Source organism: Hoplias malabaricus, chromosome 18 (genome assembly GCF_029633855.1).
Source record: "Hoplias malabaricus isolate fHopMal1 chromosome 18, fHopMal1.hap1, whole genome shotgun sequence".
In the NCBI taxonomy this organism is placed as follows: Eukaryota; Metazoa; Chordata; class Actinopteri; order Characiformes; family Erythrinidae; genus Hoplias; species Hoplias malabaricus.
In genome coordinates this window covers 33,572,581-33,644,669 of record NC_089817.1, presented here as the reverse complement: position 1 = coordinate 33,644,669, position 72,089 = coordinate 33,572,581, and the positions used below count along the sequence as shown (strand labels likewise).

General features: G+C 39.2%; 4 protein-coding genes and 1 pseudogene across 5 annotated transcripts; 1 reads left to right on the top strand and 4 right to left on the bottom strand.

Moving 5' to 3' along the window:
- Positions 1 to 36,902: 36,902 nt before the first annotated feature.
- LOC136674925 (GTPase IMAP family member 8-like) lies at positions 36,903 to 40,610 on the bottom strand. Of its 2 annotated transcripts, none has more exons than XM_066651248.1 (6): positions 40,543 to 40,610; positions 39,808 to 40,452; positions 39,641 to 39,702; positions 38,687 to 38,800; positions 38,456 to 38,587; positions 36,903 to 38,053 (listed from the first exon to the last, which is right to left on the bottom strand). In XM_066651248.1, exons 2-6 carry the CDS (start codon positions 40,371 to 40,373, stop codon positions 37,401 to 37,403), a joined length of 1,527 nt encoding a protein of 508 aa, XP_066507345.1. In that variant the 5' UTR covers positions 40,374 to 40,452; positions 40,543 to 40,610; the 3' UTR covers positions 36,903 to 37,400. The 2 variants fall into 2 exon arrangements, with proteins under 2 accessions (XP_066507345.1, XP_066507346.1); XM_066651249.1 differs by having other exon boundaries at positions 38,687 to 38,797.
- Positions 40,599 to 42,091, top strand: zgc:113625 (uncharacterized protein LOC553227 homolog). Its single transcript, XM_066651250.1, has 2 exons — positions 40,599 to 40,759; positions 40,991 to 42,091. The coding sequence occupies exons 1-2, from the start codon at positions 40,720 to 40,722 to the stop codon at positions 41,734 to 41,736; spliced, it is 786 nt and encodes a 261-aa protein (XP_066507347.1). The 5' UTR covers positions 40,599 to 40,719; the 3' UTR covers positions 41,737 to 42,091.
- A 9,328-nt stretch (positions 42,092 to 51,419) lies between these two features.
- LOC136675267 (GTPase IMAP family member 6-like) lies at positions 51,420 to 54,952 on the bottom strand. The gene is made up of 4 exons (XM_066651740.1): positions 54,828 to 54,952; positions 53,190 to 53,748; positions 52,813 to 52,904; positions 51,420 to 52,600 (listed from the first exon to the last, which is right to left on the bottom strand). The coding sequence occupies exons 1-4, from the start codon at positions 54,835 to 54,837 to the stop codon at positions 51,933 to 51,935; spliced, it is 1,329 nt and encodes a 442-aa protein (XP_066507837.1). The 5' UTR covers positions 54,838 to 54,952; the 3' UTR covers positions 51,420 to 51,932.
- A 475-nt stretch (positions 54,953 to 55,427) lies between these two features.
- Positions 55,428 to 60,843, bottom strand: LOC136674333 (trace amine-associated receptor 6-like). The gene is made up of 2 exons (XM_066650294.1): positions 59,864 to 60,843; positions 55,428 to 55,479 (listed from the first exon to the last, which is right to left on the bottom strand). The coding sequence occupies exons 1-2, from the start codon at positions 60,841 to 60,843 to the stop codon at positions 55,428 to 55,430; spliced, it is 1,032 nt and encodes a 343-aa protein (XP_066506391.1).
- Positions 60,844 to 68,786: 7,943 nt separating this feature from the next.
- LOC136674467 (trace amine-associated receptor 6-like) lies at positions 68,787 to 69,807 on the bottom strand (annotated as a pseudogene).
- Positions 69,808 to 72,089: the final 2,282 nt, after the last annotated feature.

The window sequence follows — 72,089 nt, the reverse complement described above, 5'->3', positions numbered from 1 at the left end:
TGTAGACGTCTTTTGTAAGTTATCTGACCATTAGGATGACAAAGCTACAGAATGAAGCCTTAGTTCTGGTAATGAAAGGGTCTAGACGGACGAGGGTAAAGGTCACATTTCAAATACCACAGTGCTTTGTCACTTCTCGGCTTTTTATATTTTCAAGGAAGTTTAAGGTCCTTCGCTCAGAAACAGTTGGATAAAAGCAGCCGTCACAGAGACACAGCTGTGGACAGTTCGTCTCAGATGGTCACGAACAGAGCTGCATTTAACTCACGCTCACTTCATGTGATGGAATGATAGATGTGCATTAATTATATATATATATATATTATATATAAATATATGTGTGTGTGTGTATATCATCTAACATTCATTCTTATTACTTTGTAATTACTATGTAATTACTATAATTGTAGTTTTAATTATACAGTAATAGACATCAAAATTTTTAAATTAACCCCTTAATTCCCATTCAGTTATTTGCCTAAAAACTCATTATTCCATGTCCACAGCCCGCGCTGAGTTGAGAGTTGAGGGGGTTGTTTAATCTTGTTAATGATGTGGGTAATGGCTTGGGGTGGTCCTCTAAGGTGGGCTCTCCTTAGCCCTAGCTCTGAGAGAGCGAGGGACTGACTCAGTGTTTTCCGTAAACGTGCTCCCCCGCCTGTGCCAGCGTTTTTTGACAGAGAGGCGGCTAACGGAGATGCAGAGGGGAGTCGTGTTCTTTACTTCCAAATGGATTTCTTTTCTCCTCTTGTAATGAAAAAGACTGGAGAATGAGGAACGGAGGATGTCTTTTTCCTCTGAGTTTACATCATCCATGCGACACTGGAAAAGGAAGGAGAAGAAAGAGAAGATGAGGCAGAAGGAGGAGGGGGGGGGGATCTTTAACCAGATTCATGGCTTATTCTGATTCATTTGTCAGGCTCCTGAATGGATGCCAATTAAAAGGCTCCGTTCCTGGCGTGAAATGTATTGGCTTAAAAGTAACATTGACTCTGGACTTTGGGGCCTGTACTCTCTGCGTAATTGCCTTTGGGGAGTGATCGAGAGGGAGAGAAAGGAGCTTCGCTAATGCAGCTACAGCCTGGAGGAAGAATAGAAGCGGCCAGGGGAAATTGAAGAAACTGTACCACATAAAATATCAGACAAAAAGCTGGGGCTGGCTGCCCAGCTAATGGGGAATATTGCCAGAACATTTAGCAACAGTTATAAAAGAGTCCAGAAGGTTCTGTACACTGTAGACAAAAAATAAATAAATAAATAAATAAACCAAACATTCTGATATCGATCATGCTGCAGTGTTTTCGGATTGTATAAAGCTTACGCGCAAATATACTCGCATTGTGTAGAAAATCAAGCAAACTCGCAAACTTTCGCAGGAACATTGCTGTTGTCTAAAAACATTCTTAAAATGTACAGCACTGTTTTGGAATCCTACAAGGTTCTTGTTGCATCATTTTAATACACATCTTTAGTACTTTACCTTAAAACTACAGCGTCTGGACTCATCACTGCAGTAACTGCACTGTGTAACTTTAACGAAGGCTATGAAACCATCCCCTACTTTTCTCCGCTGCACCTTGTTATAAGGACAGTGCCTTAAAGGTGAATTACACTCTGCAGCTGTAGGGGGAGCCTAGGCGTTAAAATCTTATCGAATCGAATCTTAGCTAGGTTTCATTTGACAAAGTTACTACTGCATTGCATTATTAATGTTGTGTAAAAACACTATCTAAATGTCCAGGGAATGTTCTGGTAATGTAAAATAACTGCAACATTATAGCTATGTTTATAATCTGCATGTGAAGTGTAGCTGATTGTTAGGAAATGTTGTTTTGATGTTGTTTAATTCATTCATTCATTCATTCATTCATTCATTATCTGTAACCCTTATCCAGTTCAGGGTCGCGGTGGGTCCAGAGCCTACCCGGAATCATTGGGCGCAAGGCGGGAATACACCCTGGAGGGGGCGCCAGTCCTTCACAGGGCAACACAGACAGACACACATTCACTCACACACTCACACCTACGGACACTTTTTTTGAGTCGCCAATCCACCTACCTACGTGTGTTTTTGGACTGTGGGAGGAAACTGGAGCACCCGGAGGAAACCCACGCAGACACAGGGAGAACACACCACACTCCTCACAGACAGTCACCCGGAGCGGGAATGGAACCCACAACCTCCAGGCCCCTGGAGCTGTGTGACTGCAACACTAACCTGCTGCACCACCATGCCACCCATGTTGTTTAATGGTATATTTAAAAAAAACAAAAAAAACAATACCCAACACTATAGGAATGAAAATAAAACACTTTCACTCAGTCCAGAAAATAATTTTAGGATCCGCATGTTCACAGGAGAACCTCCTGACTAATAATAGCCTGGTTAGCCGGTGGGACCAGAGCTGTCCGCTGCTTGCCTTTTAAAGCAGGTTGTGTTGGAAAAGCAGTGTCTAACAGAGAAGACTGCAGTCCAACTGTCCTCCATTAAAAAGCGCAGCCGTGTCCTAATTGCCAAGCCAAGCCTGAACGATTTGGTTAGACTGTGCTGGGTAATTATTGGTGCTCTAGCGAAGAATAGCACCCCGCAGCTCAGTCTGGTGCCTTTCATACACTTTTATAAACTTCACACAAGGACACGTTACCCAACCATTTAAACAAAATGGCTTAAAGAGCCCAGGCACGACAACGCAGTCCTGCTGCATTAAGGACAAGGGTGATAACAACAGTCACAGCCGTCTCAGCACATACCGTCAGGAGATGGAGGTCGGGGCTTTGTTTTCACTCTGTTCCGAGCAGTATTTGACTTTCCCTGTTACACACTTTCCCCCACGAGTCCAAACATTTGTGGGCTCGGTTTATTGCAAGTGATGGTGTTGTTTCTGTAAGCTGGACTCTCCATAGAAAAGCAGAGAGTGATGTAAAGGGAAGTGGTGCTGCAACAAAAACAGACCCACAGTCACAAAGTCAGAAACCCTGGCTAACGGTGTTGAGTCAGTGCAAGGCCTTGTGTTTAAACGCTAAGCTTTTACACAAATGCAGTCTAGACCTAAAAAGTTTGGAGAAGGGCGCTAGGGACCTGAGGGTCACAGGTTTGAGCTCCAGGACCCGGCTGGAAAGAATGGGGGATGAAGAGGGAAGGATCTGTGCTTCTTCCAGCTTCAATATTTATTGGCTGAACTGCCCTTGAGCCAAACCCTGAATGCTCAGCTGCAAATATAGTCCAAATATATGAATAACATAAAAATTACAACAGATATTTAGACACCACTTCCTTAAATGTGAATCTTGAAGTTATTTGTTTATTTTTGTATTTTCTCTTATTTATTTTAAGTTTGGGTTTTGGTTTTATTTATTTATTTATTTATTTAATTCCTACGCTGAGTGCTCACCAATTTGACAGCCCCAAACTTTTGACAGTCTGTGTAAACTTTTACATTTAGCGAGAGCGCACTTCGCCGGAGCGTTTTTTTTTTTTTTTTTTTTTTTTTATAAATGAAATGAACATGAAAACAAAACATGCTGACAATAGATCAGCTGCTGGCACCAGAGCTTAGTGATCCTGCGAGCACTCGTCAGCACACATGCCTTTTAGCGCCGTAATCAAGAGCTCTCCGGGCAGCGAATATTAATTAAATCAGCGCTGGGGATAAGTATATAGAAAAGTGCATCTGTGACACAGAGCATTAATCAGAAAGCAAGTGGAGTTCACTGAAGTTTAACCCTTTCCTTCCCCAGAAAGTTAAGCACTATGTTTTCGTTTGTACCTGAGAGCACTTACCCTCCACCCTGCTGTTAATGAGATGCCAATGTAAGCCATGTATACAAAGGTGTATTTAGTTAAAATGCCTGAGGTTTGTGTCATTGAGCTCATGATAAGTACAGGGGATGGACCTAAGTGTGGTAGAGTTTTGCTGTCAGGGATATCTAATACTGCTCCGTTGATGTGTGTTCCTACCTCACGTCCAGTGATTCCAGGACTCACCGCGACCCTGAAATCAGACCAACAGCTACAAGCAATGAATGAGTGAATGAATGAATGAATGAATGATACTGTGGCTGTGATGTTGCTCTTACCTTACAATGTGCTAAACTACCATTTCCTTTGTCACTGATGGAGAACATTGAGGTGATGCCTAGGTGTGATCCAAGCTGCTATGAAGTGTCGGACACGTGATTCATTACAAGACTGAATGACTAATTGACTGTCAGTGTTTACAGAACCCCCTGTCATTCCTGACTGATGTCTGTTGAGTTAAAAAAAGCAGATATTAAATAAAGCAGATATTAGAGCTGACACTAGAGCAGTAAACTGCCTTACATAGATATAACACTACGATACACTGTAACATATGTGTACAATCATGGTGTTAATTACACTGCAAGTGGTAACTCACCAGAGACAAACCACCACACCCTGTAAACACTACAACTTCATAGCGCTTATGAGGCACAATTTAGATCAGACATCCTCTCGTATACATCATGGCTGCCTTAAAGTAGAGCTAATCTACGTCAGCATCCTGTAACCACTGAAGGACTAGTATATGACGAACACAAAGTGTCCATCTACAAGGTGGACCAACGAGGACTGAGTGTCTAATAAAGTGGACAATGAGTAGACACTGTGTTTAAAAAATTCCAGTAGCAAGTGATGTGTCTGATCCACTCATACCAGCCCAACACAGAGCAACACACCACCACCACATTAGTGCCATGTAGATATGTAAAGTGGTGGACTTCAGCATTGAGAAACAGGCACTAAAAATGTATGTAGAGCAACAGATGGGCTACAGTCTGTAATCATAAATCTACAAAGTGTACCCCTATGGTCAGTGGAGCTTAGAAACTGGACAGTGAGTATAAAAACAAGGAGTCGGGGAGGAAATGAAAGGATGTACTCTGACTAATATTACAAATGATACACAATAGTTTCTGTGTGAATTACTCTGCTCTTAATGTAGCTTGCCCAAGACATCCTTTTACTGCAGAACAATACAGAGGCTGAGAAGCCGGTCTGTTGCTATGGGCAACAGGGTGGTGGAGAAATCCATGGCACCATGGAGAAGCTCTTACTGTTGCATGTACCATGACGCACATATTTACCTTTTTATCACAACGTCAAACCTGCCTCCAGCGTGGTCTTTTTCCAGATGAGGTTAAGGTTAAGGATCACTGCTGGAGATGGCTGAAGATGTCTGTGTATTTATAAATGTGTTTAAAACATATAAATATATTTACATACTGTTTACAATGTGCAAAAATCAGAGACCAAGCAATTGTTATAAACGTATTTTCTCATTCATCTTCAGTAACTACTTCATCTTGATGAGGGTTAACGTGGGCCTGGAATCACTGGTGGCAAGGGAAGAGCAGGGCCTGGATGGAGGGCCAGGTCATAGTTGGCTACTGCCAGTAAGGCATGTGTTATAATGCACCGTCAACAAACAACGCCACGTAAACAGTTATGGAAATATTGCTTTGTTAAGGGACTTCATTGCTTGGATACTAGATTATTCTCCTGGTCATTGTGGCTATTTAAATAATTGTAATCTAACAAATAAGAAGTCGAAAGGAGCAGAAACTCTTTTATCTGTTTTTGCTCAGTTCTTTTTTGTCTCTGTTCTCCTTTTCTGCTGAGTTCTCTTATTTTCCCACACTCGTTGTGTCAGTTTAGTTCAGTTTAAGCTGGCCTTTGTGCTCTCACGTAAACACGGGTCCCGTGCTGTGATTGGACAGACTTAGACAAGGGGGCGGAGTGACTCTAAAATCTCTGCACTTTCACATCAGAAGCAGAGCAGAATCAGAACGACTTGTTTATCCCATGGTTTCTGGGTGGTCTTGTTTCACAGTGTGTGCACTGCTAGGCTCCAGAGAGATCTTCATGTGTTATTAACATAATATGGTACATAAAATAATATTATTACATATTTAAAATGCAACACTCCATAAGTACACTGTCTTTTCGGAATAGGGCCAAGTTATAATCTTTCCAGACTCAACATTCAGCTGATGTTGTATGTATAACCCTGCAGGAAGGCCTGTGAATGAGGCAGATTGAGTAATGCACTCATCTCTCTGCAAACTGATGCAAGCCATGGGTCTTGTTTGACAGAATGGGAGTGTACAGAAAAAGGTTGAAGTACAAACCCCCTCTTTTAGGACACGCTGTGGTCCTGCCTGGCCTTTCAAGGCCATGTGTCGATCTCCTGCTGTGGGATGGACGGGGGGATCGATGGGGGAAGGATTAAGTAGTGGGCTGGAGAGCACAAGCAAACATCGATGAGGCACCTGTTTACTGCTGATCAGCTGCCGCTTCTGAGACTTTACAGAAGAGGGATCTTCACAGAGCAACACCATGCTCACACTCAGTCCAGCGCTTTAGGCTTTGTGTGCTTTCTCCTTGTTTATGCTTAGGGTCATTCTCAAAGCAGGCGGTCATATCAGCCTTGCAAAGGGAGCCCATACACTTTGTGGCAAACTGACATAAACATCTGCATAATGTGGTCCTGAGGGTTGTTCTCATGAATACTTAATGCGGCTGGGCTTGGTAGACTGGAGGAAAAGTGAATTCCAGGAAAACGTATAAAACTCCTGCTGGAACGCCCGGCTGCAATTATCTGCGTTACACGTTCCAGTAATGTTCACTCGCCCTGTGATGGAGCTGTATTTTTTTCTTTGTTTGTGGGATGTTGCTATAGCCTTATTTTCTGCTTATTCACACTTCACAAATCACTAAGGTTTATAAAATGCTGTTTATTACCATGTTAGAAACCAGTGATAAGACTAAGATAGAAAACGGGAATCCCAACAACTCTGACGGACGTAGTGATGTTCTGAATTAGCCTCATCAACCACATCATTAAATTAATTAGTCATTATTTATTTTGGTATGGCTAGACCTACATTTGAACTAATGAAAGGTAGGGCTTGATTAAGCCACTCCAAAAAGACTTCCTTTACTCATTAACGGCTGCTTAATAACATAGCAATAAGCAGGCAGGTAAGTTGCAACTTCATGCTTATTAAAACTCAATTACAGCATTGTAAATGATAGGCACAAACCTTAATTCAGTGTATTTACTGCTTAATAAAGTAGTAATAAATGCATGATGAGTATTATATATACTGAGATGTCAGTTTCTTTCACCACTGATTGCTCAGTGGTTGTTACAGGTGAAGTCAGATTTAATCAGGAAAGCTATGGTCGTGTCTTTTGTAGCTCACAATGCCAAGAAATATGGGAACATATTCCCGAATCCCATTCTTCTCTACGACACTTATTCCAAAGCTCTGTCGCATCCATCACAGAGCAACCGGAACCTGAAATGCATCAGTGAACTGGTCTGAGGTTTCTTTACTTATTATATTTTTCTCTTTGCAATCCACACATTGCACCTCACTCAAAGTTTCATACGGAATGCATCATTCATCCAGAGAAAGTACAACAAAACCTACTTCTGGAGGCGGTGTAATATTAATGGGAGGCAGTGGACGGAAGGCGGCATGAAAGGTGAACAGCGAAACTTGTTCTCCTTGACTAAAAGTAGTGGCCACAGAGAGGACAAAAAGAGTCATTTTATGTTGCTTTGCCACTCAGCTCGTCCACACACAATCCTGTGGAAACCTGTAGATGCCCCTCACTCTTGGGTTCCGGATCGATGAAGCGCTCATTGAAGGAGAAGAAAAGAACGCGGCGCTTTTACGAGCTCCTTCTCAATGCCACCAGTCAAAGGCCTCGCTCCCTAGAAGCTGCATGTGAATTAGCGACTGCTATTTCCGAGCTCATGAATACGGCAGGCTCCATGGTGAACGATCTTTATGACAAGGCTGAATGCCCGCAAGCAAACACGAGCTCTAAAGCTACTTCACTCGAGCACTTCGCAGCATCTGCAGCTGTTGAAAACAGATCAAGCAGCTAACAACTGGGACGAACGCAACAAGGTCTTGCCATAAACTGTAGCTTCATTCTTGAGTCAAAAAAAAAAAAAAAAAAACAGAACTGCGTGAGGGTCTGCACTCTATTGTGAACCACTTTTTAATCCATTCATTCATTCATTCATTCATCCTCTGTAGTGTTTACCTTTGTTCTGGGTCACAGTTTGTCCAGTCACTCACACACTCACACAGTCACTCACACACTCACCCAGTCACTCACACACTCACACAGTCACTCACACACTCACCCAGTCACTCACACACTCACACAGTCACTCAGACATTCACCCAGTCACTCATACACTTACCCAGTCACTCACACACTCACACAGTCACTCACACACTCACACAGTCGCTCAGACATTCACCCAGTCACTCACACACTCACCCAGTCACTCACGCACTCACACAATCACTCACACAATCACCCAGTCACTCACACACTCACCCAGTCACTCAGACATTCACCCAGTCACTCACACACTCACCCAGTCGCTCAGACATTCACCCAGTCACTCACACACTCACCCAGTCACTCATAAACTCACACAGTCACTCACACACTCACACAGTCGCTCAGACATTCACCCAGTCACTCACACACTCACCCAGTCACTCACGCACTCACACAATCACTCACACAATCACCCAGTCACTCACACACTCACCCAGTCACTCACACACTCACCCAGTCACTCACACACTCACCCAGTCACTCACGCACTCACACAATCACTCACACAATCACCCAGTCACTCACACACTCACCCAGTCACTCACACACTCACCCAGTCACTCAGACATTCACCCAGTCACTCACACACTCACCCAGTCGCTCAGACATTCACCCAGTCACTCACACACTCACCCAGTCACTCACACACTCACACAGTCACTCACACACTCACCCAGTCACTCACCCAGTCACTCAGACATTCACCCAGTCACTCACACACTCACCCAGTCGCTCAGACATTCACCCAGTCACTCAGACATTCAGCCAGTCACTCACACACTCACCCAATCACTCACAAAACTGTGGACAATTTCATGCAGCCAGTACACCCACCAATGTGTGTTCACAGACTGCTGAAAGACCTAAGTCTTGTGATGATTTAATACATGTTTTTAAGGTGGAATTGATGAATTACAGAAACGTGTACTAAACTAGTTTATACTCTATAAAAAAGACCTCCTTCATTCCCTTACCATTGTTTTCTTCAACATTACAGTGTGGTGCTAAACCTCCTCACTCCCCTTAGGTTTCCACGGTGACGAAGCAACTGGCTGATGCTCCAGAGAATCAAGACGGGCGTGCGAAGGTGCAAAACCGCTTTCTAATGGGCACGCCACTCGCTGATGAGGCAGTAAACCGCACTCCAGTGCGATCGATGGTAAATAAGAGCCCAGTCATTACAAGAACACGACAGAGGCTATAAACTACATTCTCATAATTAATCCACCAGCATACGGCTAGTTACATCACACCCAGGAGGATTGGCCATAATGGCTGTAACACTCGCTGGAACATGCCTCATTATAAATGCGAATGGGGGGGTTATTGATTTTGACAAATAAATGAGACTAATAAGGAAAATAATAACATGGAAAAGCTGTTGTGTTTTAGTGTCTGGTCATGAACTAACCTTCAATTATTGCCTGTACTTTCTTTTACCACCTTTTAATCTCTAGTTTTAAAAGGAAAATGAAAGTAATTGAAAATATGATCATTTCTCAAGACTCAGGATCCCCACAAGACCCCCAGGTTTGATTGGGTGGGGGTTCCTTCTCAGCACTGCCAAGTGTGAATGGATCAGACTCAGCAGTGCTACTGGAGTTGGTTTTAACGCTAAGCATTTTGACTTTCTTTTGGCTGTTTTTATATATTTTTAATTTGGCCTTCACCAGTGTTTAATGCCCGTGTTCTCATCTCTCTCTCTCTCTCTCTCTCTCTCTCACTCTCTCTCTCTCTCTCTCTCTCTCTCTCTCTCTCTCTCTCTCTCTCTCTTTCAGCAAGTTTACCCCCCCCCCTTACTCTATTCAGCTTGTAGATAAGAGTCAGCACATTCCAACTTTTTTTTTCCCCCCATTTCTTTATGAGATGGAAAATGACAAAGATATTAAAATAAATGCAACACCTGTCCCATTTCATTTTGTGCACATTTACTCATACAAGAGCCAGACTTTTTTAATCAAATTCAAATTACGATACTTCCATTTCTGCTTGCTCTATCCACGTAAAACCACACCCGCAGTAAAGCACAGAGCCTGGACTTTTAACTGAATTTGACAGCAGTGCTTAGCGTCACTTTGTTTTCACGCACTGAGGTCTTGAACTAGTCACAAGGTGGTAATGAGTGACTCCTAAGGGCTACACACTTTAGTGTCACTGCTGGACAGAGAACAGCCCACCAAGACAAAGGACACTGCCCACCGAACACCAGAGACCACTGATGAAGGACTAGAGCATGACCAACACACACTGTGCAGCAACAATTAACAACAATTGTCAGAGTGGACAGTGAGTTGGCAGAGGGTTGTAAACTAAAAATGCAGCAAAATATGGCTGGAAATACACTTTAAGTCTAAATATTAAGGCTGTGGTTTAGTGAAAACTCCTCCCCACCCACATACAATTATGGCAAAGCCACGCCCCCAAACCTGTGCTCACGTACACCCAAAAAATGTAACACTGTCAACAGAGTTCTTGTCAGGAGACGGTGCACAAGACGGGTCAATTATTCCTCCAGCCTTTGGAGATGGAAAGTAATCAATGTCAAAGCCAATTTCCTGGTGTTGACCCTAAGGTAATTGACTATGAGTAACTGGGTGAGAGGGGTCTTTCCTCTGTCCCCCCTGCCATCCCCTCACCACCACCCAACCCTCAGGGAGGATATAGAGATGTGTTTGCCGACAACGCAGCGCTGACGGGACGTCTTTTCTGCCATCCACGGCGCTCATTCTGCGTAAATCAAAGCGAGTCAGTGTTCATCTGAATTGGAAATGTTGCCTCGAGATAATGAACAGCTCCAGTGCTATTAGCGTACCGAGCGGAAGAGGAGCGGCTGATCAAATACAAGATCAGGCTCCAACATGAGAACTAGCTGTAATATGTTCAAATATATATTTCATGGTTCTTTCTCCATCTTGAATTCTTTGCTTTTCACGTACGGCCCAGTCGCCGTTATCGTTATTGGATCAGAAGCGCTGTTAGAGCACATTAGCTGCAGTGTTATGGCTGCACTGTCACAGCTGCTAATTGCGTGCCCACTGTACTTACAGCAGTCAGTAGTTAGAACTGAAATCACGTCACCAGCAATTATTACCAAAGCAACACCAGCCGCTGTGATTTTAGCGAGGCTAATTATTCCAGAACTCCTCCAGTTTCTCAGACTAGAGTCTTTTAGAGAGGGTCTCACACTCCCAGGCACATTCAGCTCTAAAGGGATGAACAGCATGGGGATGTGGTCTTTCTTTGTGGTCAGTGAATTCACACACTTTAGCTCCAGTCGAAATGGGAGTTAAGTTCCAGAGTGTTCTCCAAATGAACCCATGCTTTGATCCAAAAATGTATTCCTTCTTTCATTAGTTGGACATGCAATCAACATTCATTCATTCATCACTTTTCATCCATTTGTATGTCAATTCATTCCTCCATTCATGTGATCATTCATAAGTTGGTCATTCATTCATCATTTAATTAATCCATTTACCATTCCGTCTGTTACTTCTTTCATCCATTCATTCATCACTTGGCTTATTTGTTGGTCATCCATTCATCAATTAATTGTGTTATTTGTTCCTTCATCCATTCATCCACACAACAATGATCGTCAATTTGTTTAGCCATTCGTCAGTTCAATAATTCACACATTCAGCCATTCTTTAGTTGGCCCATCAAGTCATCAGTTCATTCATTAATTCATACATTCATTCATCATTTGGCTCATTAAGTCATCAGTCTGTTCATTCCTTCACTCAACTATTTATTCATTCATTCATTCATTCATTCATTTGTTCATTTATCAGTTGGTCATTCATTGATCATTTTGACTGTTCATTTGCTCATGTATTCGGTTACTCATTCATTCACCAGTTGGTCATCATTCACCAGTTCATTCATCCATGCATTGATTCATTCATCAGTTGGTCCATCAAGTCACCAGCCCATTCATTCATTCATTCATACATTCATTAATTCATTCATTCATTCATTCTTAAAAACAGCAATTCATTAATTCACCCAACAAGTATTTCATTAATTCATTCATTCATCAGTTCATTAATTTATCCATCTATCCATTCATCCATCAAGTCATTCATTGATTTATTTATGTTCTGTATCTATTTTATCTGTTCAGGTTTGTGACTGGCCCAGAGCTTACCCAGAATCACACCCTGGACAAGCCAATTTCACACATTCACCCATTTTTCATCCACTCACTGGTCTGGGAAACCCAGGGGTCTGGATCTGTGTTAGCACAAGAAGAGCAGTGCTTCCCCTGAGACAGTTACCGCAACCCATTGAACCCCTTGGCTTTCAGAAGAAAGTTTGGATGAGTAAGTATCCACTAACGTTTGACCATACTGTGTCTAAATAACCAAGTTTAGAATGATAATAAAAGTCAAAGCTGCATTTCCTTAGACTGTTAAAGTCAAGGTGCCTGGAAGCTAAGTTCAATTGCCCATAACATCAGTTTTTTAAAGACAGCCCTTCCTTCCTCCACAGCTGATACTGTAATAAACTGACATTGTGCTGTAATCATTTGGACAGCCAGATGAAAGCCTCCACTTCAAGATAAACTGAGGGCTGGCGATGATGGTCAGCTCTAAAAGTGGGAACTCATTATAGCTGTGGTGAAAATTGGACTTTAGTGCCTGTTTCCGAGAGCAACACCTTGAAACAAAGGCAGGTAAAGTGGCTAATTCAGCTGGCTATTTAGCAGCCACTCGAGGTTCTTGGCTCAGTTCATTTTCACACACTCAGAACAGAGAGATGGAATAAAGGCCTGTGATTGGCTGGAGCCCCACCGCTGGGATCTTCCTGCCACTTCCTGCTTGAGAGTTACAATCTGTGTCACCATCTTTTTTCTGCATTTTTATGAAGGCAGCCACTCTCTCTCTGGGTTTGAAGCCTAGTAGGATACCACTCGCTCTTTCCAGTCACTTAGCAACAGCCCAGGTCTTCACATATCCACCCTATCCTCCGTGACACACTGCAGTGAGGTGATTTAGGGTTAGAACCCAATTGGAAACAGGCAGATGCAAATAGCCCTTGATGCTAAACTAATCACAGCAGGTCTTCTATTGATTTGCGCTATTCAGCGTAGCGTCACAAATCCTTTCCAAGTTGTAACACCCCACATCAGCCTTTTGGACATATATTATTTTGGATACAACTCCATAGAACAGTCAAGGGGAAAAAAAAAACAAACTGGGACACTCTGGAGCAGCTGCACATGAGCCTAAGGTCACAATACCCAATGCCAAGTATCAGCTGAAGGAATACAAAGCACTGAGTGTAGCTTTTTCCTTTAACATGGATCTGATCTAACTAATGCTGTCTGCTGTCATGGCTAAATTCCATCAAATCTTCACAGAAATATTCCAACATCTATATTCTAACCACTTCAAAGGAGTAAGAGCTGATACTGCAGCAAATATTTGGGCAGCTCTTGTTGTTAATACATATTTTAAATTACATCTAATTGTAATATTAATTTATGGACATTCGCCATGTTATTGCACTATGTAATAACTTTGTAGCTACAGGATTTATGTACATAACTAACCATAACAGGACTGTTAAAGCTGTAGTCTCTTAAACACAACACATCTCAAAACTGAACCGCGAACAGAAAGTAATATTATTTGTACTGCATTTATTTTACCTCTCAGAGTGCTTTACGAAAACTGTCGCAAAATAAACACCGCATATAAAACACAAAAGAGGGAAAGACACATATATTAGATATAAATAATTCAAAAGAAGTGGAGGGATAAAAAGTGGAGCAGAGCAGAAGTTGATGTGAAATGTTTTTTGAGGTTGGAACTGATGTGAAATATTGCTTTTGTTCCTGTAAGATATTTATATATTGCACTGCTTCCTTTTAAAGCATTTGACAAACCAAACATGTTTCAAAACAGTGGGGAGGGTGGAAAGATGTGTCTAGACTTAACGACGAGCACATTTCGGGGGGCGTCTGAGCTCTTCTAGAGATAAATGTTGAATAAGTAATGAAGGTATAGCTACACATTAACAATACATTAACAACAATGTTATTACTGGTGTTGTATCTACAGCATTTATTAAAACTGTGTGACAGTAGTTGTACATATCAGTATATTATATTGTTGATACATGCATTTGTTAATGTAATTACACAGTCATTTTCAAAATATATCCAATGGGGTCCTTACGTACATTTCTACAAACCAATTAAGACTAAGCCATTTCCAGACCTTAGCATCAGTGCTAAAGCTAATGAGGGGTGAGTGTTGCATGCAACTTAATTGCCACTGAACATAACAGTTATGAAAAGTTATGAGAAGTTGCACAAACTGCACTGGAACTCTAAAGGAAAGGGAAGAAGAAATAAATAATGTGGCTCTATAAATTCCAAAAGCATCTGGAAAAGAGAAAAATAAATGTTGGCACAAGCATCTGTTCTAACAGATGTTAGCATTAGATGGCGAGTGAAACCAGCTGGTCACAGAAACATTTGCTTCAAGTAAATTATGTCTAGAAAAAAAATTCTTGAAATAAGAGAATAATTTTCAATCATCTATTTTCAGTTTCACAGTCTCGCCCTCAGATCTGGTGAAACCGATCCTTTGACGAGATCACATGCTGCCTTCTGGGATTTCTGATTGGCTCTGTCATGGAAATAGTTTCAAGATGTTTGAAATCCTTGCAGCTACTGTGAGTGGAATGAGAATGAGATTCGGTGTAGTTTTACATAGATTCAAAGCATTTTTGAAGCTTTTATTGCATGAAAGTTTTGCCAGACAAACATGCCCTACCCCTTTAACCTAAATCCTGCAAATGGTATATCAGTCATGTAGAAATTTACTGCAAGTGCAGTCTGAATATCTGCAGCATTCCTAATTGCACAGTTTAAAAAAAAGCCTCGCTTTAATTACGTAAGTATGGCGAAGACCACAACCAACGAAACTGAAAACACACACCAGCACAGAGTCAATGCTCATGAAAGGTCAAGGAAAAGGTTTCCCAGTCATTTACCTTCTTGATCTAACCTTTGAACGGACTCGAGAAAGTCCCTTAGAAAGACACATACATTTCCCTAAAAGAAATGTGCTCTGGGTTTTAAACAGAAATGTCTGCTTTCACATTTATATTTCATTGCCTTTGAAAATGCACCATTCTTTTCAGGAACATTTCAGCCGTTATCCACGACTGCCTATTTTTCACCGGGGTATAAATATCAGGTGACACTCATGTCAAACTGTCCCCAACATCTGTCATCTGCGAAGGTTAGTGGAACACAAAACAAACAGGGCAAAAACTAAAACGCTTAATAAATCAGGCTGTGGTTTTGAAGTAATAATAAAATAAATATGATATATGACCACAGCCCTAGAGACTAAAGAGGAAAGTAAAAACTCCTTGTAAAGTGCATCAGATATAGCTTCATTGTTTTTTATTATGTTTTTTTGTTTGTTTGTTTGTTTGTTTGTTTTTTTTTAGGAAAGGAAAACTATTGACATTGTTTGGGAAACACTCAAATTTCATTGGTCCATTCATCATGAACCTTTCCCCCTGTGTAAAAGAGTCGGCTGTCTGAAATAAAATCAAGATATAAAATAGAAAATGGAAGATATACAAATTGTGAGTCTCCTATATATTAATAAAAGGAAGGGCTCTAAAAACCTGCTTATAATTCACAAAACCAGCACCCAGCCCAGGACAGTACATGTCGGATGTGTTTGTCTGAACCAAAGGTGCTGCTTTCTATGGATAGGATCCATTTCTCTGAACATTAATTATGTAAATGAATAAATAAAATGAATAATGGCAATTTGGTTTTTGATATTATTATATTATTTATTTACACAGGAGGGCAAATAGCTAAGAGACATTTTGTTCCACCACGTTGCGTCAGGAAGCTTAATTGTTTCAGGTAATGTAACACTTGTCTCTCATTTACGCTGGGCTGAGTAAAACTAATTAAATTAGCACATAGATCCGCTAATTGAAAATCATGTTTAATCATTTGTAACAATAATCACTAAACAACAGGGAGAGAGAAAGCAGTGTGATTTATTCACTTTTTTTAATTTATTTTTTATTTATTTATTTATTTATTTATTTTTGTTTGGCATTGTTTAATCACCCACATCCTTCATTAGTTCTAATCTACAAGTCTGCTCATGGCTACTTTATCAGGAACACCACCTTCTAAATCTTCTTCTATGTGTATCACTTATTTCAGATGTCCGTTTCTACTGTATTTATCATGGCCAGTGTGTGAATTTATTGTGGTGGTAACTGCAGTAGAGATACAAAGCAAGTGTTTCCAAGACTCCAGTGCCTTATGTCATACAGATACAAAACTGCACTCCAAAACTGACATCTGAATCAGTCAACGCAGAAATGTTGGTAGATGCAGCATGTCATAACTACGTAATAACTATGATGTAATTACACATGAACAAACTAGTATAACTAATGTAATAACACCTGCTTCTAAGGTAAATTTCTGAATTCATTTGCATCTGACTCCTCAGTGGCTCTTTTGCTTCTGCAATATCTTTTTTTTTTTTTTTTCTTATTTGGTATAACTTGCTTGACCTCTTCTCTCGCTCACTGTCCAAACATTGGGACAATCTGTGCTCTACATTTTAAAGTTCCAAAGGTGCAGAAAGCAACAAGCTGGAAGAAACTTAATTGGCTGCAGAGAAAGTAAACTCCAGTCTAATAGCCAGGATGGTGTTTTGGGGTCTGGGTAATCTTTACAATGAGAATTTCAAAACCTGGCTATAATCCATCATTTTTTATTTGGCCGGGCTCTTGGCTTGCGTGTGTGCAGATGAAAGAGCGCCATGTGTAAGGAAATGTATTTACATCTTAATTAGTCTATCAGCCACGGAGCTTCACTATTCTTCTAAGAGTTAGGGCCTCCATTGATGTGTTAATATCTCCACCACAAGATCTTCATTAATTTCATATTATTGAGACTTGCAATTAAACGCCTAAGCCACTGCACACACTGTGGCAGCTGACTTCAAGTCCATATATGCTGTTTCAAAGCTCCCCTCATTTGCATATTCAGAGCGCCGGTGTGATTATGAAATCCGTGCACAGCTCTCGCCAGTGAATCCAACAGCCTGCCAGGCGCTATCAACAGTTGGTCAATAAAAATCTCTGTGAAACACACAAAGCGAGGTGAAAACAACTTCACTCGCATGGTGAAACCCTCGCTCTGACATTTTAAGACTTTCTAAAAAATTTAAGCTCACACCACAACAAGGTCTCACTCAGTTCCTACAAGTGCAACTCAAGGACCATCCGGAATATTCCAGTACTTGTATGAAATCTTAATTATTTCACGCGAGTGCACATCTACACTGTGAAGGAAATCTCATTCAAATGTCAAATAAGATCTACACAATTGTACATGTTTTATTAGATTTTGTCAGTTGAAGGGTCTTATTCCATTGTGATGTAACATACAAATCAGAGTCAACATTTTGTACATGTTTTACTAAATATATCACTCCAGATATTTGTAACATTTGCTTTGATTCCTTAAAATTGGTTCTTTTAGGATCATTAAGTGTGCTCCTGTCCACTAGTTGTGCTATTTCACTAAATACCCACAAACTGTTCTGAGCCTGATGAAGAGCTACAGAAACAGTGCTGTAAACTGTCTCAGTGCACAAACACTGCCATTTCTAGACTTTGGAGTTTATTTTTAGGTTTATGGTTAAGTATAGAATTAGATTTAAGTTTAGGTTAGGTTTAGGTTTAGGCACTGAAGCTTTTCCTGGCCATAGCAGGAGACATGTGAGATTATCAGATCAGAAAATTGCACAGACAGAGCAGATTTTAAGAATTGATGCTAGAAAACTTGCCAAATGGCCATTTTCAGCAGATAAAATCTCTTAAAACAAATGGACTGCATGTATAAAGAGGTTCAGTCCTCTTATGAATAATAATTTTACAACACTCTCACTGACTAGATGACAACTCAGTTTCACTTGGTAAGGTGTCATGTCCACAGGCTGAAGAGCTGTTGTTGATGGCAGTTGTTCTTTCAGCTGTTAAAGACTGGAGGGTGGGGGGAGGGGGTTGCATTAGATGGGGCAGGATTTGTGTGTTGGAGCCATGTGACTGCCTTGGAACTCGGTACCACCTCTATGTTTAATGAGCAATTATCGCGCCAAATGCCCACACGGGGTCTAATCTGTCAACAACCTAGCAACCTTTCTAATGTGAGCAGTGTAAACTTTATAATTGCTTTCAACACAGAATAATGAATCAATTATCGTCCTGATTTCCATATGCAAGGCAAATTAATGTGATGCAGTGTAGTTTACTTGTTTAATTGACTCCTCCATCTAACAGGGAACTTTACCAAAGTTACCGAAGGGGATGTCTGTGTGGCTCCAGCTCACTGCTGCTCGACGCTTGGTTGCCAGCGTCAAATTTCTCAGCCAGATTTTTCAGAAGCTATTTCCAACCTCTAACATATTACACCTGCTTCAGTTTTCTTTCTAGTGTGATCTTCCATTTTAGTTTGACACTTTAAATTCTGATAAACCTGATCTTGGTGTCATCTAGCAATGCTAACTTTGGTTTTAATTGATCTCAGGGTGTGGTAGTTGGGCCAGATATTGTCTTGCAAGTCTTTCTAATAGTCTGGTGCTTTTTGTGATGATCTGGGGATGGTATGTTTTTATTGTTTGGTTGAAACAAACAAACAAAAAAAAAAGAATGTACTCCATGTATAGGGACAAACATCAGACTAGGTGCTACAACAAAAACGCAACCTCATTAAACAAAGAAACACACTGTTACATTGTATGCATATAAGAAAAACAAGGATTCATTGTTTAACATGCTTCAAAGATAAGTGCTAAATAATTCATCCAACTACCCATTGAGAGATCAAAATAAGTGCACAAAGAACAAGTATGTACACGTGTGAATAGCCAATGACAATGAAGGGTCACAGTGACATATCACAACATCCACAGTCCTTGAACAGAATTTGCTAACATCAGGTTCAGACTCATTTCCAGGAGGGTTCTCAGGCTAAATATGTGTTCAGGGTTGATTAAAATCTCTGAGCGTGAGGCCTGTAGCCTCAGCCAAAGGATGATGGACACAATTCTTTTAAATTTTGAGTCGTCAAGGGAGGTCACGACGGCACTGATGAGGAAAATCTGTGGCCTCCTTTTTTCACGAAATGGACTTAAGCAAGCCATGTGCCACTCATCTGGCTGTGAAAACGGCCCCAGCCATTTCGTCCGTAAGGAAAAGCTTCCTGCCATAAATGTATTTATAGTCGGGCATGTTCTTCCCATTTGAGGGATCCCCACCGGCCCGTCTTCAGGACAGCCCTCATGGGAGTGGCTCCCAGCACTCTGCACTCACTCTCTGCTGCTGCCCAGTACCGGGGACGTTCTCTGGGAGAAAAAAAAAATACATGCTACATGGAAACGCAATTAAAACACTTTCCCCCTGAATAACGAACAGGCCATTTTTAGCCATGATGTACACTGGGTCCAGTTGTGTCAAGTCAGACACCAGCTCCGGTTTAAGCCTGGATTGCATTAATGTCTTTAAATAGTTTGTAATTTTATTCTAAATTAGCTCCTGGAAATACAGAATTCACTTGGCATTATATGGCCAAACACCTGCAATTATTTTATGATGGACACTTTGTTGACACAAATTAACACCCTGTAACTGCACACAATCCTAAATGCATCATGCCCTGTACCTGCTCAGGGTCGGCTAGAGAAATGTGAAAGCCCCACTAACACGAGTTTTCCCTAGAGTGATCTTATGGGCTGATCAACCTAATCTCCCTAAAATCCTCATGACTGATTCTCTTCAAAACCTCACAGAAATGTCCCTACATCTATTACAGTCTGTAACTGCACAGCAATGCATCGAAGCTGCAAAATCCCCATAAAGTTGTAAAGGTTTCGAATAAAATGGCCAGATAATGTTTATAGGATTTCTCTACCTCATTGCTGGACCACACAACATAGTGTTTAACATCATTATAAAGACCTCGGACCGGGGTTATATCAAATCACATTTAAATTGCAAGTCCTGAAGTGGGGTCATGATCTCTAGCATTAGAACTCCTCATGGATCTCATGTTGCCTGATCCCTCTGACCTCATTATCAAAGTCGTCTCCATCATGTCACAGCTTTTTTGACCAAGAAACAGCTGCCTTTGCTTCTGCCTTTGTGTCTGCCCATGTTTAAAGCATTCAGAGCCAAATTAAATTGGGAAAAAGCAGGTTTTTGAAGGAACAACTATAGCAAGGCCATGCTTTTTTATGAGGTCATGCATAAAATGTGGCTCTGCTGCATACATTCACAGCTATTCTCAGTGCATGGGGTGTTTACATACATTCACAGTGAGGAATGTCAGGGGGAACAGTTTACTGACATTAATATCCACATCAAAACAGGTTGTTCTCGAGGTGAATTCATAGGTATTTGATTAGTAAAGCAGTCCCAGGATTCTTACAATATTTTTTATGAATGTATATATGAATTACAGCAGCCTAGCCATATAAAACTGTTCTTCTTTCTGTTCTTGCCAAGACTTATTGCCACAGGGAGATACCTTAGTGATCCTAGAATACATATGAATTATAATGGGTCCTGATATTGATATTTTACTGTAGATAACCATTTGCCAACCCAAGTAAGAGGACACCAGGCAGGACTTTGTATTACTGCACTCCATTACCATGTTTAACACCAAACAAAAACAGTCTCTTGTTCCTTCTCTTTCTCCTCAGCTCTCTCCTAGACATACATGTTTATTAACACTCTTTTGCCTGTGAAACACAGGTTCTCGGAACAAGATCAGAGTGTGGAGAGCCATGTGGGCTCAGCCTTGCCTCAGTCTTGGCCACACAACATAGCGCCACACCAGTGGTGGATGCTGGTCTTTCAAGGAGGGGAAGCTCAATTTCGGTCTACATCATAAAATGTGTCGGTTTATTTATACGTAAATTCTACCCTCCGTTCCTTTTTAAGAAAATGATCTGTGACCCTGTCATACCAACAAGACGTCTTTTCCAGGGACTTGACTAGTGTCCTCTGAATGGCCAGCAGAGCTAGGCTGCTTAAACGGCCTTGGCCCATGTGAAGTGTGTCCGCCTGTGCTCCCACGGATCTTTACACCAAAGGATCGCTGATTCGCTCATTTCGCTGTCAATCAAAAAGGGATTTAGCCTCAGACAGATCATCCAATCATCATGCAGAAGCTGAGCGTCCGGGCCAGCCGAGGCCAGCCCACTGCCGCATAGACCCCAGAGACGCTGAGCATCCGATGGGCGGGACAAAGCCCAGCATTTATCCAATCACTCGTCTCGTTTCGCTGCTTCGCTGCTTCACTATTGAACTCTGTGGACGCTCAGCTTCCTCACTGTTTAAAGCACTGTGAAGCTGCGGGAATGATTGAGAGGAAAGCCACGTCTTTACCAGTGATAAGAAGCTGATTCTGAACAATCATATAACAGTAATTATATGATCACTTATTGTTTTACATTTTAGGGGAAGCTGAGCTTCCCATGCAGTCTTAGAGCAATCGCCGCTGCGCCACACCCTGATCACTTGTAAGTCTCCTCTGTCATTCAATATTTCTACTGAGTTTGTACAAACTGGATTATACAAATCCATTCTTCAGAGTCCAGAGCTGGGATTGGACAGACTCAGATGAGGGGGCGTGTCAATTCAGAACTCTGCACTCAACACCAGAAGCTGAGCAGAGTCAGAACGACTCATTTATCGGCAGATTTCTGAACATAGGCGCTTCTGACATAGGGTGGTCTTGTTTTACAGTGTTTAATTGGTGGCCTCCAGATCCACAATGTGCACATGCATAGAAGAAGTGAAGTTTTCTTAATATATCCCCTTTAAAGTGACTGATAGCACTAAATTTAATTAACAAAATGTAACTAAAGGATAAACAACAACATCCAGACTTGTTTAGATGATAAGGCTGAGCAACAAACCCCTTACATTGTAGCAAGAATGAGGCCAGATGTGGAGGCTCATGTTTGAAGATGCGTATGACAGTTGTGAACAGGACGAACTGTCATGTTGTGGAAAAATATATAAATAAATAAAAACCTCTCACCACAAAAATACGGTGTATATTAGTCTTTAGAGACGAGTGTCAGGAAACAGAGTGTTTACTTTAGTGCAGAGGTGTGTGTGTGTTTTTGTGAAATTCCTACTAACACCTTCACCAGTCCTTAACACTTTTGCAACACATTCACATCGCTGCCCAAACAACACCACCCTCCCCTCCCCACACACACACTTCTTCAACCATATGCGACGTTAGCAAGCACTGCTTTCCTGATCTGTTTCCTCCACCGAAGGCCAGGGAGCATCACTTCCCCACACTGCTGTAAATGCATGTGTCCTCGGCAGAAAACAGGTCAATCCCGCTATTCACTTCCGCCATTCAGCGCTCAGAAAAAGCCCACCTCCCGGCTTTGCTCTCATGACTTGACCTCTCGCTCTCTATCACTCTCCTCCATATCCTCTCTATCCTCTCACTGCTTTCTTTCTCTCGGAATCGCATCATGCCTTTCTTAGCACTTCTCTTTGGTCCAGCCCCTTGGAACCCAATTCAATGGGGGTTCACCAAGTGCAAACCGCAAGGTCTCGCTTCATTATAAGACTTTCTTTTCATGGACTTCAATGAGCTCAATCAGTTCTTTATTTGTGCCATTCTGGCGAGTGCCTACCTTTTTGCAATTGCTTGGGATGTATGTTTTCATTTAATCTGGATGTGTACAGTATTATGAACACATTCTATGGCCAAATACTCAGACAATTTTTTTTTTTTTTTTTCTGGAATCACTGGTATCAATGGGAAGTGTGAAACCATGTGCTGTGATAACAGCTTCTACACTTCTGTGAATATTGGACCATTTTTAAGAAGATAAAATGGCAGGCATGGAGGACAAATATAGATGTTGGAAGATTAGATCCAGTCCTGACTTTTATCTTGAAGGCACTGTGTGGTGCTCTATTGCTCAAGAGAACATAGTTTAACTGCTCCACTACTCAGAAGCTGTGAAGATACACAACCTCCTAGCCGACATGTGATATAGAGTCTGGTGAGTACACAGACTGCTATATATATATTACTCTAAATGCTTTTATCAGTCTGTTTCTACCTTCATTTATTCTGTTAGTGTATCCATCCATTCATAATTAGTTCAGAGCCTACACAGAGCACCACAAGCTCACCCAGCCACTCACACACTCACACCTGTGCACATTTTCACACATTCCCAGACACTTTTATACCAGAGGGCAACTTTTTCCTCCTCTGTATGTCTCTGCATTATAGTCTTCTCTGTCCTTCATCTGTCCAGTCCCTTGTCCAGTTGAGTGTGACCACTTTGCTGCACAGGCCTGAAGCAGCCAGGTGCGGAGAGTCTACACCTCGCATTTCCCCCTGTGCACTATTGACAGCCTTTGATGTCAGCTCACAGAGGGCTGTTTTGATGAGGTAAAAAAGTGCTGCCAGTTTGGAGAATTTCAAACCAGACCCCATCGATCAAACCCCAGCCGCCTGCCTCTCCGACTGGTGTGGAATATCCTCAGCTCTGGGAAAACCAGGTGAAGCAAGCTGACCCGTCTCATGGATGAGTCTGATCCCTTCTGTCTGCTTACAAGATGATACAAAACTCCGTGCTGTGCTCCCATTACATCTCATTATACTCCTGCTCTCACAGGAGAGCACTGCAACCAGATCCCAAAAATGAGTAGATTATTTCATTAAAATGAGTGCTCCAGATATTTCTAACATTTTTAATTTAGCTTCATCATAAATCATAGTAATTTTTTTGTACACTAAATGTACACCAGTGGTGCTGTTTCAGTTAATAAGTACAAACTCAAAGAGTCATTTTTGGTTAGTGATAGCATGCCAAACAAAAACGTTGTATATAAAAATATAATATAATTATATGATTTGTTATTATTATTTTGTTTATTTATTATAATTGTTATTGTTTTTTTACTGTAATGGAGTCATAGGCTCTGTTTGTGTTTACCACTCATGTATCAGAGCAGATCGATTAGCTGCAAGAGCACAAGCATTAGCACCTATTTTCCCCCACTGTGGTTTCATTTGGGGTATTTTTTTTTGTCACATACACTTCATTCTCTGGCATTCTGGTCAAGTTCTGGATCTTTGCCTTGTAAGCCTAGCTTCCAATACCGCAATGTGAGCCAGTGACACAATTTTCTAGTTCAGCCAATGATGTAAATTTCACATGACTGACCACGCTGGAAGCTCTGAGAATTAGCTGCTTGCTAACTATGCTGTTTGCCTCACTGAACCATCCTCAGCTCAGTGGTTTCAGCAGGCAGTGTTGCTCAAATGCGAGGAATGATATGCCAAGATGAAACGCCAAGAGACAAGTAATCACCAGAAAGCGAATTAGCCTCATCAAACAAAGAAACAGCGCCCAGAATATGAATCAGAATTTGGTTTGTACTTGATTCTATGTTTAATGGAAGTCTATGGAGAATGGAGATAAGAATTATTCTCTTTGTAGTCACCCATCCTAAGTGTGACTTATGAAATCAAGGGTAATCAAGGGTTTGCCAACATCATTTTTTCCAACATAATTATTATTATTATTATTTTTAATTTTTGGAGCAATGGCTTCAAATTAGATATTGGAACACTGCTGTGAAGACTTGATGGCAGACAGATGAAAGCATCCTAACAATAACACAGTTATACAACATTGCACCTTGGGCAGCTTTAGACTCATCTGGCCATCGCTTGACAGTGGGTGTGGTCATCTTAGGCTCACGTGTGGCTACTACATAGTAACTTATTCAACTGCTCCATGCTTTTGTCCAGTGGGTGTATCTTAAAAATAGGTCCCCGTAGGTTTGGAAAAAAGAATAAAATGCTTTTGAAACCAAAACTACTACAAACCAAAGCATGAGCTAAACCCTTGGCCTTGGTGCTGCTGTTGCCCTCTCCATCAGGATGACCTTTCTGGCTTCTGAAACCAAACCAGCGATTTATTTCAGCGACTTTCCTCTGAGCAATGAGCGCCACATGACAATAAGCTCCAAAACAGCTGATACACTCCTTCATGAGGCCTTTAAACCATGAAGGCCATGGTTTAGCATTTTCTGACCTAATGATACATCTCGTCTGGACCCCAGAGAATGTTGAAATGAAAAAACTCTATCAATGCTAAGCTGTGGAATGAACATATGGATTGTGACTCATATCTATCCGAGCATTCTTTTTGGCGCCGCCATCCCCATCTCCACAATCTCCTTTCATATATCCTGGTAACATTCGTGAAGTGGACTGGAGCATTAGCGCTGTACAAGATTCACTGTGAGCTGTTTGACTTCCTCAGCAGTGGGAACTGTCTGAAACATTGAACCCTGCGCACAGTTCTTCAGCAGCAGCTACAACAAGAGACTCTCCGCCAGGCAGCGGCGTGCTTCTTTTTTTTTTCTTTCTTTTTTTGATGCACTCCTCCTGTTCCGTGCTCCCACTCCTTTCTTTTTAATTCAAAGTCTTTATACCCGAGTCACCTGTCAGATCAGCGTGCGCTGTCTTGCTGCCTGACCTGCCATACCCTACACCTCCGGAGCTGTCTCGCTGTGCCACCACTTTCCCGGCAGTTCACAACATCCGAGTGTTTATCATCCATCTCGTTCCCCATCTTTCTCGCTGCTCTGCCTTGTTTTTGCATCACGTGCCCACTGCCTTCCAGCCTCTGCCACCCAAAGTGCTCTGACACTCTGCAAATCTCTCTGAGTTTCTCTCCTCAGAAATGACCGTGGCTTTCTTCTCTACATTTTCCCCATGCTGTAATTGCTCAGAATGCTAATTGGACTGTGAAAGCAATCCCCCCGTAATGCATTTGGGATTTCCCACCGTCCCGAGTCAAAAAATAACAAGCAAAAGGGGGTAAAAAAAAAGGAAGTAGAAAAAAAAAAGCTTTTAAATTCCAATTGCCACTAGACATCTGGATGGCCTTGCCCTGAATGCATTTTCATAATTAATACCAAAGTCTGGAGGAAGGTGCCTTTCCTTGACTGAAAGGTCCTTATGCATTCCCCTGGCTAAATATGCAATAGGAAAGTGTAAACTTGGCATGCAAGGAAGATGACATTTGAAAAAGAGCATGCAATATTCATTTAAATTCAAAGTACGGCCCTAACACAATTTTTTCCGCAAAAGCCTCCAGCTGAATATGAAGGACCAAATGCCCTTTGGAGCAGGCTTGTTGTGTGTGTGGGGTATGTGTGTGTCTGTGTGTGGCCTTCTTTTCTTTACTTACGCCTGGAGCTTCTAATTCATATTGTACAGCTGGAGAAAAGTGTGCTGCGTTTAGCTCATTGCGCTGGCCCACAATACCCAAAAGCATGATGAATAATTCTCACTAGAGCGAAACCCATTCTTGTGAGTGTTGACCAAACAGCATTTAAAACTCAGGCACGGTCCAGGCCCTGCCTCTCCTTGACAGCAACAGCCAGCTGTAACCAAGTGATGCAATCACCAGCCTTTATTTTGCCACCGAATAACAGGTCAGTTCACAGTCGTAATGCAACAGAAGGCATCTGCAAGCTTCACACGGCTGGCTTGTTTATAGGCCTCGTAAAGCGGTGGTGCAGCTGTTTGGATGTTGGAATTGTGCTCGTTGGCTGTTGGTGGTCAGTGCTGAGTGGAAGGAGGCCAAACCAAGGCTGTGGTTGGGGTCGTCCTTCTGGAGAGGGCAGCTGCGCCACTGTCAAGGCTATAGCTCAGGTTTTGCTTTTGTAGTAACTTTGGTTTCTAAACTGGGACATGCCTGGAGTTCGGGTTAAAACTCTTGATCTCAGGTTCTTGTCGACACGGTTTTACACCAGCACTGTAAACAAATGTCTCATGTATGTAGTAGAGCTCTAATTCTTGCAAAGCATAGGAAATGGCTGTGTGCACCTCAGTGCTGCCTAATGTTAATCATCACTTCTCTAAATCTGTCAGGACACTGAAGGTAGAGCTGAGAGGCAGCATTATTTCCAGCAAATGACAAATCTCCTGCCTTCTCCTTCAGCTTCATAGCTTCTCAAACTTCAAACAGACTTTGGACTCAGAAAGACTGGCTTTTCAGAACTATGATAACCATAGACATAAATGTCCAGTATTCTGGAAAATTACTTAAGAAAAAGTTACTATGGAATTGTGTGCAATGTTACCATGGAAACTGTTAGAGTGGTCGGTGCAGCATAACCATGGAAATGGATAAATGGTGATCAAATGAATGTACAGTAACCAGAAAATATGAGGTAACCACGGAAACATGTACACTAACCATGAAACCAATATATGATAACACTGGTAACAATGGAAATGGACGCAGGGTAACCCTGTAAATATACATACTATGGTAACCATGGGAACAGGTGTCCAGTAGAATTTCTCTGATGCAGATGATTATTTGTTAGTCATCTCGTCCTGGAACTGTTTCCATCGCCTGGAGTATGACACACAGACAGCGAACGTAGACTCCAACTAATGATCCCACCTCACAACCTCTGACTAGATCTGAAGAAGTGAGAACCACATGTTCCCACCTTCTGAGGAGGAAACTACCCCTATGACCCCTGCACTCTCCTGCTAGCGGGCTCAACTGCTGGGCAGAGAGTGCGCTCAGGTCCAGGCTTGCAGGTTCCAGCGAGACACATACACACCAGGGATGATTGAATCATTTTACAGGACGGAATGAGATCAGGCCAGGCTAGATTGAGTTCAGACGCTCACAGGGCAAGCGCATTGTAACAACAGGTAGCAAGGCTAGCCAGAGAGGTCACATTTCTGCTTCTTTGATATCACTTTCTTCCTCCGGCTGTTTCTTTTATTTATTTATTTTTTTTTCCTTCTTCCTCTTCCTTTGATCATGTGGAAGCTGCGGGTGCTTGTACACTCACCATCCACTTTATTAGAAAACCTACCTTCCACTCTCCGGCCACTTTATGAGGTCCACCTACCTTATAGATCTTCTATATAGGTGTACAATTACAGACTGCAGCGTATCTGCTCCTGACCACAGGAGCACTCTTGACCAGATATTATTCGGGTCCTGGGGTCATTCTCAACACAGCGGTGACTCTGCTGTGATGGATGGAAAGGTCCAAGTAGTTTTGAGGCAGCATTTCTAATTTTGAAGTTGCACCCTTTGCTGAGTGTGGGACTGAGTCTTTGTAGAGAACGGAGCCTAAGGTCAAGGTGGCCAAGCCAAGTAGACTACGATGGTACATAGCCCACTAATATGGAAATACAGGGCAGTGGAACTGTGTTATCTGGTTGATTTTGCAATTAATTTATGTAGAACTAATTACTTAGCATCAATACTTCACATCGCTAACCCTTATGTGGCCGACTGCAGTCAAATTCTCACAGCAGTGTTGCAGAAGCTATTCTAAACCCTCCTCAGGAGAGTAGAAGGTCAAGCGTGTTGGACTATCCAGTGTATGAGTTTATCAGATACTATGGCTAAACTAAAGCGACTAGTGTGCACATACAGTTCATCAGTAAGGCAGGGGGGGTCAACATGTCCATTGGTCACCATTTGATTCATTGTTGGCTCAGGATCATTTCCTAAAAAGTTTGGCATCCTGGCCTTACAAGGGATCGTAATCAGCTGGACATAGATGTAATGTTCTTAGAAGGCTTTTAAGGCTGCTCTCAGACATAGCCGGTCCTCCAGTGGCTGGCTCCATCGGTCTGTGTTTACCTTTAGATCTGCTGTTTGCTGGGCTAAGTTTTAAATGTCGATTTCAATCACATTAAGTGTCATTTAGCATGCTTGCACTCTGCTCTCATTAATAACCCAAGGCGTTGTTGATACATTATTCAGATGAGACGTAGGAGGTGGTTAATGGACATGCATGTAAATGATTTATTTATTTCCTCCATTGCTGAAGCTCTACATAATGTTTTTTATTGGTTTTTGTTTTTTTTTTTCCCCCTAGGCCTTGCACAGTCAATCATGCGAAGTCTCCAAAATCCTGTGGCCAAGGCAAATTGAGGTGTATTAAACCATTAAGTCATTCCCAGCACTTACTGCACATATTAGAAGCTCATTAACAATTACTCGCTCGTGCATGTCTGATCATCGGAGGGAAATATCTGCCTCGAGTCTTCGCTACGCCGTCTTTCTCGTTAAAAGAGCGGGAGACAAAAACGAAGGAGGAATGAGATCTCCAGGTTAAAGTCGGGTCTCCGCAGCGACCCGCCAAATTTGACGTGAGCGTTTGCTGATTTTGGAAACGTGAATGCTCATTTTTGTCTTTCCCTCTCTGGATTTTACTTCTACTTCCTTTTGGCTTTTTCCGCCTCTTCATTAGTAATTGGAAAGAAAGAAAGAAAGAAAGAAAGAAAGGCCAAAAAAATAAAAACTCTAGTCCTTTCATTCACACTCGCTTTATCGTGTAGTCATCACCCGCCATTTAAGACGAGTGGTCATAATGTGTTCATTTTCAGCGTGGCTGGCCATCCGAGTGGCTTCGACTTTATGAAACATTGATGCCCCTAATTTCTTGGCAGGGAAAAAGAAGAAGAAGAAAAAAAAAAAAGAAAAATGAAAAACTAAAAAGAAAAAGCTCGGAGTGGTAATAACGTGTTTCTTTCTGCCGGACCAGCGACAGGAAGACTGCAGGCCATAATTATCCTGTTTGTTCAGAAGCCGATGCCTTTTTATTATTTAAATCTCTTTGGGCGGCGAGAGCGCGGGGAGGCGCGCCTCTCCACCATTTTCTTGTCATGTTGTGTTCGTCAGCGTTAATGCCCTTCCCTCCGTAATTTTGTCGCTGTTTTGTCGGTTTCTTTTTCTCATCCCGAATTACAGAACGGAGGCTTTCCCTGGGAGCGAGTGGGAAGGAGTGAGTAGTGGAAAGAGGAAGGGAAGAATAGGGATCTACGTCCTTGATATAAAGGTTTTAGAAAGTGAGCAAAACGCAGGATCTAAGCCATTGCTGGTGGTAAGGGGCGGGTAAGTAATGCCGGGGCGCTTGGGGAATCGAGCCTGGAATGTGTTTGAATCTGACAGGCTCAGTTGTGCAAAAGCAGGCGTTTCTGGGGGGGCCCCCAGTGGCAGAGAGTCGTCTGTGGGAAATCTAGGCTGAGGCTTTTCCATGCATGCGCTTCTTCAATACGCACTCTCTCCAGCGTTGTGATCCGAGCTCATGGGGTGCATTCTTATTTTCGTGTCTGCGGGCTATTATAAAAAGTCATCTCGGATTGGTAAACCGCTCGGCTTCCACAAAACACACATCGGGCTATTTTCGCTCGCTCCCACAGGCCCCGGCGTAACGCTCGGCATGCTTTGTCTATTGATGCGCTCCAATCATTAGGCGTTTTGTAGCTCAAATGATTTCCTCCAAGATATACCCTCCGCACCACAGCCCGCCTTGGTTTCAGATTGCATTTTTACTCAAGGTTTTTTTTTTTTTTTTACCTCTGTTTTGGGCCTATATTGACCATCAAACATATGGATTCACAGGTTACATGTCGCAGGAATGAATCCCACCAGACTCCCGGATACATATGCTATGGCTGGGAAAACCCAGCTCCTCTTTCTGCCACTCTGCAGTGTTTATAACCAAACACCACCAAGCCGCCTGTTTGTATTCACAATACCAACATTAGAATGAGGGAGTGTCTTTTAGGCACCGGGCGAGGAAGAATACACACTCTCCGATATTTACTGCACTACTCTTACCCTCCACGCTTGTTGCTAGGGAACTATAGGAGTGTATGTTGTATAGAAGCACTGCTTTTTACTGTTGGCTGGTAATACATCACCCATAAATAAATTACATGTGCTTACACAAAGGCACTCACACACAGACACATCCTCTAAATAAACACACACATATACATTAACACACACTCATGTGTACAGTACTGTGCAAAATTCAGAGGCCAAACAGTCAATGTTTCTCCACATTTTGCTTCTTGGTCAGTTAATTTGTTGGGTCTCAGAGGCCCGGGTTGTATTCTCTCCTCGGGTCACTTCCTGTGAGATGTTTTTCTGTGTGTCGTCCCAGTATCTTCCACAGTCCGACACACATGTTGATAGGTGGAATGACTGAGTGATATTGTCCACAGGTGTGAGTGTGTGACTGACTGGGTGAGTGTGTCCTGTCGCTGTCCAGAGTGTGGTCCCACCTTGTGCCCAATATGATTCCATATAGACCCACCTTGACCCTGATTAGGATGAAGTGGTTGCAGAAGACCCTGAGGACTCTTATAGTGTGATGAGGTTATCTTTTGACTGCCTGAATGAACATGTGAAGCTGAGATGTAGTGGGTTCTCTGACCTTTTCCCTCAAATAATGATCCAGTCCTGAGCTGTTTTACTGTGGCCTTTGTGGCTTAATTGCTAGAAACTGTGGGACATTTCAGTGTAATTTTGTTCAACTGTCTTCAAACTCAACTTAATTTATCTCACCTTTAAAAATACCCATTCTTTCATACTTCCTGAAATGCAGTGGTTCTATACAGACTCATTCCAGGGCATAAATCTCTCCCTGTGTTTGTTCAAATAATTCATGGATGAGGACCTGTTTTAAAAAGATTTTAAAATAGTTTTTATAAAGCACCAGAAAGGTTTCAAAACTGTACAAAAGTAAGGTTCTAGAACATTTAAACGGCTAATATCAAGAACACAAAAGACAGTTACACATTTACCCAGTTAAGCTAAAACCTAAAGGATGGTGGAACATGAATTGTTATTGTCTAGAACGTATAAATACAGTACATTTGTATTGTAAATATCTAAAACTTGGGCGGCACGGAGGCTGTGTCTGCGTGGGTTTCCTCCGGGTGACTGTCTGTGAGGAGTGTGGTGTTTTCTCCCTGTGTCTGCATGGGTTTCCTCCGGGTGACTGTCTGTGAGGAGTGTGGTGTTTTCTCCCTGTGTCTGCGTGGGTTTCCTCCGGGTGACTGTCTGTGAGGAGTGTGGTGTTTTCTCCCTGTATCTGCGTGGGTTTCCTCCGGGTGACTGTCTGTGAGGAGTGTGGTGTTTTTTCCCTGTGTCTGCGTGGGTTTCCTCCGGGTGACTGTCTGTGAGGAGTGTGGTGTTTTCTCCCTGTATCTGCGTGGGTTTCCTCCGGGTGACTGTCTGTGAGGAGTGTGGTGTGTTCTCTCTGTGTCTGCGTGGGTTTCCTCCGGGTGACTGTCTGTGAGGAGTGTGGTGTGTTCTCCCCGTGTCCACGTGGGTTTCCTCCGGGTGCTCCGGTTTCCTACCACAGTCCAAAAACACACGTTGGTAGGTGGATGGGCGACTCAAAATTGTCCGTAGGTGCGAGTGTGTGTGAGTGAATGTGTGTGTGTCTGTGTTGTCCTGTGAAGGACTGGCGCCCCCTCCAGGGTGTGTTCCCGCCTTGCGCCCAATGATTCCAGGTAGGCTCTGGACCCACTGCGACCCTGAACTGGATAAGGGTTACAGATAATGAATGAATGAATTAATGAATGAATATCTAAAACTTAGTATACTGTTGACAGCTGTGCAGATACTTGTTTGTAGTTAGAACTTAAATTAGTGTTGTCCTTGTTCTTTAATTAATACGTAGAACATACAGAAGTGTTATATATCACTATTTAGAATTTAATAGACAGTTCTACTTCACACTGCTAACACCTAGAACCTATTAGAAAATGCTGTGTATTAACCTGCTATGCATTTATCTAGAATTTAGGACACTGCTGTGCATATCTAGAACTTAAGAAAATGATTGAGCTTTTTTTCTGCTAATATCTAGAACCTATGAGCATGTTCAATTTAAGGATTTTTGCGCAGGTGCCCATTTAATACCTAGAACCGAAATGACTTTAGAAGGAGACATTACACATATTGATTTCCATGCATACTCACACACACACGTGAAAACACACCCCTGAGTCGCCCCACCCCTCAAGCTCCGAAGCTGATCGATGTAAAGCGAATCCTGATGACCGTATCTGAGAAGCTGACCTCTGACCTGCCCTGAGAAGCGAGGCCCTGATAAGATGCGAAGAGATAGCCTCGTGATTAAAGCCTGGCCTCCGAGATAAGAGAGAGTGACCAGAGCTGGCTGTTAGCCGCAGCGCTGTCAGAGATATTGATTCCACAATCGTCGCTTAAACATCCTTTCCACAATTCAGACGTGGAGGCAATACCTCGGCCGTAAAGAGAGATGGAGGGAGATGGAAGGATGCTTCCTCTTTGTTGTGGAGAACATAGATCCATGAGATGATGGAGGCACGTGCCCAGGCTCTTTGTTGAAGCTTGACACATCGGCTCCACCTTTCTGTGTAAGCTTCACTCTCTTCAGCTAATTCCCACAACTAAGCTTTCGCTGCCTTAAACCCAAGGAAATCCACAGTATACAACATGCAAACACAGCCCTGAGCCTAAATCTCTATAACCACTAGGGATGCCCCTAACCAGAACTCTTAACTATAAAGGAACTTTAAGATGTCATACTGAAAATGTGGCCCACGTTGGTCTAACTCAATTTGCTTGACATTGAAAACCATGGCTCTACCACCTTAAAAAAATAAAGCTCCTGGCAAGCTGAAGGCTGTTTCTCAGGTTTCAGAGTGTGCCAGGCATTCCCTCGCTTAAGGGCAAGGCTGCCTTCTTCCTCCAGGTCAAACTTTACTTTGCTAAATGTACCCATATTTCAAGTTTGGGTATCAGGAGGAGTTCCTTGAGCGGCTGGGTCTGTGGTGGTGTAAAAGGACCAAAGGTATCCCTGAGACACATCTTCATTTCATTTTCTGTAACTACTTCACCTCATTCAGGGTCAGTGTGTGTCCAGAGCCTGTCAAATATGTCTTCTTAGTCCAAAGGGTTAAATTATTCTCTCCAAACAGGGCAAATGTCATAGTAACTATCATCAGCATTCGTAGATGTAGCTTTGCCTTCAAAGACTGGAAGCTTGGAGTTTTACTGTGTAGAGCTTCATCTCGTGCTCCATTAATGGATTTATTGATCACCGTAATTACAATATGGAGCTATTGATGAGAAACATTTCACCCCTCGTGGTTCAAGAGTGGGCCACCATCAATCACTCTGAGTGTGTTAACAGATCCCGCTCTCTGTTGTAGTGTTGTACGTCTGAAAATCCATCTCCTTGTAGTACACATTATTATATTGTTTGAGTTTGTGCTTTGATTTGTTTTCCAGCCTTGAACAACATTGATTTTCATTTCATGAAACAAAATGAGATGCTCTAGAGTTGCTGCACATGAGCCCTATTGAGCATGCCCGGTGCCACACACGGGCTGGAGTGGTGTGGAACTGCATTCTCTCGAGTGAGGAAGCATCATCTAGAGCCCAAATGGTGTTGACATTTTGAACTAAATGTCCAGCATCAGGTTCTGTGAGTAAATATTATACATTTTCATTGCTTTGTGGTCTAAAACCTTGCCGGAAAAGCAGAGATTATTACTTTAAATCAGTACATTTTCAAACGTATAATTACATTAAGTATACACGTGTCATTATGTTACTAGGAAGACAAATTCTGGTTTAATTACATGACTATTAAAATTCATCTGTAACTACATTTCTATTAAGATACATGTATAATCACATTACTATAGCTATGTACTTGTGTAATTACATCACTATAAAGATGCACCTGTGCTATTAAACTTCTGTTTGTAATTGTGTGATGTATACAATAAACATATACTTGTGTTATTACACTGCTTATGGATTTACCTGTAGTTAATTACTGTAGTTTAGCAATCACATCACTAAGCTATACATTTGTAATCACACTGCTATGAACATACACTCTTGTTCTCATAATATTTTAGTAATCACAGAAATTGAATCATCTGCATTTACTAGAGCTTTAATCCGTTTTAAATAGATCAGAAGTTACATTGTTTTAACTTGCATTAACGCTGTGTAACTACAGATCACTATTAGATACGATATAACACAAGGTTTCTTTGTAATACAGGAATAAAGTTATTTTCTGATCTCGGAAGTGTCTTGTGACAAACTTGGACACTCGAGTATAAGAAGTGTGTCTAAAGACTGCAGTTCTTTCTCTCAGATGAAACCTTTGCCAATGAGGCCTGGTCATACTGCCATCAAGTGGCAAGCCCTGGTACTGCAACAAATCACATACTGCCTTAAGTGAGCACTTTGTAGTCTATTAATCACACCCACTCTTACAATAAGCAAAATAACCCCCCACAGCTAGAGTGAGCTTGGGAGTCATCTGCATCCTTCGTGGTCCAGTAAACAATCGACAGCGAGTGGACCTTTATAAAAGGGCCTTTCCCTTAAAAGGGCAAGAGTGGAGTGTAATTAGAAGAGTCATGGGCGTGTGTTAAGAAAACAATCAATGCTCCCTGCCTTCATATCCATCTGCTCGGGATCAAGGCGCCCTCATTTCCAGACTAAATATCACAAAGGCACATTGTTGGTATAAGACAGTGAACATGCCTCCTCATGAACCAGCCCTGGAAATGTCAAGATGCTGGCGGCCCGGGGTGGGATGGGGGGGGGGGTGGGGGGGCATCAGAGGGATTGGGGGAGGGAAGGCAAAAGGTCAGGTACTTTAGGCTGCAGCTGGCAACTCTGAGATTTGGAGATAAAAACAATAGCAGGGCATCAGAGTGGACAGGCCGAGCCGGGGGGCCCTTTTCTTATCAAGTGCTTATTACAATGCACAGCTCACACAATATGTACTTGGATTGGATGCCAGAAATCCTTTACTTACTGGTGCTTGAACATGTGCATCATATTTTTGAAGAAGGCATCTTGAAAAGAAATAAATTTACAACAAATCCTGTAAAAAAAAATCTGCATTAATTATTGCACATTCTTTGCCCCAGCTCGAGAGCCCCAGAGTCTCAGGGTCCTGGGTCCAACCTAACCTTGGGTGACTGTATGTGAGGAGTGTGGTATGTGTGGGTTTCCTCTGGGGGCCCCAGTTTCCTCACATAAAGCAGTAGGTAGAATGAGTAGTTGAGGGTATTTGCAATGGGACATATGTTTTAAGGCAGAATGCTATGTAGAACATCAACAACTAAACAATCATATTACAGTATATTACAGTCATTACAGTCATTGTGCCAGTTCTGCCTTGTTCTGAGCCCTGAGAGACGGAGAGACAGAGAGAGACACAGAGAACGAGAACGGGAGGCTGGAGTCTCAGAGGTGTGGCTTGGTGCTCACTGACATTTCTCACCCATTTGTTCTGTCATCACTCCCGGAGTGTGAGGCCGACTCCGTGACCCCTGCTCTCTGGGGCTCACTCAAATGGCAGTGCTCCAGTCTCCTGCCTCTAGCCTGAAGGAAGCCATGAGACAGTGGCTGGAAACACACACGGATCCTACACTACTGCTTCACCCCAGCAGCTCCAGGATTAGTATTCAGCGCATTGTCTTACTGCAATAGCAGATGCTACACTTGGAAAAGGATTCAGTGGATGATAGAATATAGCTGTGAGGATCTATTGGTATTTAGCCACAAGTACACGGGTAAGGCTTGAGATATAGGAAGTATGACTAGGTCTGAAGCAAAAAAGTAAAAAAAAAACACTTGAGTGTATGCTTAAATTAAGTAAACAAAATCAAGCTAAATATCATCAGTGTTTTTGTTATAGAATGAAAATAAAACTTTGAATCATACACTGACACAGGTTTATTTTCCCATTTCCAAGAAAACTGGAATGAAACTTGTTTTTGCTGAAAGAAGCTGAAGCACACCTCATGCACAAAAAGCAAAGCAAATCTGAATTTATAATTAATTATAATTCATAGTTATTTAACAATCACTGAGCTCCCATCCTCTGGGTGTGCTGTTTTGCTAAATGCACCCAAACCCTCTGTACTTGAAGAAGAGTGACAGAAACAGTGTTAAAACTTTGTTAGAGTGTTACACAAGCGAAAATCTTATTTACACAAATTTGGAGATGATAGTTAGTTTATGTTTAAATCATTTTCATGGTTCAGTTTAAGATTTTTTATTATTTATTTAATTATTATTTTTCATTATGTATTACTCACAAATATTTATACTACATATTTCAGTAACTGAAATCATTCAATTAAAAGTTCCAGGATTAGGATTTTACTCAAGCCTTGAGACCAAGCTAGTCCTTTCCATTTGTCTAAAAACTACTTCAACAAATATTAGCATCTGTATCCTCAGTGCTAGCAGAACAATCATTTTCTGCACATCTAGACAACTTTACATTCTTTCATTATTTTCTTGTGTTTGAAGTAGTGCTCTTTAAAAATGTTCTGTCCACCAAAGTGCATTTCCTTGAGTGTGTTAACCAGCTCTTTCACTTGGTGGCGACTTTTTTCGTTGTTGTCGAACGCGTGGCACCTTGAGCCAACACTTTTGATTAAGTTCTGAAGGTGAGGGTCAGTGTTGCTGATGTACTCATCTAAACTTCTGTCCTTCAGCTTCTCTTTGCCTGTGAAGATGATGACCGTTTTGTCCAACACTCCCTTGCCAAAGGTCTTCTTTATCATTGGAGCCATCTCCCTTTCACCCTCTGTGAAGCGACCCAAGTGCATCACCAGTAAAAATGCCACTGGCTCAGAGTCAAACAGTTGTTTGCACTTCTGAATCTGGAGCTCTGGATCCTTCAGGTCTTGGTTAAAGAAATCCGGAGTGTCAATGACTCTGAGCCATATCCCATTCACTTGTCCCTCTGCTGTCTGACACTCCTGAGTTATAGCCGTAGAACTCGCGTGGGACTCAAAGTGTCTTTTACCTAGGATGGTGTTACCGGTAGCACTCTTCCCACTGCCAGTCTCTCCCAATAACACAATGATCATCTTATCTCTCTCACCATTGGACACTGGTGAAAATGACCTTCCTTCTAATAACAAAAGAGCCAACATGTTTTTTTAAGAACAGACATAAGACAATTCTCTGAGACAGTACTAAAGGTTAAAGTCTGAAATAAAGGCAGAAGATAAAGGGTAATTGTTTAAACCAAACTTTCTCATGTCAAAAGGTGGTTATTACTCCCTTAATAAGTATTAAGCATTAAGTTTTTATAAAGTATTATTAAGTATTAAGCATTGTCATTTTTTGTACATTTTGGTGTTCATTACAAATGGAATTACAGGAACTATATTAAGGTGAACATTAAAAACTTTAAAACATTAATAAAATGTACTAAAACAGTAATGTGCATCCAAGTTTTGAAATGCATTGTAAAGTATTACCATTTTTAAGCATACCTCTTCTTATGAAATCAAAGCGTGCTAAGCATTACCTGCTGATTTGGGCTCTGCCTTTTCCATTTCTTTAAACATTATTTCATGGAGATTAAATGATCTGTCAATATTTTCATAAATCCCAGACTGTGCCATTCCTTCATTAGACAAAGCTGCAAATGGCTGTACATCTATGACCAAGAAAACACAGCAGTTGTTATGAGAAACATAAGCCAAGTGTCCCTTATGTGTAATGGTTAAATATGAGCATAGTGTATTTGAAGCTTTACCAGTCTGTGTAAGTTGTGCCTTCTGCATTTTGTAATCGGTGACACATTCAGAATCGTCATTGATTGTTTCATATATATCATGTTGCATCATTACATTTCCAGACACGGCTGCTTCTGAATTTAATTCCAAAATCATGTCAATATAATGAAATACAGTGCCAACTAGGACAACCAGTCACAAACACTAAAATTCTACACTTACAGACTATAGCCATTCTGTTGCTTTACATTATTGTCAGCCACTTTCACCCTCTTCTTCAATTCTAAAAACCCCCTCAGGAACCCCACATAGAAGGTAAGCTATGATTTGGGTCATGGATCATTCTCAGTGTTGCAGTGACACTGATGTTGTGGTGGCATGTTAATGAGTGTTGTGCTGGTACAAGTGGCTCAGACACAGTAGCTGCTACTGGAGTTTCCATCACTCTGTTAGACCGTTCTTCCTTTTTGCTCCACCATGTAGATGTAAAGTCAGAGACACTAGGTCATGTATGTTGCTTCCCCAGTGGTCACAGCAATGAAACTATGCAGCAACTGATGAGCTACTATCACAGACTTTACATGATCCAGTTTTGTAGCTGGCTGGCTGGCAGTAGCTGGCTGGTATGCCACTATACCTGACCAGTCAGGTTTGTAAACAATAGCTTAGTAGCTATAGTGTCATAGCAGATGGCTGATTTAAAATCCTGGCCTGAAGCCTGGATCCAAAGTCCAGATTTGGAAACCTCTGTGTCTGATCCACTCGTACCAGTGTTAGAACACACTACCACCACGTCTGTGTCACTGCTGCATTGAGAATGACGTACCACTCAAATATTAGCATCTCTGCAGTTTAATGCTCCTGTGTTTAATGCTCCTATAAAGTGTGTTTGTTCAAGGCAGTGTAAATCACAATGTCAAAGTTATTCACACATGATGAAAATATATGATGGATAGGACAAAAGACAATTTTACCAACAGCAGGTGTAGAGTTTAATTTGCCAGGATTCTTATCTTCTACAAAGCTCTCGTGGGATCTGAAGAGTCATGATCATTTAGGGGATAAGATGTTAACTTAAATGCTATTACGGTTTAAAGATAAGAAGAAGCAATTTAGCCAGATCTATTGCTGTATTTCTTACCTTTGAGGCTCACACTTCTGAAGGAATGTCCTGTACTGTGCCAGCAGCTCATCATTTAGTTGACTGCTCTTCATTCCTCGCTTGAAACAACACACTCTCCTTCCACATTCATCAATGATTGTCTGTATGTACCTTTCAGATTTGAACGAGGACACCCAGATCGACGACCTTTGACGTTTGACGAAGACCACAATAATATCTTCCACCACATTGTTCCCGTAGGTTTCTTTCAACTTTGAAAACATAGCCTTCTCTTCTGAAGAAACATGGTCTTCTCTCAGGACAAGAAGGAACACTCTGGGATCTGGAAAAGAGGGCTTCAACTCCTCATAGACTTCTTTCTTGGAGCCAGGCTTAGGTCCATGGTAAAGTTCAGGGGTGTTTATGACACAGCACATACCATTGTTCATGTTCTTCACCCCTTTCTTACAGGTGGTTTCCAGGCCAAAACAGTCATGGTCAAGGATGGTATTCCCAATCTGTGCCTTGTCATGGTTATTCTTTCCAAGTAGGACAATACTGATCACGTTGATCATCTCAGATGCAGAAGATTTTAGATTTTCCATGGTCAACACAGAACCTCCAACAGTTTCTTAACTTTGGTGAAGCAATGCCAAAGCCAGCCTTCAAACAGCATTCCTATGACTTTCGAGTAAGAAGAGTGCAAAAATCAATGCCAGTCAACATTTTACAAACCACGCTCCAGGTACAATTACAGACATAAGCTTAACTCACCTTGTGGTCAAATAACTTTTACACCAGCGTATAAGGGGGATAAAATGAAAATGAAATCTGTAATGCTTGTTATATGAGAACAGTGGAAGAAGGGTGTGGTAGAACAAATCTTACATAACTCATTCCTGCCTGCTTTTAAGTGACTTAAGGGTAGTGTGTGATGCATTTGTTACAAAGATGTCTAGGTGTCTTTGCTGCAGGCGGCAAGCTCCAGCTGGTGAGTGTTCTTTTTAAATAGATCTTGCCATTTTTCTGTCCTTTAATCATTAATAAACTTTTCAATGCTGTGTGAGTGTAAAGGTGTTGAATGTACGTGTGATAATATTTTTAATGTATTAACACCATCAAAATATAAAAGGAAACACTGTGGTAAAACTAGGCTTGGCAAATGACCTGTTAATGACCTGACCTGAGACTCTACAAGTTTTAAATTTTATTTTGTTGACAGGCCATGCACTCCGTATAGTGATGATAGGGAAAACTGGAGTGGGCAAGAGTGCCGTGGGAAACACTATTCTGAGCAAAGAAGTATTTTTATCCCGCCCCACTGCAAATTCAGTGACCGAGACCTGCCAAAAGGAAAAAGTCTTTGACAAAAGAAACAATAGAGACATTTACATAATTGACACGCCAGGAATCTTGGACACCAGTAAAACAACAGAAAACATCAAAAGAGAAATAGTGAAATGCATCCAAGTGTCATGCCCTGGACCTCACGTCTTTTTGCTGGTGATGCAAATCGGCCGCTTCACGCAAGAAGAACAAAATGCCGTGAAGGCCCTTCAGGAGCTCTTTGGAGAAGAAGCTTCTAGGTACATGATTGTGGTCTTCACACATGGAGATTTACTGAAAGATCAAACCATTCATGACTATGTGCTTCATGGACACCCACAGCTCCATAATGTGGTGCAGTCCTGTGGGAGCAGATATGTGGCCTTTGATAACAGCAACATGAGAAATCAAAAACAAGTTCAGACCCTCCTGGACAAGGTCGACGAGATGGTCGCAGCAAATGGAGGTAGCTGCTTTACGCAGGAAATGTATGAGGAAGCAGAACAGAAAATCCAGCAGCAGAAAATGACCAGAGAGAAGGCAGAGCTTCAAAAATATGACTTCAGCTTTCTTCAAGTTCTCCATCACAGAATCGGTGTCTTCCAAGAAATTCTCAGAAGAGAACTGGATGAAACTTTGTAAAGGTTATCCATGATTGATAAAAGCAGCACCTCCATTTATTATGCCTTTATATTGTTGATATTTATATAAAGCTCTTGAGTTTTCTGAAAAGCAGTATTTCTCTATATTTCTGTGTATTTCTCACTGAGGAAAACATCTGTGTAAAAGCATACTCTCAAACCCTTCTCCTGTCATGAGAATGATCTATAGCTATGAATTCATTTGCAGTTCCATCTGTAAACCTTACAAAAGCACTTTTTGGGCCAACTGTTTATTCTTTTTGAGTTCCTCTGAGATCATATGCCTTTGTATTTATTTTGAAATATAGGAAGGCCATTCTCTGCTGAAAGGTCAATGTGTTTATGTGTTAATACAAGCCAATTTATATTTAAATAAACTGTGAATGTTTTGTGCCAAGAATCAGGGTTATTTTTCTCAATGCTGCACTGCACTCTCCCATGCCAGTTTGGTCAATACATTTTCTGAAGGGGTCAGACTATCAGAATGTGGGTTATCATATAGCTTTAAAGCTTTAAACAGGCTGCTTACTTGTAATGGGTAAAAAAAAGAAGAATGCATATGTCAATAAATATTAGATACATTTTTAGATTAGATTAGATTAGATTAGATTAGATAAGTATTAATCTCTGGATGTTCAAAAAATCAACACGATGTAGAAACTCAGCTTAAAAGTAAGTTATCATGGAAATGTATAACAAATGTGAAGAAAGATTGTTCAAAAAATGGAGACAATGTTTTCATAACTTGTCTGACTTCTTCTTACCAGAAATATTTTTATAATAGATCTTACCAGGAAACGTGTCATATTTTAGAAACATTCAACATGATGTCATAACAACTTCTTCCTTAAGATTAAAGATAAAACAAAACAACATCTCAGGCCAAAGTGTGTCTAGAAAAGTACTGTTTGACTGTTTTTTAAAGTTAGGAAAACAATGAAGAACCTTGATATTATAGTTAGCACTCAGACCTAGTCTTTACTGAGCAGTCTGTTCAGTCTTTAAGCTATTGCTAAGGAATGTATTGTTTACATAAGTATGATATATGCCTATGACATTCCCATAACCCTCAGGTCATTACTGCACTGCAGTGCTGTCAACAGGTTTCAGCAATAAAGGCGAGAAATATACAATAGTCAGACTATTTCTGTTGGGCTGTGAACTGAAGTGTAACATTTATTATTCATTATCTTTACATTTTCTCACATGTATGTGACTTTAAAGCTGGTGATTTCATTATGACAATGTTCCCGAATGTAAGATACACAGAATGTATGCACGGTCATATATATACCTTTAATTAGAGAACATTTTGTCTTACTCCATTATAATTGTAGTTTTTAAAGTTAATTTCATGCGCCTATTTTTATCTCCAGGAACACAGTTCTTTCAGGGATTTAACAAATATTCACCTCTCCTTGTAGAAAAGAGAATGTTATGCAAATTTAGGCAACACAACTGGACTTTAAGACCACTGTACTATTTAAATTTTGTGATACTAATAACGAACTGGGTAATAATATGGTAAAGCTATACTTTGTTAGTCATTCAAGTATGAAAAAGTATAGCAGTCAATATTGATAGATAGATAGATAGATAGATAGATAGATAGATAGATAGATAGATAGATGCTAGACGCTAACAATTTGTATTTATTCATGAATTTCATGTCAGTTTTCTAGTTTGTACAGGTGGAATATTTGAAATATTAATTATTATTTGTTAGCGTAAGGGTAGGGTTGTTACATCAAAAACAGGACAGATGTTATGCAGACATAAATTGCTAGAGTTTCTACACTAGAATTCATTTCCCAGTTCAATTTAGCACAGATCAGTCAGAGCTGAGGACTAGGGTTCTATTCCCTATTAGGAACTAATATCAGCTGAAAAAACAAAGCATAACAAGTCAGAAACAAAGTAGAAAGAAGGGAAAGAGTGTTTTATGGCACAACATTTCAGTACAACTACTGTTCTGTGCTTGGGGGTTATAATCCTATATTACACATTGCTTAAAGCAGAAAATACTGAATTATTATTTTATAAATCAAATTCTTACCATTTAACTTTGTTTACTCGATGTGTTACTTTAAAACAATAATCTAACAAAGAGAAATGCAGGTTGTATCCACTCAACTAAAGCTCATGACTTTCCAAGAAATCATTTATTGCAGGGCGACCCCATCTGCCTAGAAATGTACAAACTCCATTCCATACATGAATAAGGGCAAAGAAATGTCATCATTTGATCCTAGCTCTAGCTCTTCCAGCTCCTGACGCTGAAGTTGCATCCTCCTTTCTTCAAATCAAGCAGCTCCTTCTTTCACAAGTGTCTGTAGCCGTTCTTTCAGAGCTGATGCTGCTTTGTGCTCTTGCTGCAACCAAGCCAAAGAAGTGTGAAAAGCACATTACCTGTCATAAGACTGCAGCAAACAACATTAATAAAAAAGAAGAGGGAAGGTTTGCACATTCTATATAACACACTCCCGGTGGCTTTCATTTGCAAAACAACTTTTTAAGTCTTAACATGCTCCGCGCACATTTGATTTGACAACCCACACGTCAGGATAATGGATACCTGCTGTATTTGTCAATGCCAACCCTCAGCTTTGATCCTAGAACTGCTATTTATTATTTATATTTATATATATATTTTTTTTTGCACATTTAAGATGTTAATAGCATTTTTCTCTTTTTTTTAGTGGAGTGTGAATGCTATCAATAAATAAAAATGTGGTGATGACCTTTTCAGTTTTTATCACATCAGAATCTGATGAAAAACACAGTGACAAAAACAGCTGTTTCATTCTTGTCAAATATCATGACAATCAACATCGTCTTAGAAGAGCTGGCTGGAGAGTTTTAGAAAGGTTTTAAATGTATTTAAAAAAAAAAATCCTCATCACAAAGGTATTTCTGCTGCTTTATCAGGCCTCAAAACGTAAAATAATAACAACAGGGAAAAGAGTGTAAGAAACAATGCTGTCCTTGATGGAGAAGGATTTAGGTCACTGTGACCCAGACTTGCCAAAAGGGAAGTGTTCTGAAGAAAAAGAAACGCTTGTGTAATTGACACTCCTGCTACCTTGGATGGCTGCAAAACAACAGAGGACGTCAAAAAGGAAATATGCATTCAAGTTTTCCAGGCCGCATGTCTTCCCGCTGATGGTTTCACCCAAGTGTAAACGTCTCGCTGTGAAGGCCCTGCAGGAGATCTTTAGAGAGAAAGCTCACAAATATATGCTTGTGATGATCACACATAACTCTGTACGGTTTTATATATACTGAGCTCTTAGTTTCAGCCAGAAACTAATGTTAAACAGTCTACTCTTTGGCCTCAGTGTTGTCAAGTAGTGAGGTTGAATCTGAAGTCCTTGAGGAAAGTTCCCTAATGGATTTAAGTTAATGCAATGGAAGTGTACAACCAACGGTATCTCAGAGATGTTAAATAAACCGAAGCAGACTGGCTTACTATTATAATTACATGTGAAAATTCATTCATTTTATTTAAACTTTTGTTTATTCATTCACTCGTTCACTCATTCGTTCATTCATTCATTCATCTTCTGTAGTTGGAGTATGAGTGGCCTCTTCCTGCAGACACCGGTCCCCACCCCACCACCATCTCACAGGATTGATGCTTACAATTATTTTCCTGACGCAAATCTGCAGCTAGATTACTCCCAGTGAGTGTATATCCACGCTGTGCAGAGTGGGGAAAAAAATCAGTAATTAGTGCTTCTGGGTGCTCTATGTCTATCACTTTAGAAATGATGCACACGGTTTTCTATCCTGTTGGAGTAGCTGTGTTCATGTCAGTGCTAGGAGTTATTCCGATTGGGTTTGGAGCTGTCAGAACTGCGTTGTGATTAAATAGACTAATGATAAATGCAGTGTATATGTTCTTCATATTTCTATTCACATGTTCTGTTGTTGAAAATTCTGTTTCTGACTTCAACAAGATAAACATCTAGCAATGTCTGGATTTATTTAACTGCGATCATTACACATCAAACAGATAAACAGCATCAGTGAGATATCACGCCGCTAACAGAGAACAGGAGGTGACACGGCAGAAATGGCCACCACTCAGCCACTGCGGAAAGAGGCTAAGGGTGCAGGTGACAGAGTGCTTCACTTCAGAAGGAACATTTGGCAAGTGGGTGCCTGCAAAATGTTGGCCGTACTGTGTATCAAAGAGCAGTGTATACAGCTTATGCCACATAATAAGGGTTAATAACAGTTAACTTTAGATTAAACAAATATGGAAAATTTAATCTTTTTATCATTCCCTTTTATGAAGTGAACTCTTTCTGAATCAGAATCAAAGCTATCCTTACTAAGTTTTATTGTGTTTCCCAGTAATTGCTGTAGGGTTCACTCTTGGTGAATGTACGATGCAACAAATCTAACCAAATGAATGCTCCATCAAAGTTAAGATAATGTCCGTAGCTCTTACTCTGCCATTATAACTACTTTTCAAGCATGGACTTTCACTGTGGCCTTCAAGACATCATCAACATCACCAGCTCGTGATGGACTTCATTACCTGGCACCTGCTGAGTTGATTCAGGTGTGTTCCACCAGAATATACATAAAAAATGTCCCATGTATTGTCTCCCCAAAACAGAGCAGTGGGTTACCTTGGCTATTCACGCCATGTACCCATTGCATTTATTTGAAGCCCCTTTGGGTTTATGGAATCTACTAGTGTTTTATGCTCACTAATGAGGCAAGTGTTTTTTCATCTCTCCACTGACTTAAATTTAGCTCCGGCAATATGTCAGCACATTTAAATGTCATGCCCATGCTGCGCCGAGAGGTCAGAGTGGACATATTTTAAAGCATATTACTGTATGTTCTAATGAACCAACCTTTCCCCAGCTGGAGCGGTTGTTTTCATTGTATTTTATTTGGGGAACCCTGGTGGAAAGTTGGATTAAAAATGTACTAGACGTCCTGATTTTGAGCAGGTATAACAACCCCCTACCTCACCCCAACAATGCACACATTGTAACAATGCCAGATAATACAGAACAGGCGGTTAATATTCTCCTCCAAAAGTGTTGAGCTGTCCAAAGATGTCTCAATGTAAACAAGGTGTTCAATGAGAAACCCATCTGCACTGGGCTATGGAGCAGTGGATGTAGATTCTCAGGAAGGATGGAGAACCCTTAAACCTTTATGAGTTTGAGTGGTGTTTCTGATCCAGAACTAATCATCTGTGATCAGTACATAATTCATTCATTTCCTGTAACGTCCTGATGAAAGTTGCTGTGGATCCCATGTCACTGGTCACTAGGTAGGATGGTATACACTGTACACTAAGAATCCTGTGGCTGCTATCAAATGCTCACAGCTAATTTTACAAATCTATTGTTTAAAGCTTTCCCAGAGGAGTAGAGGCTGGTATTGTAGAAATAGGAAAGCAGACTACCTCTTGGTGTCCTTGGTTTCAGAAGGTATGTTAGGCCAGGTTTTGCTTTTCAATAGCTTCATTATTTAAGAAAATGAATTGATTGAAATGATTTTTGTATTTTCGGTGCATTTTCAGCAGCCGTTTCTTTTCCAAATTGAAAGCAATTTAAATAATAAGATCATCAGCCCCTTATATAAGAGAATATCCCATGTCCTTCAAGATAAAATGAAAACTCCTGGCAATAGAGAGATCACACCACAGCGTCAAGACTTTACTTTGCCTCGGGGAGGGTCAGGAATGCTTTCAGGAAGCAGTGTGCTGTTGTTTTTTCACTTTGCTAGTACAAGGCCGTACCTTGCCATATAGTAATCAGTGTATTCTGGCGTATTTTTGCACATCAACAGCACTTTTAATACTTTCACAAAGATCATTACAGCGAGAACTACAATTATAGCATTTAAAGTAACTCAAGTACAAGTTTCTGTCTGTCCCCCGTTCCTCAAAAGACCAGCAGATGTATGAAGAACCATGTTCTGAAGCTATAATTGCTGTCATTTGTGAACAAAACCTTCATATATTCATTCTGAAAATGGTAATTAAACTTCCTCCTGCTCCTGAGGCTTCTACAAGGAAACTGTCGTCAGAGTAAATGGCTTTCATTCTGCGCTCAGTTCCGCCGGAGATGTGTCTCCATGTATCTGCACACATTAAAAATGCTGTGTTTACAAAGTACGGCAGTTGAAAGCTCCAGGCCCCTGATCCATGGCGTCCGATTGCAGATGGAAATGCATTTCCAAATCAATCAACAGCCCCCTTACAGGAAGCACCGGACATATATTGGGCATCGCTGCCAAGCAAAGAGGTGGGACTTTTCTCATAAAGCTTAAATGCCTCTTTAATAAGGGCTTACGGAAACACAGGCAGAGTTTTGGCATACTAAGTGCATTACTCACCACATCTTACCGTACTAGCAAGCCTGAGACTCCAAACACCTCAGAGCTGAGAGGTCAGGTCGGGTCACATTCCTCTGACATGTGACGGTAACTCTGTGCAATTCCTACAAGAGTCAGATGTGGAGCACTAAACTAATCTCCTACTTTTGTTACAGGAAAGTCATTAGATGCCACTTATCTTTGTACATGGCACCTAGATTAGTAAACAATGAATAAGCCGTCGTAGCGCTGTGTTGTGTTGGTCTTTTGTATTGTTTTTTAGTGCCTTACCAAAAAGCGAGACCAGCCAAAGCCAAGAAACTAGTGTGAGAGTAGAGTGCCTGGAGATTTAAACCCACTGTCATAGAGCATAGTGAACCTAGGCCTACGTGCAGCCTCCTTCCCACACAAAGCGGCATGCAGCAGGTTAGGAGCCAAGTGCTGAAGCCATTTTGAGACAGAAAACCCTGGCTTGGTTTGAACTAAGCTTAGCTGGATGTGTAGGAATCCCTCCTCTCTGATACAAACCCCAGGTTCTTTAGGTAGAAGTTAATTAGGAATGGAATTAAAGTATTCCCACTGCGATGCCCCTCACGGTGAATGTTTTGGAGGACTGTTAATGACAAAGTTTAGTCTGAGTTATTGGTTCTCTCTCCACTGAGATGCCGATTACCTCACACTGCTTTGTTTTCAAGCTTTTGGGGTCCATTGTGAAAGGATAAATCTCTTTGAACGGACTTGAAATTGCCTGTTGAGACACCGATCTGATCTGTTAAAAAAAAGAAGGCATCAGATGGCATTGTCATTGGATTTCCAACTGTGGTGCGCTTACTATCAAATAAGCTAGGGTTTCTTCATTTTGGACCTAGAGACCCCCTGCCCCGACTTAATACAGTCGAACAAGCTCATCAACTGATTGTCAAGGCCTTTTTGAGTCGGATCAGATTTACAGAGAACATGACTAAACTAAATGAAGGCTGACATCTTGTGGTGAAGCTAATAATGACGACACAATAAAACCCTCTGTCATTATGAAATCATTAATAGAGCTTCAAAAATGCACTGATGAGCTGTAATTTGACAATATCTCAGTATCTGAAGCATTTTGAATATGTCTTTCTCATACAATAACATGTATGAGGTGTGCTATTCATGCAGTTTAACACTTCTCATGAATCCTGTTTTCAATAAGAGCATTCATTGTCCATTCATACATTCATTCATACATCAAGCCTGAATACAGCATTCATTACAAAAGAAAAATGTCAAAACAGGTAAAAAAACAGGATTGTGATCTGAAGATTTTTCCCAGATTTTTAACTCAGCATGACAATTATATAATAATGCACTTCATGCACATTACAGTCCTGAGTCATAACGATCTTAATCACTGTTATTTTTACATATATTCAATATGCACCTTCAGTCAGCTTTTCTTTCAGGACGCTTGTTTTCAGTTTGGTGAAGACATCTGCAGCCAACGTCTTAGAAATCAGTTTGAAATTAAATCTATGATTACATTTTATTTATTTATTTATATTTTTATTATATTTTTATTACAACCCTAATGTAAGAATCACTTAAAATTAAATAAATATTTAAATAAATAATATAATGTATTTCCTAAAAAATAATAAAAAATGTTGGGAAATGGTCACTGGTGATGAACTTATAGTCTATGTACATGTATATTGCAAAAGACTTATTGTAAAGGCAGTGATTTAATTGTTTATCTATTTTATCTATTTATTTTTTATCTTTTTATCTATTTTAACTATTATTTTATTATTATATTTTTTAAGAAACATAAGGATAACACCAGAATCAAGCATCAACGTTACTGACATGTATTATTCTATATATATAATTGTCTATGGCCTGCTGTGTGTTTCCATTCAGATTTGGACTTCCTGGTGCTCTACTCTTTAGTGTCACCAGAGGGCAGTATTGTATTACAGTTTACAGCACAGACACAAACACATCTGACACAGCTGGGGAATTCCTTTTTGGAAGGGCCCTCTTTAATGAGCAGGTGATAATGTAGGCACTGGACATTACTGGCAAGGTTCAAGCTTCAATAATTGAAATCTGAGTGTTATATATATATATATAATTTTAATTATGTTTACTATTTACTGTATCATTGCTGTGAATGTGTTATGTAACCTATGTGTGTACTGCACTAAACACGATGATGTAGTATATATATTTTTTTGATTTGCATTCCCCAGTCACATTGTTACTAAATTACACACATTACTAAAGTCAGTAAAGTGATTTATTATATAAACATGTAAATATATTACATTTTCACAATAGTTCAAAGAATGTTAAGTGAATATTTGCTAAAACAGATTTGACAACAACAGTTTATTTTGTATTTATATTTCCATGGCCTACACTCCTTCTGTTTAACTTTCTTTACCAAAAACCATTAAAACGTTCTGACAGTTCAGTCCCCATTCCTCCACTGGTGTGACACAGAGTAAACACCACTGGAATATTAGTGAGATCACGATTTGGCTTTGATTCAAGAATGATTTACAAAATAAAAGTATGTTTGGCAACAAGAAGGTGCATGTTTTCCTTTCTCAAGCAACACATATTTCTGTCTAGTCGCAGTTCAGTGTTTAACTCATTATTTATACAAACTTTTTTGAAGTGGAATAGATGGGTAAGTAAGTGTAAAATACATTTTTATGAAGAACAAACCGTCATATCCATCTGCTTTATTTAGTAACAGCAGAAGAAGAAAAAGAGGACCCAGTACAAAGCTAAAAAGAGGACGTTGTGCTGTTCTGAGGACGGGTTTTGATGTCAATGGAATTAATCAATTCTGTAAGTGACATTAAGAAGAAATCTGAAGTGAACTTTAAAAAAATAAATAAACGATGCTTGGATAAATCTCTTAAAGTCAAAAGTTTAAAGGGCTGTTTTTTTGTTTGTTTGTTTGTTTTTATCTGATAGGAATGTCTTGGTGTTTTATAAAGATTGGTGCCACTTTCAAATTGTTTGGGGCTTTAGAAAACCCAATTATATAATAATAATAATAATAATAATAATAATAATAATAATAATAATAGAAGTAATAATACATGTAGACGATATGTCATAACATTCAGTGATTAAACAAACATTAAGAGTCATTATCATTTTGTTTAGATTTATTTTTCTACGCTCAAATTTGCATTTTTATACAGTATTTTTTTGTTTTGTTTTTGTTTTTGTTTTTACAAATAGACTGCTTAAATATTAAGAAAAATGTAAAATATCTTTAGGTGATATATACCATATAAGAAGATTTTAGGAAAAAATATAAAAGCAAACCCACAACAATTAAATAATATAAATAATGATTATGTATTTCAGATAGGAGCATGACATAGAGAAATCCCCAGAAAATTATTTGGACACTGAGGCATTAAACTTATTCAAATATTAGGTGTTAAATTATTTAAAATAATTTATAAAAATCTATGTAAAGTATTATGTTTATGTTTTTGATTTGCTTTTCCTTCAAAATTCTGTTCTCACAAACTATTATATATTACCTGTGAGAGGAGGTTCTGGTTTTCCACCAGAAGAGGGCAGCAATCGATTGTTGCAGTTCAACATGTGAAATACACCACACTCCCTGAACAATGTCAAAGCAGTGAAATCAGAAATCATTAATTCAGTCATTAATTCATAAATACATTTCAGTTTAAAGTGGGCCTATATTTTTAGCATGATCTACATGCATAGTTTATATCCTTTGACAGTTTAGATTTCAGCACATTCATTAATGAAACATCTGTTGAAGGTTGCTGAGGAAGCCAAACTTGCCACGTCACTGACATCACCCTTGGTCTATGACACTTTACAGTCACTGTTTGACCTCTTATAACCCGGGTAGAGTTTTTTTACGTTTTCACCTTGTTGGATCTGCATTTCCATAATGATCTTCATTAGACTTTCCACTTGCTGGCGGTTCTTGTCACAGTTGTTAAAGGCATGAAATCTCAGGCCAAACATTTTCACCAGATGCTGGAGCTGAAGGTCAGCATTTTTAATGTAGTCATTTAGACTCCGTCCCTTCAGCTTCTCTTTACCCGTGAACAGAATGACGGTCTTGTTCATTACTCCTTCGCCGAAGGTCTTCTGGATCTTTGGGACTATCTGCCTCTCGCCCTGGGTGAAGCGACCAAGGTGCATCACCAGTAAAAACACAACCGGCTCAGAGCCAGAAAATTCTCTACACTTCTGCACATGAAGCTCTGGATACTTCAGATCTTGGTTAAAGAAATCTGGAGTGTCAATTACCCTGACTTTTATCCCACAGATTAGTCCCTCTGCTGTCTCACACTCAAGGGTCACAGCTGTAGAACTTGCATGCGACTCAAACTGTCTCCTGCCCAGGATGGTATTACCAGTGGCACTCTTCCCACTGCCGATCTGTCCCAACAACACAATTGTCAGTGTGTTTCTTTCTTTGGGTTGTCTCTTGATCTCAGACATGGGTACAGCATGGCTTTGTTCTGGAAAACAAAATATTGAGTATACAACAGTGTATGTCGTTTAGATCAGTCGTTCCTTGGAGTATGCCCTTACAATGCAGCCTTCACATGTTTCTGTCTAATTTTAAACACTTAGAATTAGAGACATCATATTGGATCCTAATCACAGCCAATTTTTTTTTTGTAAATTTCTTTTATTTTTTATTTTTCATATAAGGTCTACCCACTCTTACCAGTATCTATTTCATCATCTCCCAGCACTGTTTCTTCACGTAGACCTGACTCAGTTTTGGACAGTACCTCTTCAGTCATATGTTCTTCAGTCCTAAAATATGAAAATGATGAAATGATGTCAAGTTTTTACCAATTAAAAGGAAACGTTTTCACTCAGTGCCCACCAATGTTGTAATATAACACTGTACTCCACTTAGAAAAGTAGGGCCATAGCATCAATCCATAGCATCAACACGGCCCCTAACATGGCATTAGCCTTATGTTTGTAACTTGATTAATCTCGATATAAATGTGTGTTAAATGGAAATGATCAATGTCATTTTCTTTCGTTTGACCGCTGTTGAGAACCTACAGAAAGGAAATTGTGTTGCATTACCTTTCTGGTTCAGGCATCTCATCCATTTGCTGGATGTTATACTGTTTCCTAAGTTGCTTCATCAGTTCTATTCTGTCCATTCCACTGTAGAAAAGACACAACCTCTTATTGCAGTCTTGAACAATACTCGCAAGTCTGCGGTCAGCCATATCTGTGGATTTCTCTTCACTGACAATAAGGAAAGGGATCATTTTGTCCACTATTTTCTGCCCATACTTCTGTTGAAGGTATGTAAATATGCCCACATCCTCTTCCGACACTCGGGCATGTTGGAGCACAAGAAGGAAAACACTCTGACATGGAGATGATGGGTTTAAGTATTCCAGGATCTTTTTCTCTGCATCTGGGTTTGGCAAGTCGGAAAGGTCAGCTGCATCGACGATGCTGATCCATTCCCCGTTGATCTCACATGCCGCTTCAAGTGTGGATTGGTCTGGTTTTTCATCGTCGTAGCTGAGAATGGTACTTCTCACAACACGTTTGAGAGCACTGTTCCGTCCCAGCAGAAACAGAGTGTCAAAAGTGTGGTCTTTAGACCAGTTGGTATATTCCCTTGACCCTAGAATAAGCACAGTATGTCATATGGTAACAAGTCTAATGGAATATTATTTTAATACATTTCTATGGTGGGATATGACACTGGTATAAGCCTATTAATTTGCCATTTTGCCACTCAGACCATAGTAGCACGTCTATATATACCTTATGAAATCTGCATTCACTGGCGTGTCACTAATCTTCATAAATAGTGTGAAGTTAGTTATGTTAGAAGCTTATTGCAAAATTTGAACCAGTTCTGTTCTACCTGAGATTACTCGCTTTTTCTTTGAATGTGTTAAATGTTTATACATAAATACAGTTACAGACAGTAATTATACACACGCTACCATACAAGGCATTGTAAATAGGGGACTCATGGAAAATGTTAGCCATCATATTATTTTTTAGCTTTTAATTGAGTGCATTCAATTCCTACTGATGTACTGAATCAACTTTAATCACAGTAATACACTTCAGTCTTCCAAAATGTTTTGTATCATGTTCACACCTTTAGCTTTGCCCTGGAGCTGTGAAGCTAAAGTGGCTAACAATTACCATGGTATTAAAGCGCCAAACATGTTGGGTTTTTAAGTAATTTCAGATAGACTTGGTTAAGTGGTTCCTGGCACAGTATTGGTAAAAATGAATTCTGATTCTATATGATGGTGTGTAATACGCTGTCATAATCCGCAAAAAAATACTTGTCTAACAAATTGTTTACACAATGCTAAATAGGATACATAAGATAAAATTATGTGTTAGCTACATTAGCCTTGAAAGTCCCCTGCAGAACTAAAGAGATACCAAATATATTTTGAATAAATGATTATATGTGGGGTAAACACAAAGGGCAAAACGTGCATTTGTTCTGAATGCATGATGAATTAAACATGCCCCAAATTTAATTATAATCTGAAATATATATATATATATATATATATATCAGTTGCTGAAAGTGTAGGAATTACTGAAACCACCAAACCACAAATTGTTCAGTGAGATAACATCAATCCACCTCAGTTACACAAGCTCAGTCTTGCCTTTATGTCGCATATTCAAAATTTGACAAAAAAGTCAGACTAAAAAAAAAAAACTTACTCTGTAACATGTTGATCTTCCCAGTTACCAGATGAAGCTTTTGTTTCTGAATCTTAGATTAATTTACAAACAATATACGTTTATTAAAACTGAAAATAGCACCACTCATTGTTCTCATCCTCAGTTCATGGAAAAAAAAAATAGAAAAACCAGTAGAACAAGTTGAATCACATCCGGATGCTTTAGCTAGCTCAAGGAGGTGCTTCAAGGGAATGTTTGGTTACACACTTTTGCAAACGGAGGCTCATTCTCCCTGTTTCTTTTGTTTTCTTACACAGACTCCATGTTACGTAATTTACTTAATTGTATTCAGTAGATACAAACCATGTCAATTGTTGCAAACTTCTGATGTTCACAAAGGCCATGATTATAATATATGAGCATGGTGTAGTTGGAAACTTGTCCTTATGTAAAATATGGTTTAAAGTCATATTTTCAACATTTAATGTTCCTGAGATTTATAGCTTTTATTTATTATTTATTTTCTATGAATAGTTATTGATGTACACATCTACTCTACGTCTATTACATCAATTCACTCAACAAATATACTTGATAATGCATAGACTATTCTATTTTCGATCAGGCTGCGATTTACAATCAGAAATGCTCAGGGAGCAAATGAAATCTTGATGAAGAGGACTCATATATCCTTCAGGTCATGACCTTTTTCTCCTTTATTTTCTAGTCATTTTGCTTTTCCTTACATCACCCATCAATTATTATGGACACTGTTCTCTCCATGGCCAACCCCTTCTTATCACGTTATAAACTTGATAAGCCACACACATATTCTGAGGCCTTACAAGGCTGTTGACAAATCAAAGGGAAAACCTGGGCACAGTGGGAAAATTATTCTGAAATTAAGGCCCAATAGTGTCTCTCAGTTTCATTTTTGAAAGAGAAACATGATCTTGATTATAGGACTTTATCTCAAAGACCTGACACCTGTAGAACTACTATAATTACACAATTACACAATAACATTATGACCACATTCTTTTTTTCAACACTCACCGGCCATTTTCTGAGACTCTTAAAACTGAAAACTCTAAAAATGCCATAAAAGAACCACTTTTGGCTCCATAAAGAGCCACGTTTTGCTGATCTGTTTAAATGGTTAAAGAACTTTAAGATCAAGTTATGGATTAAAAAGGTTCTTCACATTCACACATCCCTTAAACACGCATGGTTCTTTATATATCCACAACCCACATCATAGCTGCTATTTGGGCCTGTGGGGGTCCAGACATATGAGAGGGGCCAAACAAATATGTACAGCAGTCTGTAATAATACACACTTAAAAATCATGGTCATACAAATGTTCTTTAGTAAAGATTATTATCAGTGAAGCTGAGAGAATGGGCAGTGAGTTTGGGAAGAAAGAGATGGTCATAATGTTGTGGCTGATTGGTTTGAGTCATTACAACAAATCCAAACTACTGGCAAACATAGGTGCCTCACCATGTAATGTCCAGTATGTAAGCACCATCACATTCTCTTTATTTGGCTCTTTTCATCACCTAGTAAACCTTGGAAGGGCCTAAATTAGACTTTTCATCTGTTTTTAACACCATCACTCCTCACATTCTTCTGGATAAACAGAGGCAGCTGAATTGTCCCCTTCTGTACTCTACTGGGTCTATAATGTCCTGTCCAAAAGGAAACAATATGTGAGGGTAAATGTATGTGACCCCATTTTGAACTCACATGGATCTAGCAATTTCACTGAACAAAGCTGGACTGCTCCTTACTCAGCTACTATCACTTCATAAATAATACTTAGAATTCAGTAGAATGGGTGCACAATGGGCCTTCATTCTGGGAGAACATAAGGGGGGGTTATCCTCAAACTACTGACTGTAGATTGGGTCAATGCCATGATTTTAAGAAACTCACATATATGCTATGTTTTTTATATTATATAGCACAAAGGTTTAATAAAGCCCCTGCTCTTTGATCGTATAGGCCCCCCAATGCTGACAATTTGTATTGGAATCTGTTAGCCAATTTTCCAAAGTTCTGTTCACAATGAAATGCCTCTATATTACAGATTTCTGATATTTTAAAATCCAAGATTGCAGTTCATATAATGGTCAAGGAGTTTATCTGTTACCTGTTTATAAGCCTATTCATGATTGTGGTGACCATACCCTAGATCACACATTGATTCTTTACATTTACATTTACATTTATGCATTTGGCAGATGCTTTTATCCAAAAATACCAGCATCTGCATATATGGATTCTCTGGTAATAAAATGAAAACTGAATATACTCTTATATAGTGTTGAGTATTCATTCTGTTTTTGCTACAGCTGTGGCCCAGTGCCAATGTGTTATTACTATTTTACAGCAGTTCAGTCTCTTAAAGCTTATTCAAACACTTCTCTAACAAAACCTGCTGTGACTCTTTAGCAGTAACTTGCAGAGTTTAATTTTTCATTCTTGACCTTTCTTGTTTAAGCTGCCCCATGAAAGTCAGACAATATGATTTTTTTATTATTATTATTATAATTCATTGATTATATTTATTGTAGAAGGGTTGTAAACAAATGGAATAATTCATAAGCTGCAATATCAAAAACCTTTTTTGGCCAAACTTTAGGATGCTGTTTTTTTTTTAAATTATTATTATTATTATTCATTTATTTTTCAGAAAGTTATAAAGCTATTGTAAGTCAAGGTATATCTGAACAAAATCCCAAAGGTATCCCTTGCATCATCATACACCTGCTTATTTGTCACCTCTGATTGTTCAGCCTCCACTGATGAGATTGTTTTTCCCTGTTGCTTCGAAACAGGGCTTGAAGGTGTTAACAAGTTCCCCGGGGACTTGCTACAGAGAGGTAAACATTGTTCTAATGGGCAATCTAATGTTATTAATAATCTTTTATAATAAATATAATAGCATTAAATTGTCTCATGAGAATAGGGTAGAATCACAGTTCATTTAACCAAGATAATGCCTCTGATATAGAGATGCAAACATAGTTCGCTTTAAGGTACACTTCCATGGTTTTTCAAATATAAATAATAAATAAAATAAAATGAAATAAAATAGTTAAGCCAAAGCATTCATGAAATGATTATTGTACCTATAATGATTAAATCAATAAATACATCAATTAAATGATACACATTTATTAGAATTATTTAGATTTATTGCTGATCATTTTGTTTATTACTAGATCAATGAATTTAATCATTACAAACTAGTAAAATATTTGATCACCACTTAAACAAAAAATATTTGATTAGTCTGGGAGTGAAAGAGGACATATATACTGACAAGATATACTTAAGGATTCTGAAATAGTTAGGATCCAGGCCATCCATGTTGATATTATTGGAAGGCCCCTTTCTGGAAAATATGCCCCTAATTAGAGTGAATCAAAAAGGCTTGAGGTTTTAGTACTAAAACAGCAAACACAGGCCTCTGTTGATTTTAGGACATCTGAAAACGGAAGTAATTCTGTAAACATGTCCAGATATTAAAACCCTTTGGGGTCTAAGGACATTTTCTCAATTTTCTGAAATTCACCTTTAAAGTACTTGTATTATAATATATTGCCCACATGTTTTGTATCAAAATGTTCAGAAAAATCTCAGCTCTTTTGTTAAGAGAGGCCCATGTGGCCTAGGACATTTTTTGAAGAGATAATCTGTCTCTAACCCTGAACAACTTAAATCCGATTTTAGAAAATCTTTATGTTTCTTATGATAACATCACTTTACTCGTGTGGATGAATTGTTTTGGTGATTGAAATAGTTTTATCAGAGTCTTAAAAACAAGTGAATCCACCAGTTAGACACGCCGAGAGGCAGAGGAGGTGTGTTTCAACTTATACATAGGCTCGTAACTCGGGAGGTACAGTATTGCTTACAGTCTTGCGATAACATACATTACAAAGAGCAGTTTCTGCACATTCACAGAGTGTTTGAACTGTATTTTTGCTCTGTGCTATCGCTAAGATATTAATAGAAACATTGTGAATGGTTGTTGATGCGCTGGCGCATTCTTCGACCCCAGAGGGTTACGCTTTCAATGTAAACTTTTAAGAATCTAAACTCTTACTGAAAAGAACTTGTTATTAACCTAGCACTGAAAATCTGGTTACTTTCTAAATAATAGAACTACAAAAAGATGGCATTATGGCCTTGTTTTGATATTTTGACTTATCATGATCTGAACAATTTAAATGAATACATTGTAGTAAATAAGTAAATAAACATGTAGATAAATGAATACAAATATTTATGCAGTACATGTATTAAACTCAAAGTATACATGACATTTTACAAGGATGATTTCCTCTACTATTTGATTTGAATATTTTAACTATATATTAATTGAAACACTCAACACACAAGTGCACTCTTTTTTTAATTCTTATATTTGCTGCACAATCAAATCAAAAGGGAAAAGGCCTTGAGATTCTGTTTATGATTTAGATTTCAGATTTTTTTTTTCTCTATTTCAGTTAAATTCTTTGATCACTGTAAATTCATCAAACTTCAGTGTTACTAATTTACACAATAATATTATATACTACAGAAAAATACAGTTGTCAATACCTACAAACTAAAGCCTCAGCGTCATAGCTTACACTAGGTATACAATATACTGCTTAAATCATGGAAAGTGAATGGTCAAATAATGGGTTCCTGAAGACAACAGCCTGCAGGTCTAAAGCTTTGAACTAGAAACTACATATAATTGAGAGATTTAGAGATTAAAATATGATACAGTGTATGAATATTGAATGTTTTTGTTTGTAAGTACACACTGTAACCTGGTCTCATCTGCCAGGCAAATAAAGTTCTAAATAATTTGTGCTCTAGAATCAAATTAAACATTAAAACTAAGGACACATATTTTCTACATAAAGTATAATATCATTTTGAGATTGAGAAACAATAAGTGCTTGTCTGCTGAGACCCTGCACACACTATGAAACAATCTCAGAGTTCACCTGAAGCCAAGTTGAAAATCATAAATGTTCAGGGAACAAATTTAACCTCCCATGGTGACACACATATTCGACAGGTCAAAATATACCTAGAAGTTGCTCTAAACCATGGATTAAAAATGGCATACATTAGTGGATTCACTGAGGAGTTAATGTATATCAGCCAGCTAAATATAGTCCATACCATAGAAGATGATGTAAAGCTTTTATCTGACAGGGAGTTTAAAAAATATGGTATCCAACAAGCAAGATAAGCAAAAATGATGATGCCTAGTGTTTTTGCAGCTTTGGTTTCAGAAGCACTAGGAATGTTGGCTCCATGTTTCTGAGAGGCCCCATTTTTCATAGCTCTGATGGATTTAGCCTGATGTCTGGCCACCTTAAAGATTATAGAATACAAAACTATTATAATAGAAGTTGGTGTTAGGAAGTTAACTACAACATCAACAAAGACCCAGGAGTATTTAACAAAAAGCACACATTCCCCATAGCATCTGGTGGATATAGAAGAGGAAAGTAGGTGGTCATTAAAGTACATAAAGTTAGAAATGTAGAAAACACAAAAAGACCAACTCAGGATTATACACAACAGAGTTTTACAAACTGTGACTCTTACGGAATAAAGCAGTGGGTCACTGACAGCAATGTATCGGTCAACTGCGATGAGTGTCAGGCTAGAGAGTGATCCTGTTGTTGAGACAAATGTGATGAGTAAGAAAAATGTGCATGCCAGTTTCCCAAGGTACCAGCAGGAGTCTATCAGTTGCATTATATTTCCAGGCATAACAATCAGTCCCACAAGAAGATCAGCCACAGCCAGAGAGAGGATGAGCAGGTTGGTTGGAGTGTGGAGCTGCTTGAAGTGAGAGATGGAGATGATCACCAGCAGGTTCAGAACCACAGTGCACACAGATATACATGAGAGAACAATGAACAGAAATATATAAGCGGGGCCTGTTTGGATTTCCTTTATACAAGATGAGTTGACGTCAGGAAAGCAGTACTGGACAGTGATGTTTTGCCTATAATCTGAATTTTCCATGTCACTTAGATAAAAATATGCCAGGTGAATTTATCCTATTTGGCACTGCTGCTGAACTGAGGGATTTGCCTTTTGGGCTTGTTCCTATATACCTCAGACTGGATCCTCCCAGTAATATTTGATTGGCTAATTTGTCTAAAATCAGAGACTTCAGGGATGTGATTTTTTTTATACATCATTTGTAAATAATGAAAAACAAAATCATATCATATATGTTTTTATTAGCTTTCCTCACTCTTTGCTTTATTGACAATATTCAGATACCCAGACAAATATAAAAACAGCTGCATTTTCATGCCAGTCTAGTAGGGGGCTTTTAAATAGAGACTTCAAAACACCACATCACATAAGACAAACACTGTTGTTTAATCTCAAATCACCATAGTCCCTCAATAATGTACTACGCAAGTCATGAAATTATTGAATCTAGACCTTAAGATTGCATTATATGTTTCTAATACAGCATCATTCTCTGCAGACATGTCTTGAGTTGTACATTTTTATTACACAGAAGAATGGTGTCTTACGAGCTCTTATGGAGCCCGCAGAGAGTGTCAGCCAATTATTGCAGTAATAAATTTATTACCATGGACTCAGGAATATTAGACTTCTTGAATCCCGGAGATGAAGTAATGACAGACTGGTGTTTTTTAATAAGACAATCACTGTCTGAAAAGGAAGTCACGTTAGTAATGCTATCATTAACTAAAAAGGGTGTTCAGCTAACTGAGGAACTAGTAACTGCCACTAGAAGTATTGCAAATATTAGAATCCATATGGAAAGAGCAATTTGATGTTTAAAAATGTATTAAATACTGTCACAGAGTCTGGTGTGCTAGGAAAATTTGTTCATCAACTGTATTTGTTTCCATGCAAGGATCGTCTGTTAGAGTTGCACTGTAACACTTCTCCAGTAAAGTATTATTGGCTTGGTAGAATCTTTGTCAAAACTCTCTCTAAAATCTTTGTGTGACAGATGATGTGGTGTGTTTGGGAGCAATTGAGAGCCTACAGCACTGCCCTTGCAGTGGTACCTCTGACCTATGGTGTCTGAAGTTAATCTCAGACACCATCAGTTTCTTGATGTCCCTAAATCCCACATGGGATGTTCATCTGTACATGTAATCCCAGTCTTTCTGCTGACCACTGCATTTTGCACCTGAAATAGTGATAGTAACTTTTTTCAGCTCTCCTGTAATGCTCAACTGTCACTGTGATGGAAGCTTTTGCTGGCACAGTAGTGATACCATCAAGCATACACATTCAGTATCTTTGATTAAAGCAACACATTTGTATGAAATTCTTTATTAATTATAGATTTTTAAGTGGCACTGATTTCATACATCTCTTTTCAGCTTTTTAAATTGTTTTCTATTTAAAACAGTTACAGAAAGAAACTTCAGATATTTACCTTTTTTAACTGGAGAGAAAATATAACATACCTTTTAAAGGTAAACATTATCTTTAATGAACATTAATGTACCTGTACAGTACCTCAATTTCTAAGAGTGTATATATGATTTCAGAAGTTTAAACTATAAACAACAAATTAGTAATTATATACATAATTTATTATTTTCAATGCTTCACTGAAAACATGGTATATCTGAGCTTATCCCTACCTTCTATTCTATTCCAATCTATTCCATACACTGTTTATCAATTAGTAGGTCACACTGCAAAAGAGTAAAATATTTGATCACCACTTACACAAAAAATATTTGATTAGTCTGGGAGTGAAAGAGGACATATATACTGACAAGATATACTTAAGGATTCTGAAATAGTTAGGATCCAGGCCATCCATGTTGATATTATTGGAAGGCCCCTTTCTGGAAAATATGCCCCTAATTAGAGTGAATCAAAATGGCTTGAGGTTTTAGTACTAAAACAGCAAACACAGGCCTCTGTTGATTTTAGGACATCTGAAAACAGAAGTAATTCTGTAACCATGACTAGATATTAAAACCCTTTGGGGTCTAAGGACATTTTCTCAATTTTCTGAAATTCACCTTTAAAGTACTTGTATTATAATATATTGCCCACATGTTTTGTATCAAAATGTTCAGAACAATCTCAGCTCTTTTGTTAAGAGAGGCCCATGTGGCCTAGAGCATTTTAAGAAGAGATAATCTGCCTCTAACCCTGAACAACTTAAATCCAATTTTAGAAAATCTTTATGTTTCTTATGATAACATCACTTTACTCGTGTGGATGAATTGTTTTGGTGATTGAAATAGTTTTATCAGAGTCTTAAAAACAATTGAATCCTCCAGCTAGACACACCGAGAGGCAGAGGAGGCGTGTTTCAACTTATAAATAGGCTCGTAACTCAGGAGGTACAGTATTGCTTACAGTCTTGTGATAACATACATTTGAAAGAGCAGTTTCTGCACATTCACAGAGTGTTTGAACTGTATTTTTGCTCTGTGCTATCGCTAAGATATTAATAGAAACATTGTGAATGGTTGTTGATGCGCCGCACATTCTTCGACCCCAGAGGGTTACAACTTCAATGTAAACTTTTAAGAATCTAAACTCTTACTGAAAAGAACTTGTTATTAACCTAGCACTGAAAATCTGGTTACTTTCTAAATAATAGAACTACAAAAAGATGGCATTATGGCCTTGTTTTGATATTTTGACTTATCATGATCTGAACAATTTAAATGAATACATTGTAGTAAATAAGTAAATAAACATGTAGATAAATGAATACATATATTTATGCAGTACATGTATTAAACTCAGTGTGTACATGACATTTTACAAGGATGATTTCCTCTACTATTTGATTTGAATATTTTAACTATATATTAATTGAAACACTCAACACACAAGTGCACTCTTTTTTTAATTCTTATATTTGCTGCACAATCAAATCAAAAGGGAAAAGGCCTTGAGATTCTGTTTATGATTTAGATTTCAGATTTTTTTTTTCTCTATTTCAGTTAAATTCTTTGATCACTGTAAATTCATCAAACTTCAGTGTTACTAATTTACACAATAATATTATATACTACAGAAAAATACAGTTGTCAATACCTACAAACTAAAGCCTCAGCGTCATAGCTTACACTAGGTATACAATATACTGCTTAAATCATGGAAAGTGAATGGTCAAATAATGGGTTCCTGAAGACAACAGCCTGCAGGTCTAAAGCTTTGAACTAGAAACTACATATAATTGAGAGATTTAGAGATTAAAATATGATACAGTGTATGAATATTGAATGTTTTTGTTTGTAAGTACACACTGTAACCTGGTCTCATCTGCCAGGCAAATAAAGTTCTAAATAATTTGTGCTCTAGAATCAAATTAAACATTAAAACTAAGGACACATATTTTCTACATAAAGTATAATATCATTTTGAGATTGAGAAACAATAAGTGCTTGTCTGCTGAGACCCTGCACACACTATGAAACAATCTCAGAGTTCACCTGAAGCCAAGTTGAAAATCATAAATGCTCAGAGATCAAATTTAACCTCCCATGGTGACACACATATTCGACAGGTCAAAATATACCTAGAAGTTGCTCTAAACCATGAATTAAAAATGGCATACAATAGTGGATTCACTGAGGAGTTAATGTATATCAGCCAGCTAAATATAGTCCATACCATAGAAGATGATGTAAAGTTTTTATCTGACAGGGAGTTTAAAAAATATGGTATCCAACAAGCAAGATAAGCAAAAATGATGATGCCTAGTGTTTTTGCAGCTTTGGTTTCAGAAGCACTAGGAATGTTGGCTCCATGTTTCTGAGAGGCCCCATTTTTCATAGCTCTGATGGATTTAGCCTGATGTCTGGCCACCTTAAAGATTATAGAATACAAAACTATTATAATAGAAGTTGGTGTTAGGAAGTTAACTACAACATCAACAAAGACCCAGGAGTATTTAACAAAAAGCACACATTCCCCATAGCATCTGGTGGATATAGAAGAGGAAAGTAGGTGGTCATTAAAGTACATAAAGTTAGAAATGTAGAAAACACAAAAAGACCAACTCAGGATTATACACAACAGTGTTTTACAAACTGTGACTCTTACGGAATAAAGCAGTGGGTCACTGACAGCAATGTATCGGTCAACTGCGATGAGTGTCAGGCTAGAGAGTGATCCTGTTGCTGAGACAAATGTGATGAGTAAGAAAAATGTGCATGCCAGTTTCCCAAGGTACCAGCAGGAGTCTATCAGTTGCATTATATTTCCAGGCATAACAATCAGTCCCACAAGAAGATCAGCCACAGCCAGAGAGAGGATGATCAGGTTGGTTGGAGTGTGGAGCTGCTTGAAGTGAGAGATGGAGATGATCACCAGCAGGTTCAGAACCACAGTGCACACAGATATACATGAGAGAACAATGAACAGAAATATATAAGCGGGGCCTGTTTGGATTTCCTTTATACAAGATGAGTTGACGTCAGGAAAGCAGTACTGGACAGTGATGTTTTGCCTATAATCTGAATTTTCCATGTCACTTAGATAAAAATATGCCAGGTGAATTTATCCTATTTGGCACTGCTGCTGAACTGAGGGATTTGCCTTTTGGGCTTGTTCCTATATACCTCAGACTGGATCCTCCCAGTAATATTTGATTGGCTAATTTGTCTAAAATCAGAGACTTCAGGGATGTGATTTTTTTTATACATCATTTGTAAATAATGAAAAACAAAATCATATCATATATGTTTTTATTAGCTTTCCTCACTCTTTGCTTTATTGACAATATTCAGATACCCAGACAAATATAAAAACAGCTGCATTTTCATGCCAGTCTAGTAGGGGGCTTTTAAATAGAGACTTCAAAACACCACATCACATAAGACAAACACTGTTGTTTAATCTCAAATCACCATAGTCCCTCAATAATGTACTACGCAAGTCATGAAATTATTGAATCTAGACCTTAAGAGTGCATTATATGTTTCTAATACAGCATCATTCTCTGCAGACATGTCTTGAGTTGTACATTTTTATTACACAGAAGAATGGTGTCTTACGAGCTCTTATGGAGCCCGCAGAGAGTGTCAGCCAATTATTGCAGTAATAAATTTATTACCATGGACTCAGGAATTTTAGACTTCTTGAATCCCGGAGATGAAGTAATGACAGACTGGTGTTTTTTAATAAGACAATCACTGTCTGAAAAGGAAGTCACGTTAGTAATGCTATCATTAACTAAAAAGGGTGTTCAGCTAACTGAGGAACTAGTAACTGCCACTAGAAGTATTGCAAATATTAGAATCCACATGGAAAGAGCAATTTGATGTTTAAAAATGTATTAAATACTGTCACAGAGTCTGGTGTGCTAGGAAAATTTGTTCATCAACTGTATTTGTTTCCATGCAAGGATCGTCTGTTAGAGTTGCACTGTAACACTTCTCCAGTAAAGTATTATTGGCTTGGTAGAATCTTTGTCAAAACTCTCTCTAAAATCTTTGTGTGACAGATGATGGGGTGTGTTTGGGAGCAATTGAGAGCCTACAGCACTGTCCTTGCAGTGGTACCTCTGACCTATGGTGTCTGAAGTGAATCTCAGACACCATCAGTTTCTTGATGTCCCTAAATCCCACATGGGATGTTCATCTGTACATGTAATCCCAGTCTTTCTGCTGACCACTGCATTTTGCACCTGAAATAGTGATAGTAACTTTTTTCAGCTCTCCTGTAATGCTCAACTGTCACTGTGATGGAAGCTTTTGCTGGCACAGTAGTGATACCATCAAGCATACACATTCAGTATCTTTGATTAAAGCAACACATTTGTATGAAATTCTTTATTAATTATAGATTTTTAAGTGGCACTGATTTCATACATCTCTTTTCAGCTTTTTAAATTGTTTTCTATTTAAAACAGTTACAGAAAGAAACTTCAGATATTTACCTTTTTTAACTGGAGAGAAAATATAACATACCTTTTAAAGGTACACATTATCTTTAATGAACATTAATGTACCTGTACAGTACCTCAATTTCTAAGAGTGTATATATGATTTCAGAAGTTTAAACTATAAACAACAAATTAGTAATTATATACATAATTTATTATTTTCAATGCTTCACTGAAAACATGGTATATCTGAGCTTATCCCTACCTTCTATTCTATTCCAATCTATTCCATACACTGTTTATCAATTAGTAGGTCACACTGCAAAAGAGTAAAATATTTGATCACCACTTACACAAAAAATATTTGATTAGTCTGGGAGTGAAAGAGGACATATATACTGACAAGATATACTTAAGGATTCTGAAATAGTTAGGATCCAGGCCATCCATGTTGATATTATTGGAAGGCCCCTTTCTGGAAAATATGCCCCTAATTAGAGTGAATCAAAATGGCTTGAGGTTTTAGTACTAAAACAGCAAACACAGGCCTCTGTTGATTTTAGGACATCTGAAAACAGAAGTAATTCTGTAACCATGACTAGATATTAAAACCCTTTGGGGTCTAAGGACATTTTCTCAATTTTCTGAAATTCACCTTTAAAGTACTTGTATTATAATATTTTGCCCGCATGTTTTGTATCAAAATGTTCAGAACAATCTCAGCTCTTTTGTTAAGAGAGGCCCATGTGGCCTAGAGCATTTTAAGAAGAGATAATCTGCCTCTAACCCTGAACAACTTAAATCCAATTTTAGAAAATCTTTATGTTTCTTATGATAACATCACTTTACACGTGTGGATGGATTGTTTTGGTGATTGAAATAGTTTTATCAGAGTCTTAAAAACAATTGAATCCTCCAGCTAGACACACCGAGAGGCAGAGGAGGCGTGTTTCAACTTATAAATAGGCTCGTAACTCGGGAGGTACAGTATTGCTTACAGTCTTGTGATAACATACATTTGAAAGAGCAGTTCCTTCACATTCACAGAGTGTTTGAACTGTATTTTTGCTCTGTGCTATCGCTAAGATATTAATAGAAACATTGTGAATGGTTGTTGATGCGCCGCACATTCTTCGACCCCAGAGGGTTACAACTTCAATGTAAAATTTTAATAATCTAAACTCTTACTGAAAAGAACTTGTTATTAACCTAGCACTGAAAATCTGGTTACTTTCTAACTAATAGAACTACAAAAAGATGGCATTATGGCCTTGTTTTGATATTTTGACTTATCATGATCTGAACAATTTAAATGAATACATTGTAGTAAATAAGTAAATAAACATGTAGATAAATGAATACATATATTTATGCAGTACATGTATTAAACTCAGTGTGTACATGACATTTTACAAGGATGATTTCCTCTACTATTTGATTTGAATATTTTAACTATATATTAATTGAAACACTCAACACACAAGTGCACTCTTTTTTTAATTCTTATATTTGCTGCACAATCAAATCAAAAGGGAAAAGGCCTTGAGATTCTGTTTATGATTTAGATTTCAGATTTTTTTTTTCTCTATTTCAGTTAAATTCTTTGATCACTGTAAATTCATCAAACTTCAGTGTTACTAATTTACACAATAATATTATATACTACAGAAAAATACAGTTGTCAATACCTACAAACTAAAGCCTCAGCGTCATAGCTTACACTAGGTATACAATATACTGCTTAAATCATGGAAAGTGAATGGCCAAATAATGGGTTCCTGAAGACAACAGCCTGCAGGTCTAAAGCTTTGAACTAGAAACTACATATAATTGAGAGATTTAGAGATTAAAATATGATACAGTGTATGAATATTGAATGTTTTTGTTTGTAAGTACACACTGTAACCTGGTCTCATCTGCCAGGCAAATAAAGTTCTAAATAATTTGTGCTCTAGAAACAAATTAAACATTAAAACTAAGGACACATATTTTCTACATAAAGTATAATATCATTTTGAGATTGAGAAACAATAAGTGCTTGTCTGCTGAGACCCTGCACACACTATGAAACAATCTCAGAGTTCACCTGAAGCCAAGTTGAAAATCATAAATGTTCAGGGAACAAATTTAACCTCCCATGGTGACACACATATTCGACAGGTCAAAATATACCTAGAAGTTGCTCTAAACCATGGATTAAAAATGGCATACATTAGTGGATTCACTGAGGAGTTAATGTATATCAGCCAGCTAAATATAGTCCATACCATAGAAGATGATGTAAAGCTTTTATCTGACAGGGAGTTTAAAAAATATGGTATCCAACAAGCAAGATAAGCAAAAATGATGATGCCTAGTGTTTTTGCAGCTTTGGTTTCAGAAGCACTAGGAATGTTGGCTCCATGTTTCTGAGAGGCCCCATTTTTCATAGCTCTGATGGATTTAGCCTGATGTCTGGCCACCTTAAAGATTATAGAATACAAAACTATTATAATAGAAGTTGGTGTTAGGAAGTTAACTACAACATCAACAAAGACCCAGGAGTATTTAACAAAAAGCACACATTCCCCATAGCATCTGGTGGATATAGAAGAGGAAAGTAGGTGGTCATTAAAGTACATAAAGTTAGAAATGTAGAAAACACAAAAAGACCAACTCAGGATTATACACAACAGAGTTTTACAAACTGTGACTCTTACGGAATAAAGCAGTGGGTCACTGACAGCAATGTATCGGTCAACTGCGATGAGTGTCAGGCTAGAGAGTGATCCTGTTGTTGAGACAAATGTGATGAGTAAGAAAAATGTGCATGCCAGTTTCCCAAGGTACCAGCAGGAGTCTATCAGTTGCATTATATTTCCAGGCATAACAATCAGTCCCACAAGAAGATCAGCCACAGCCAGAGAGAGGATGAGCAGGTTGGTTGGAGTGTGGAGCTGCTTGAAGTGAGAGATGGAGATGATCACCAGCAGGTTCAGAAACACAGTGCACACAGATATACATGAGAGAACAATGAACAGAAATATATAAGCGGGGCCTGTTTGGATTTCCTTTATACAAGATGAGTTGACGTCAGGAAAGCAGTACTGGACAGTGATGTTTTGCCTATAATCTGAATTTTCCATGTCACTTAGATAAAATTATGCCAGGTGAATTTATCTTATTTGGCACTGCTGCTGAACTGAGGGATTTGCCTTTTGGGCTTGTTCCTATATACCTCAGACTGGATCCTCCCAGTAATATTTGATTGGCTAATTTGTCTAACATCAGGGACTTCAGGGATGTGATTTTTTTTATACATCATTTGTAATAATAATAATGAAAAAAAAAATCATATCATATATGTTTTTATTAGCTTTCCTCACTCTTTGCTTTATTGACAATATTCAGATACCCAGACAAATATAAAAACAGCTGCATTTTCATGCCAGTCTAGTAGGGGGCTTTTAAATAGAGACTTCAAAACACCACATCACATAAGACAAACACTGTTGTTTAATCTCAAATCACCATAGTCCCTCAATAATGTACTACGCAAGTCATGAAATTATTGAATCTAGACCTTAAGAGTGCATTATATGTTTCTAATACAGCATCATTCTCTGCAGACATGTCTTGAGTTGTACATTTTTATTACACAGAAGAATGGTGTCTTACGAGCTCTTTTGGAGCCCGCAGAGAGTGTCAGCCAATTATTGCAGTAATAAATTTATTACCATGGACTCAGGAATATTAGACTTCTTGAATCCCGGAGATGAAGTAATGACAGACTGGTGTTCTTTAATAAGACAATCACTGTCTGAAAAGGAAGTCAAGTTCCTATCATTAACTAAAAAGGGTGTTCAGCTAACTGAGGAACTAGTAACTGCCACTAGAAGTATTGCAAATATTAGAATCCACATGGAAAGAGCAATTTGATGTTTAAAAATGTATTAAATACTGTCACAGAGTCTGGTGTGCTAGGAAAATTTGTTCACCAACTGTATTTGTTTCCATGCAAGGATCGTCTGTTAGAGTTGCACTGTAACACTTCTCCAGTAAAGTATTATTGGCTTGGTAGAATCTTTGTCAAAACTCTCTCTAAAATCTTTGTGTGACAGATGATGGGGTGTGTTTGGGAGCAATTGAGAGCCTACAGCACTGTCCTTGCAGTGGTACCTCTGACCTATGGTGTCTGAAGTGAATCTCAGACACCATCAGTTTCTTGATGTCCCTAAATCCCACATGGGATGTTCATCTGTACATGTAATCCCAGTCTTTCTGCTGACCACTGCATTTTGCACCTGAAATAGTGATAGTAACTTTTTTCAGCTCTCCTGCAATGCTCAACTGTCACTGTGATGGAAGCTTTTGCTGGCACAGTAGTGATACCATCAAGCATACACATTCAGTATCTTTGATTAAAGCAACACATTTGTATGAAATTCTTTATTAATTATAGATTTTTAAGTGGCACTGATTTCATACATCTCTTTTCAGCTTTTTAAATTGTTTTCTATTTAAAACAGTTACAGAAAGAAACTTCAGATATTCACCTTTTTTATCTGGAGAGAAAATATAACATACCTTTTAAAGGTACACATTATCTTTAATGAACATTAATGTACCTGGACACTACCTCAATTTCTTAGAGTGTATATATGATTTCAGAAGTTTAAAATATAAACAAGAAATTAGTCATTATACACATCATTTATTATTTTCAATGCTTCACTGAAAACATGATATATCTGAGCTTATCCCTACCTTCCACAAGACAGCTGCTGCATGGCTGCAGGATTTCCCCAACCCTGCACTACACGAGCAACCCACTGTCTTGACTACTACACTTTCCCTCAGCATTACCCGTGCTTTACCCACCTCTACCTCAGCTTTCAGAAAAATGAAGTTGCTGTGTTTATTATACAAAAGGTAATTATAGGCCTCTGTGCTTTTATAGTTTCGTAGCTCTTAACCATCTACAGCTTCGGAAAAGATTAAATAGTTCAGAATATCAATACAGCTAACCTCAGGCCATAATTTCATGTTATCTACCCACGCTGTATGGGTGGAGGGATGGGGTAATGTCTAATCCGAGTCCCTACAGCTTTTTAGAATGTCGTTACTCTGCAACCACCTAGTATTTTTAGCCATGCTTGCTTAAAAAAACAGCAACAAATGTCCACTATTTCTTTCGTTCAGAATGTAAACACTGTAACCGGAATCCAAAAACCGCAAATCACGGGAAAGGTTAAAGTTCAGGAAAATTGTGGATATGGATATTTTTTCCATCCAAATATGGTAAAGCATATATAGAGCTCTTGATGACATTATCTCATTCTCTGGGAGTGAGAGAGAGAGAGAGTGAGGTGCTTTCTGACCTCTCAGCTCCAGGCAAAAAAAAAACAACAACAACGAAAAAAACTTA

Coding starts and splice junctions, on each gene's coding strand:
- LOC136674925 (XM_066651248.1), bottom strand. CDS start 40,373: ATGGAAAATCTAAAATCTTCTGCATCTGAGATGATCAACGTGATCAGT. Junction 39,703..39,807: donor CAGAAGTGTGAGCCTCAAAG/GTAAGAAATACA, acceptor ATGACTCTTCAG/ATCCCACGAGAGCTTTGTAG. Junction 38,801..39,640: donor AAACTCTACACCTGCTGTTG/GTAAAATTGTCT, acceptor AATTAAATTCAG/AAGCAGCCGTGTCTGGAAAT.
- zgc:113625 (XM_066651250.1), top strand. CDS start 40,720: ATGTCTAGGTGTCTTTGCTGCAGGCGGCAAGCTCCAGCTG. Junction 40,760..40,990: donor CAGGCGGCAAGCTCCAGCTG/GTGAGTGTTCTT, acceptor TTTTGTTGACAG/GCCATGCACTCCGTATAGTG.
- LOC136675267 (XM_066651740.1), bottom strand. Junction 52,905..53,189: donor GAGATGCCTGAACCAGAAAG/GTAATGCAACAC, acceptor TTCATATTTTAG/GACTGAAGAACATATGACTG. Junction 52,601..52,812: donor AGATGATGAAATAGATACTG/GTAAGAGTGGGT, acceptor TTTGTTTTCCAG/AACAAAGCCATGCTGTACCC.
- LOC136674333 (XM_066650294.1), bottom strand. CDS start 60,843: ATGGAAAATTCAGATTATAGGCAAAACATCACTGTCCAGTACTGCTTT. Junction 55,480..59,863: donor TTGACCTGTCGAATATGTGT/GTCACCATGGGA, acceptor CATGACCTGAAG/GATATATGAGTCCTCTTCAT.